The sequence below is a fragment of the Aythya ferina genome (assembly GCF_964211825.1).
Source record: "Aythya ferina genome assembly, chromosome: 2".
NCBI classification, from domain to species: domain Eukaryota; kingdom Metazoa; phylum Chordata; class Aves; order Anseriformes; family Anatidae; genus Aythya; species Aythya ferina.
The window spans coordinates 121184414-121256502 of record NC_140297.1 but is presented as its reverse complement, the minus strand read 5'-3'; the positions used below and the strand labels follow the sequence as shown (position 1 = coordinate 121256502).

The 72089-nt window shown below is 39.7% G+C and overlaps 1 protein-coding gene across 1 annotated transcript; it reads left to right on the top strand.

Moving 5' to 3' along the window:
- Positions 1–21765: 21765 nt before the first annotated feature.
- On the top strand, positions 21766–42507 carry BPNT2 (3'(2'), 5'-bisphosphate nucleotidase 2). The gene is made up of 5 exons (XM_084507513.1): positions 21766–22227; positions 34399–34558; positions 35470–35565; positions 37235–37396; positions 38744–42507. The coding sequence occupies exons 1-5, from the start codon at positions 21844–21846 to the stop codon at positions 39019–39021; spliced, it is 1080 nt and encodes a 359-aa protein (XP_084363639.1). The 5' UTR covers positions 21766–21843; the 3' UTR covers positions 39022–42507.
- Positions 42508–72089: the final 29582 nt, after the last annotated feature.

The window sequence follows — 72089 nt, the reverse complement described above, 5'->3', positions numbered from 1 at the left end:
ACAGTGAGCTATTGATCAGCACATTTAATTCACTGTGTTCAGAAAACAAAAAGGTATACCAGAAAGGCATATTCTACCTTGAATATTACAACACCTGTTTTAGGAGTTATGAAGTTAAATAGCCCATGACAAATCCTTTCCCCACCCCATCACTACCCCCAAGGACTGGAGAAAAAAAGATTCAACTTTTAGAGCAATAAGGGTTTTAATAGCCTAGTAAATTTCCCTATACCATTCCCATTCAATGAGCCACTTTGACTGACTTTCTGTCTCTACTGAGTACCGATACAGGATTTCTTCAGGAAAAATTAAACAAACAAGAAAGTTATTGTACAGCCAGTTACCTATGATATGCTATGGAAGATGTAGAATTCCTCTCTAATACAGACCTTTCCATTTACATCCAAAAACATATAGAGTATTGTTACTTTACAATCTACAGGCACTTACCTACGCACAGACAAATCTGTGATAAAAGACAGAGTGGTTGGCAACTCCACTGCAAAAGTAAGAAAGGCTTTAATTAAGATTCCCTGTGCAGCTTTAATGAAGCCTCTTTCGATGCACTTTTAGTGACGTGTCTAACTATGTGGTCACTCCTTTTCTTGAGACACAAGTGCACTTTGTGCCTAGGATGAGCCATGATCACTGACAGGAGATATTTAGTGTTTTGTGCTTCCTACGTTGCTCAGCGTGCATCCCATATTTTCTGCATCACATTGAATAAGAGAGCATCTCTGCTCTGCCCATTCCTGTCTGTTCTCCTCTGCACTAGATTTCTTATCTCATCTGTCCCAGGCCCCACCTTTAGTCTTCTCTTCTTGTTCTCATTTTTCTCAGCCAGGCTCAGCCTTATCAGGCCTCAGACTCCCTCACGCCCATTCCAGGTCAATCTATATTACATTTGCTTCTGCAGGTGCAGCTTCTGCTAGCATAGCCAAGCTAGCTTTACGATAATTAATACAAGTAGCATTGAGTGAAACCAGGACTGAAAACCTCTTAAGACACTGAGTAGACACTTACTGGGCACATGGGGCTGAACCTCATGTTGCAACAGCATTCAGTGCTAACATGGCACTGCCTCTCTCTTTTGCTAGTACCAACCGCCCTCAGCCTCCCTCTCCATGACTGTTTTCTCTTCCAAGGCCCACATCAGTTTGCATCTCGTCTGCATGCAAACTGAAGATTTCTTTTTTCTCAGTACTGCCTGGATAAGAAATACTGAGATCTCCTTGTCTAGACAGCAGCAGAAATGGCAGTAACATTGCTGTTCGTCTCTGTGTCTCCTAAACAGTTCTGATTTCCTTTTATGGCATAAGTTTCCATTTTGTCTCAAGATCAGAAATGTTGACCTGTTCAGTCTAGTTAACTTTCATATGTGTTGCTCCCCTGACATTAGCTAAAAATCAAAAGCTAAGATTTTGTGTGACTTTACCTTGATATTTTGGGGGTAGACAAACCCCCAGAAGGCAGATGCTCATGACAAACCATCAAGCAGAGGAGAAGAGCTCCATCTCAGACTGCTCCCAAGCCCCCAGCCAGCTTTGAGCATTGCCCAGCTAACAAACAAATGCAAAGGACTTATGCAAAAATGCAGTGCAAAAAAAAGCTCAGTGCAAATGAACACATTGTAATCAACATCACTGCGGTAAATGCTTATACTCAGTCTGACATAAGCTCATTTTATATTTGTTTACCCAGGATTTACAGTGTCAAAAATAATACCAAAATACAAGACTTCCTTCAGCTTTTTCATAGAGTTAAATTTCAATCTCCAGTTTTTATTACTTTGCACTCATTACAATTAGTCATGCGTGTTACTTTCATAAAAGCTATATCCAGGGAAAAAAAAAAAAAAAAACTCCCTAAATAATCTCTAATTTAGTCCCTTAGAAGGAATTTGGCAGCCATTTCACATGATTAAACAGTGATTAAGTAGCTGCCCAAAATTGAGAAGCAAAATGCTTCATGGTGGCCTCTGAAGTTTTCTCATAAAGAGCTGAGGCTTGTGTTATCCCTATTACCCAGGGAGGAAGCCAATCTGCTGCATGGTGTACACTGGAAATAAGACTCCACTCTTTCCTCATTTTCCCCTTCATCTGCAAATGTGTAGTATGTCTGGCACCATGTTTTATTGCTTTCAAACTCACCCTGTAAGGAGCCCTCGGGCCGTATTTCTGTTCTCTGCCATGTGTTAGTGTTCAGCCTGGGCCAGTACAGATCAAGGAGACGCTACTACCCTGGTGGGTTGCCTGTGCCTATTCTCACCAGAAGACTGATATGAACAGTTTCCATCAATCTGTTTATCAGATTTGGGATTCAATTAGCTCTTTCATTTGAAGTATTTGCTTCACTTAAAACTGGGTTTTGTTTATTATTATTTTTTTTTTCTTGTGGTTAAAAACGTTTTTGGCAGGTTTCAGCCAAGCTTTGGGGGATTTTTGTTTTTCAGAAGCTTCTAGGCTGATATACATATATATGTCTAAACCTGTTGATAGCTTTTTTTTGTTTTGTTTGTTTGTTTTTTTTTTTTTTTGTTTTTTTGTTTTTTTTTTTTGTTTTTCAGGAGGAAGCTGATAATGATTTTTGCATCCAGAAACACATTGCGTGGGTTGAAGGTATGGGGTTTTCCTATTAATTTTTATTCCCAAAGAACATATCCATCTCTAATTTGCAAGTTGATATCCTGTTAACTTTATTGAGCTTGCAGTTCACTCCAATTTGTGCTTGACCTGATGTACACAGCGGGGCCTCTTGGTATTCCCCTGTCAAACCCAGCAGGACTCTGTCAAGGACTGTTTGCATGGATTCAGTTGCAGTGATAATGCAATGATTGAGATCAGAAACTGGTTCAGAAGGGAAGTGCAGGGTCTACCTAAAGGCTAACCTGCCTGCATTTAATGAACTGCATGACACAAAACTGCCTCAGGAAACCCCAAATACAGAGGAGAAAAGTAACTCAAGCCAGACGTGTGCATGGTATCATGATATCCTGGAGAACCTGGGAGCTATCTGCAAGAACTTTGTTATTTGTGATGTAGGTAGCATTGACGGTTCATCAGCTCCATGATACATATTAGGAAGTTTCTACTCCTGAAATCACAGCATCAAATGTTAAGATTTAGTAGTTATTTAATGATATGAGAGGTCACTTATGACCTCAGATAAAAGTTAATACAGACAGAATTATATACTTACCCAGAAAAAGAATTCTGCTACCAATTACATCATCAAATACTTGTTTATGATTTTCAGAATTCTATTTATAGGTAGTTAGATTTTTAATTGCTAACCATTAGGTTGCTGTTCTCACACTATAAACTCCTCTGCAGGGAGATAAGTTTCACATACAATAAGACAGAAATTCTACATACAAGGCATAATGAGGGCATCGTTAATTTATAGCAATCTTAGTCTCAGTTTCTTTAATTCCCCCTGAATGAATGCTATCTATGCAGGTTGTTGATGACTTTGAACAAGCAAAACATTGATCTGAGAAATAAGGAAAGAAGACAAACTAACATTTCAATGGCTACAGAATATGAAAGATTTACCTGCACTCTGCAATCAGACACCAGTACCTAAATGCCAAATAAATAACCTTCCTGCTGTTTGTTTGTTTGTTTTTGTTTGTTTGTTTGTTTGTTTGTTTGTTTTATCTAGACAGACTTCCTGATGAAAATCTTTATGGCCTTGGTTTATCTGCTGAACCTAGGAACAAAGATGGTATGTTGAAGCCAGTTATAATTGTGATTTTTTTCCATGGCTAACAAACCTACCAGGCTACTAGACCCAAGTCAACAACATGACTAGATGGTATTAAAGTCAGTGTAATTTATATAAAAATATTCACAGGGGTACAACCAGGGGCTCTGTTTTCAGCAGTGGCTTCTACAGGTCTGAGGGGAGAAAGGGGTCATGTTGTCTCCAGGCATGTTGAAGGGATTGGTCCGAGTTTAATTCAGTTCCTTGTTTGAAGGTGCCTTTATCTGACGTTGTTTTGCTCTTTCTTTGGGAGGTGAAGGTGTAGAAAAGAGAAAGCAAAACTGGAGGGAATGCACCCAGCATGCAAAAATCTGTTGGAGAAGGGATACTTCATTTTCACATCTTTTTGACTTAGTGTGCTTCATCAAGCAGATGGGAGAGTTTCTTTGTTCTGGTTTACGTGTTGTGTCCTAAAATTCTACCTGTGTGAGACAGAGAACTATTTGGTTGATGCCTTCAGAGAAGAGATGGCACGGTGCTATCTCACAGCTCTGGCTGACGCAGGATTCCTCCCAAACAGTTTGAACACTTTTTGCATAAATACATGAAGGAAAGATACTGAGGTAGTAGGTGGGTGAAGTTTTCCTTAGGGACATTGTATAATGTAAGTAGAATTAATTTCAGCTTACATTAGCTGCTTAAGAACTAGCTGGTCCTCTGGGTTGCATGCATATTCAATAGAGAAAAACAAGTTGCTTAGGAGAAGCATCCACTTGATCTTATGAACAAACAAATGCAATCCAGAGGTTTCACTCTGCATCCACTGACAAGAGATAGAGCATAATTAATGGGAAATACAAAGTGAAGCAAGATGAATCCCACAATTGTTGTCTCAATTTGAAAAATGTATACAGATCTGATATGGCTCTCCAAAATATAAGCTGGCATCATGATGTACCTTAAAATCATACTGCAGGGTAGTGAATGCAGGCATGATACCTTGTTTTACCATGTTACAAAATGCATTTGTGCTTCCTGAATAACTGAGTGCAAGATCTTTGCCCTTTACAAAATGCATGTGCTTCACTTCCTTTGTAACATGAAGTTCTCACTCCTCACTGTCTCTCACTATCCACAAAACACTTGGCTTCAGGATAAAGCAAACAAGTGTCATTTGTCTCTGAAATAGTTTTGCATTCCTACAAAGAAGCAATGATGCTTGGAATTAGTGCTAGAAAATCTAGGGGATGTGTGAAACGGAGCAAAGAAAAACACTCCTTACTGTTTACTGCAATCAGAGTCATTGCTTTCAAGCAGCTCGACCCACCAGCAACTTGGAGTCCAGCTCTTCCCATCCCACTAGTATTATCTACCCTAATACCACTCTGCTCTTCTGCTGTTTGCTTTTCTCATCCCCTGGCTCTCCCACTGCAATTTTCATCTGCTACTACTTAGTGGCAGTGCTGGCAAAAGCCCTGCACTGAACAACTCCCTCTTGGCATGGGGGCCCTCCTTCCAGTGCTCCACTTCCCAGCTGCTTTAAAACTGCAAAAATTAGAGACTTGGCTGAAACACACGCTGAGAATGCCAGCAGTTTGGGGGGCTCCAAGTAGACAACATTTCAATAAACTGTACTATGTCTCAAAAGCATATTAAACACTAATGACCTTCCATAACATAACAGCTCTGACAGTCTTGCTTGAGTTGGTCTTCTTTGCCTGAGAAACATCAGCATCACTTAATATGAATGAGGACGTTTATATGACATTAAAACCACAGCTTCCAAAGCCAGATTCTGTTCAGATCAAAGGTGGCATAAATCTGAAGTAATTTCATTGTTATCATTACCCTAGGTTCAAGTCAATGTAATAGGGAATAAAATATATTCCAGCAAGCACTGCTAGCCCTTACTTTAACAGCACATTTAAATTTTACAGAGAATGTTAACTAATGCAATCTGAAGAGGAAGATGGAAATAGAGTGTGGAGACAAGTCACTTTCAAACGAATGAATATATAATGTCTCCCTGTGAAGCAGCTTGCAAGCAATGCAATTGCTCATCCAGAATAGGCTTTAAAAAAAAAAATAGCTAATGTTAACTTAAATACCATTTTAATAGCTTTGAAAGAAATCTAATAGTTGATTAAACTTTATTGTGATTAATTATTCCAGTATTTCTTAAACTTGATATATTAGATTCTGACTTCACTTGCATTTTGTTTCCATTACTTTAATTTCATTAGCTTCAAAGAAATAACTCCAGATTTTTATAAGGAAAACTTGGAAAAGAAATAGGCTCTGTATAATTTTAAATATCATTAAATTGTGCATGATACAACTGTTATTCACACCTCCTTTCATTTATTCTGAAAACAGGAAAAACATAGCAACTCCACTGAGCTGAACAGCATGCAGAGAATGATTTAAGCACTACTAAAATATAGATATAAACAGGTGACTTTCATATGATTCATTTTCTCTTTTATTGGGTAAACTGCTAAATAACCAACCCAAGAGAAGCCAACAGGACAAGTCCGTTCAAAGGAGGCTTCTGGGAGACTGATTTAAGGCTTTTACCTTTAACCCTGCAATCACATAATTTCATTAGAATCATAAAAATTAAAAGGCTAATTATTATTATTATTATTATTAATAATAATAATAATAATAATAATAATAATAAAACCACAACTGAATGCTTTTGGTTCTGCATCTTACATTTACAATGAGACCTACCAGCCCTACTGAGCCTCAGCAAAGATGCTGAGCAGAGCCTCCATGAGTGAGACTTGTTTTCTCTGGAGTGAATGAGTGAATAACCCTTTTCTCAGGTGTGACTAAGTCTCTCAGTCTCTCCAGGATGTCCAGATGGCAATGTTACCTAAGTAACATTCAAGAATGATGCTAAATTTGGCAGGTGCCCACAGATATGTAGAGAGACATCTGTGTTTCAATGATACTTCACCACTAGTTAAAATTATCAGCAATAACTAAACAGGAAAAATAATGTTCCTTCATGGATATTGCTTACCACATCTCTGATTGGTAAGACATTGCCATTCAGTCTTCACTATTCTAGAGGCATTCGGACCGTTGCTCTCACAAATTAATGATGTCCTCCTTCAGAAGCTCAGGAAATGAAGCACGATAGGTCACATGGGAAATACAAAGCACTCAGTTGTGACCACAAAGCACCAGTGACTTATTTCAAACCTGTGAAATGCACCTGACAGACAGGAACATGGTGAGAACCAAGGCTCGAGCACACAAGGAAGTTTTCTCAAAGACCCTGAAACATCCAGGTGCACTTGTACTTGCTCAGTAAAGCATATAACACAATTTGTAAGCTCACTGTGTCTATTTTAGAAGTTTACAGCTCTATGATTTTTCAGTGCATTGGTTAATAGACACATGACATTCTGGATTTGTAATCCCTGAAACGTGCTGCCATGTTATACTTCAATACATTTATATATCTATACATAGATATACATAGAAATACATATTGATATTTTCTCTGACTCAGAGCATATACAAGAAGAATGAAATTTGACATTACTTTAAGACAGGCTAAGAACCGAGTAAGTGAACCACAGAATTGGTCATGCAGGCTCACTAAAGCCACTCATGCAACCTGGGCAAATAGAGTGCTGTCTGCAGCAGCTGAGTGAGCTCATGGCTGGCAGGAGCAGAAGGCACTTTGCACCTTGTAGAGACAACCCCCAGAAACAAACATCTCACCTTTGCCTGAAGGCAAGCTGTCCAAATATGACCAGCTGCTAGTGTATAATATTTAAAACATGTATTTCCACAGTTGATGAGAGAGATTCCTGCAGTAAGAATCTATGTCATAATATGCTTGAGGCTTGCAAAGTAGAGAACTGGAAAGGATTAGACCTTAAGGGACAACTTCATGCATGAGTCTGAGTGCAAATAGCTGGGGTGTCCCACCAATGGCTAACATGGAACGACTCTAGTGCATGAACACTTCTGTTCTACCTTCTCTGACAGGCAGTTTCCAAAAGTATCATGTCAATATTTAAAGCTCAGCCCATTCTTGGATGTAACATTAAATTTTGTCCAGCAAAGCATACTGCCTTCACTGCATAACACTATTTGAAAAAAGTTTTAATAATACTCATCCTATAATTAGTTTTAGAAATAATTAGCATTTTCCTCTTTTCTCTAGGTTTGTTTTCTGGCCTGATCTCCAGTTACTCAACTTATATTTATTTCTGTTATTGGATTTCTCTAGCAATTAAATTTTCAATCAAATAGAGCTCTTATACACACCATTGCGAACAGAAGGTTAGTTATGTTGCATTAGGAAAGAAGAACATTCATTGTACTACACTAAGAAAAACATTCAGTTTATCTCTTTGGTCATTTTAACATCTGTCTTTACAAAAGTCCCATTAATTTACAGCCTGTGATTCATTTGTTTTTGCTAATCCTTCTGCTGCTTGTGAAGTGTTGTAGCATGCACCATAGTCCTGGATTGTTAACGTACCCATCTTTTCACTGTTTTTAATCCCTCTCAGTGGTGGATGTTTCAGATGCCACTAACGGATTCCATTAGTATTGACTGTTTACCACATCAAATGCTTTATGTGCACTGTCAGATTTAATCGGGTATGTGCTTGAACAAAATCCATTACTACCTTTGCTTGTAGTGCAAAGAACGAGACTAGTAAATTTTCTCACCTCAGACATTACTGAATCTTTTTGATGAGCACTGCTGTTTGTTGATGGACTGAGATTTAAATTATTACGATTCCTGGAGAATTTTGAATGATACATGACAAAGGGCTTTCAGTCAGTGCCTGGGACTTCAACTAGATTCAGCATCTCTTGCCTGCCCTGTGGAGCAAGTCTCACTGCACAATGAACAAAAGCATCAACTACTCTCTGTGTAATACATATAGACTTACAGAGGGAGAGAGAGAGATCCTGAAGCTCTGGCTAAAACAGTTTGAGCTTAGGTAGGGTAGTATGACAAATTTAAACATGGATAGGGCTTATACTTTAATTATTATTTTTTTTTAATTATCCTTTAAATTTTCTTTCTGGACAATTCCACCTCTGTTGAACTCCATCATCAGCATGTTAAAGTGCTTGTTAGGACTGCATGTAGCCCTCTGGTGACTGCGTTGATAGATGATAGCTTTCTGCTGTAAGAAGAGATCGAGTGCCTAGGGCTGATTCTTTCATACGTGTTAGCATTTTTTTTGACCATGAGGTTTTGTTCATATGCCAGTATCTTAGCAACAGCAGACAGCCTGATCAGTGAAGTTCACTGTTTCCTCCCTGGGAAATTAATACAATGGTGACATTCCAGTTTAATCCTCTATTTCACTGCATTTTGAGGTATAGAAGATCAATTTATTTAGTGCTGTGCTCTACAAAGCATCCGCTCCTGGAGCAACCAGCCCACAAAGGGTTTGAATAATGTTTCTGTGATAGGGAAAGCAACCAGTGCACTAGAAATACAGTGCCAGTTAACACATAGCTCTTTGGCAGGCTGGTAAGTTTGTAACCTAGGGGTTTTAATGCCTTAAAATCAGGGAGCAATAATAATAGGAACAATAAAATAGGCCAATAGTTTAAAATGCACCTGCAAAAAATTATAAGTTCAGGAGATCATATATTACTCAGGGTACAGTGTAATAGAAATAAGCTCTTTGGGAGATTATACCTGAACAGCAATATGATTGCAATCATATTTGGCACAATACTATTTGAATTGTTTGGAAGACAGTATTCAGGTATATAGCCATGTTTTTTTTTATTATTATTATTATTTTTTATTTTTTTTTCTTAAAGAAAGGTTAGAAACCAAGCATAAGGCTTCATTTCCTCTGACACTGCTGGCTCGTCTGTTTAAGGATATCTCTTACTGTTTGGGAAGGCACTGCTCTAATGTAAAATGGAAGTATAACATGTGGAATGGAAGTATAACCTATTTTAACTGCACATTTCTAGATATTAATCTAAATATTTAACATTAAAAAAAAAAAAAAAAGTGTTGAGTGTTATAGCTAGATAATCTTGTCTTTAGGGTCCTGCTTTAAAAAAACAGGCTTCTCCCTTCTTTCTCATCAACATCCAAAAGTTCAACATTGCACCAAAGGATATGCACTGAAAGCCCAGTCCTGCAGCCCTTACTCACAGGAGTAGCCCCAGGGAAGAAACCTGAACAGTGTTCATGAGGGTTGCTCCTCTCATCCACACTACATACAGGGAAGGAGAGAAGGAAGGAAGGTGGGAGGGAAGGAAGGAGAGAAGGAAAGAAGGCAGGCAGGCAGGAAGAAAGTAAGGATGGTATTGATTCCAGGCTGATAGGTTCTTGTTCAAACCAGAATACAGTGCATAAAATATGCTTAATCCCTGAACAGCACTGCCAGTTTCGTGTTGTTCAGATTTTCCAGATCTATAGTCTATAGCCATGCATTCAGCTGTATTCACACCCTAACATTTTTGTGTGAGTTTCAACAACACTACATGTCTCTGATGTTAATGCAGGCATCTTGGTGGTCAGAGACCTGCAGAGTATGTGCTAACTGGCCACAGCAGACTTGTACAGGAACCTGATCAGCATCACTCTCTCTTCTTCTGAAGCTGATGCGCATTTCACAGCTCCCTAGCTGTTGATTTTCTGCAAAACTCAACATTTTTACACTGCAATTGAAAAGAAATTACAAGGCGCCTTACCAGTGCAAGGTTACCAATGTTTTTACATTGCCACAGAAATCTGAAGACTTAAATGTCTTCTTGATCATGAGACCACACACTGAAGAAAGGATTAGCATGAGATGCAAAGTGTTTTATTGGGGTTGCTGTATATAGATTTTAACGTTCAGAGAACTAACTCGTTCTACAGGAAACATTTACTTACAAGTAAAAAGGAGATTTAAAAAAAGAAGAGAAAAAAAAGGTGGGAGTTGAGGGGGAAATCCTTATTGTGTTAGATTCATTGTGCCTGAGGCCTTGGCTCTGTAAGTGCCTTGGAATTTTTTCAGTTTATTTAAGAGAAACATTGTAATTGGCAGGAAATTAGCCAAATTTTGTTTGGAGAGAGTTATTTCTTAGAACCAGAATTCAAATTGTGACTGCAGAAAAATAAATGAGATAACATCTTTCTTTGTTTGTTTGTTTACAAATAATTAACATTTCTTATTGTACACAATATTTTTACTAAGATTAAGAAAAACAAACAAGAAAACAAAAAAACATTTTTATGAGGAAAAAAAATCCTTTTTTAATACTTTTGAAGCTCTTTAATGTTAAAAAACATGTAACAGTCAACAGCATTTCCTTTGCCTGACCAGGAAAAAATGTTTGAGCCTTCAAAGTTTAGTATATCTACGAAATATTCTTACTCTTAGTACTCACAAGAATATTTATATTAAAATGCCATATTTCTATTCCAGAATCATAACCACACAGAAAGGAAAAAAAAAAAAAGGCCAGACTGCAATATTCAAACAAAATATAGTTATTTTGGAAAAAAAAAAATAATCAAATTTTGTAAAACTACTTTTAAAAAATGTTCATTATGGATGCAATCTGTCATGATGTGCTACTCTGTTTATCAGAATATTTTATCTGAATACATGAAAATGCTTTTTCATGGGCCTGAGAACATTGCCTCATGTCTGACTGCACATTTTTTGCAGCTGTGGGGAATGGGAATCTGAGTTTCTGCTGCTAATATCCTCAGCCCATTATTTCCACACAAATCTTCATGGAGCAACTTACTCACATTCAAGATACATTAAAGTCAGGCAGCCAAAAGTTTGACTCTTTTTGAAGCAAAAGGATTTTTTGAAGCAAAAGGCTTTTTGAGACAAAAGATAGGCAAACATGAAACCCCTTGTTTACATCTTGTTGATGTGCAGATACCACAGTAGTGCACAGTGTTCTTTTAGAAGTGGAGAGAGAGACACTGCCTACCTAACAGCAGTAAAATAAAAGGACAGATGCCCTATCAGATGCCCATAATTAGCCATACATAACAATAACAATATTATCACAAGCAAAAGGATCACATTTTTAACAGTCTGTTACTTAGGAATGTTTCAGCAAAATGCTTTTCAGAATTTCCAGTGATAATTACAAAGATAAAAAGTTTCCCACAAATAAATATTTGAGATCTGCTGGTGATGCTATTTTACTCTCTTTACTCTCCTACTACTCCTTTTTATCTGTCTGGTCTTACAACTAAAAAAAGTATTAAAAGGACAAAACGACAATTACCATTTCAGTTATGTCTTCCTGGGTAGTCTAAATCTCACCTGCAATTTTCTCATTTTCATAATTAAAGTCATAAGAATTTACAATTTAAAAACATGTATTGGAAATTAAGTACTTCAGTCAGGATCTTACTAGGAAATGGGCATAAATATTTCACACAGTTAGGACCAAAACTAATATTATTAATATTACCATTAATAACAAGGTAAACCAGTAAGGACTTGATTAAGGATTTAGAAGATAAGGAAAATGATACAGGTGTGGCTGAAGGGTAATGCCAAAAGCAACTAATTACCATAGGTTTCAAGAAGAGACTTAGAATGTGATAAAGCTGGTGATCATTTAATCTTACTTCTTCATTCGTAAATATACCCTCTCAAAATCTTATGAGTAGGAAAACCATCATGGAATTTATAGAATAGGAGAATGGAAACTTCAATGGGAGCCTCTTTAACCATTAACTGGATCTCTGTCATGCTGACCATCTTCAATTCACACCAAAACCAATGAGCAATGACAAGCTGCATAACAGAGACTTGCGGAGGAAGCATGGACAAGTAGTTCTGATATGACACTGCAAACACAGTCAAAGACATCCCCCTTGGACATATATGAAAAGACAAATCCAAACCCAGGCCCACCTCTGGCTATTGAGTTGCTGAATGGCTAGACCAACAGCAGCTCTTCCAGTTTTTAACTTCTCCTAGTCCCATGGGCCATTTGCACTGGAAATCCTCGTTAGTATAAAAGAAAATCTGGGGGCCACCTTTAATGGAGGAGTACTCCAAACAAGGAGAAAGTGTTTAAGTTGTCTATTGGCACACAGAAATTCAAGGTATTCAAGGTGAGAAACTACTCTACAGCAGCCAAGGGAAGCAACTTTATGCAGGCTAATTTAACATTCATATTCTTAATGACCTTTCTGTTAAAGCCAAGACTATAAAGTCTATTACTCACTTAAGATGAGTCTACAGAATAATAATAAAAAATGATTTACAAGTAGTAGACAGGATGTAAAGCATTATAATATTATCTCTGTCTATAGTTTCATGCAATGTCACCAGACCTTCTACTGCTGGAAACTCTGGACTGTAAATTACTTAAGAATTGATTTTGAGTTTAACAGATGGATACAGGATAGACACTTGTCTCTAGCTTTTGACTAAGAACATATATAAAAATAAGCCTTTTCTACTTAAACACTTTCTCCTTGATATTGTTCTCTCATGTTCACAAATAGATCACTGATATCACAGATGGGATGATTAATGGTTATTGAGATCAGTAAAACTGAGTAATTATCAGTAACATCTGGATTCCCTCAAAATAATCTAGTAAGGTCTCCCATTTCAGTTTCCTCTAAACCTCAAAACTAGACTGCTGGCCAGCTTAAGAATACCAGTTATAAAAGTTTATAAGCATTAAGTATTAAAAAGTATTAAAGTATTGAGTATTATAAATTATAGGCTGAGACTAATTTTGGAATAACTACCATAAAATCATAAACTTTTCAGCAGAGTTCTTCACGATCAAAATTAAAGATAATCACTTTATTTCAACATTCATCATTGAAATAAACCCTTCACCTCAGTACACCATAGTAAACTTCCCTCATGCAGGTGTTGTTAAACAACTTTAAAAGAATAGAAGACCCAAATAATTGCTCGTTGCCACAAACAAGAGGGAAGCTTAAGGGAATAATGGAGATTGTCCAAGCTGAACTTTCAAAGCAGAATATTCCCTAAATTATGATCTATTCCCCCTTCATAAAAAGTTCATAGGCAAAGTATGCTGCAAGACGGGCAGAATCCTCTCCCCATCTCTGCAGAAAGGCATCCACAGTGAGGAGGCACTCGCCACTCAGATGTTTCTCATCAAGCATAAAGCATGAGTATCTTGAAAACAGATGTTAATTTTGAAGGCTGAGGCCAGGAGTTCTGAACTACCCAAGACTTCAAGACTTCTTCAAATAGATTAACTGTGGAAAGACCTAGATTTGAGGTCCCTTTGAGGTCACCATCCTTAGATGTTCAAAGAGGAGCACAGGCACTTGTATTAAGGGTATTAGCACTCTATTGTGAAGCTATTTTGAAGCTGCAATAGGAAGCACAGGAGGCAGTTTCACAACACGGGACTTTGGAGAGCATACTTGGGAGCCTCACGCCAAGCCCATGGCATGATATGCAGTGTCTCAGGATACAGCAAATCCATTTTGCCATCCAAAAGAGCAGTGTAACACGTAAATCTCTGTGCCATGCCAAATATATATATATATATATATATTTTTTTTTTTTGCCAGACTAGCTTGCAGATGGATGAGTTCTCTGGCCCAGTTCCCCATGTGGCTTCTCTTACCTGTGTGGAGGTGGTGGAAATATACTTGGGGACAGCATGTGCAGGGAGAGTGGGTGGTCTTAGACTTGCACCAAGCTAAAAAGCTCAAATGGGCAGTGCCACATGGGGACATAAAACTGCTTTGACTCTGGGTCAGTTCACTGTCCTACTTTGCAGTGCACCTCCGTGAATAACTGTGTTGGTACAACTGAGAAAGATGATGACTGTAGGGCCAGAAATGAGTAGTCGTGGGCAGGAACTGAGGGGAATAAACACTTCAGCTGTGATTGCCACTCAGCTACTGAGCAAGTGATAGTGTTCAGTGTCATTTCTGAAACTTTCTGCAGTGCTGGAAGCAGTGAATATGCATTCTTGTTTTGGGTGGATAGAAGTATGTGAAGAAACTCTGAGAGGTGCCTCTGTCAAGCAATGCGGTGTTGAAATGAAGCTCTGCCTGGCTGAGGGGATTTTGCCACAACAACCAGTTCTGGGAGAGTCTGTTAGTCTCTCGTACTATAGAAATACAATAGAGTTTTAAAGGAGTCTCTCCAGAAAGCTGTGAAATTTGGTTATTTCATTGTCTTGCACTTACACAGTCATCTTTTTCCTTTGTAAACTGAATGGATGTTTCACCTTAAAGGATAATTCCAATTCATATGTAAATGCTATTCTAATTTTATAGCATTTATAGTTACTTTATAGACTTGAAGATTTTGCTTTAAAGACCGGAACTGACTATCAGGTCATTTAACAGCAGCTCTTTTTCTTGGACCCCTAAATTTTACACCACCTTGAGCCAAGTAATTAATTTGATCAAAGCGTAGCTTGTGTTTGACATCTGCCACAAACTCCCTTATATCCCTACAGTTCAGTGTCTTCCCACTGTTTTATCATCGTCACAACAGTTTCCTTATTGTCACCAGGAGAAGGAATACTTCTCTGTATTCCCTGATGTTTGTAATGGTCTCTCGCTCTGTACAGCCTCAATGAATTTCACCTGTGCCAGAGTCCTGGCTGTTTCCTAGGATGAAATGCCAGTGCATTGTGGTTTAGATTCTCTACAGCCCTATAGTTCAGTTACCAGTGAAATCACATTTAACTTTCATGCTATTTAGAATCCAAACAAAAGGATTTCTCTGTACAGCATCTAAAATTGACAATTATAAATGCTTAAGCTTTTTGCACTATGATTAAATATAAAAAGAGGTCCCTCCTTATATTTCCTGTGACTGCAGTCTTCTGCATACCATATGCATGTGGTATCTACAGAGCCTCTTTCTATCTATCACATAAGCTTTTACAGATAAGCTTTCTCTCCTAATCCTCTCGAGATTCCACACAAATTCAGTCTTTCCCCTTCTAAACTTCTTAATTTCATACTTATTCAGATGATATTTCTACCCTCGACTTCTTAGAGACTTTTTCATTTCCTTGGAGATATAAACATCATTTTTTCAGACTACCTACTCAGCTTTGTACGTCACTGGCCTATTAACAAATCTGTGACTCAACAAAATAGTAAAATTCTACCCTTACCCATTATCCTAAACTAAGTTTGACCATACCCTAAAGACAGCATAAGGTCTTAGAGCCTCACATTAAACCTTTGCAGTCAGATGAGGCAAACTGCTGATCTGAATTATAAGCACCAAGACCATTAAAAATTGTTCCAAACATTTTGGCAAAGCAGCTTTGTATCAGATGAAGCAGTAGCTGCCTGTATCAGAATTCCCCAGACCACCCACGGGTCCTTTGCAGGCCCATTCCCATTCCCTTCCCACTCCTTGGCTCCTGAGGTCACGGCACTTGTCTGTCACTGCTCTCTCCTGTAAATGCAGGCTTGGAAAATGTTCTCCCTTCCTGAAGCCTTACCACCACTGTCAGCTCTCTTTCTGTCATACTTTGCATGCCATTTTTGTGGTGGTTTTACTCAGCTGGGCAACTGATTACCACAACTGCTTTCTCACTCCTCATCCTCAAACAGAAAGGGGCAGAATATACAATGGAAAGGGCTCAAGAGTTGAGATAAGGATAGGCAGATCGCTCAAAAATTACCACTGTGGGCAAAACAGTCTCAGCACAGTGTGATTGATAAATTTTATTACCTACTACTAACAAGCTAGTGCAGTGAGAAAAAAAGAAAGACACAAACAAACAAACAAAAAACCTTCCACCAAACCACCCTCTTCCACCTCCTCCTCCCAAGCAGTGCAGGGGAATGGGGAATGGGGGCTGTGGTCAGTCCCTGACGCTTGGTCTCCACCGTTTCTTCGCTTCTTCACGGTCACTCTCTGCCCCTGCTCCCCGTGGGGTCCCTCCCACGGGATGCCGTCCCTCCCCAACTGAGCCTGTGGGGGCTGCCCACAGGCAGCAGCTCTTCAAGCACTGCTCCCACATGGCTCCGTCCCACGGGGTCCATCCAGTCCCCAGGAGCAAACTGCTCCAGCACGGGTCCCCCACAGGTGGGCGGCAGCTCCCCCCGACCCCCTGCTCCTGCGTGGGCTCCTGTCCATGGGCTGCAGCTCTGGCCTGGGGATTGCTCCTGCGGGGGCTCTCCATGGGCCGCAGCCTCCTCCAGGCCACATCCACCTGCTCCACCGGGGGCTCCTCCACCCATGGGGGGGCTGCAGTGTGGAGATCTGCTCCATGTGGGACCCATGGGCTGCAGGGGGACAGCCTGCTCCACCAAGGGCCTCTCCACAGGCTGCAGGGGAACTGCTGCTGCCCTGTGCCTGGAGCACCTCCTGCCCTCCTACTGCACTGACCTGGGGGGCTGCAGGGCTGGTTCTTGCCTCTGTCTCCCCGCTGCTGTAGCAGAGCATATTTTTCACCCCTTCCTTAAATCTACTCTCCCAGAGGTGCAAAAACAGTCACTTCATGGCTCAGCTCTGGCCAGCAGTGAGTCCATTTTGGAGCCATCTGAAACTGTCCCCTATCTAACATGGTGCAGTTGCTGGACACTTCTCACAGAGGTCACCCCTGCAGCCTGCCACTACTCAAGCCTTGCCACATAAACCCAATACAATTTTGCATCTGTCTTTTGCCTTGGACACATTCTGCTTTTCCTCAGTGCCTTTCCTGAACCACAGGTATTGTATTTAATACTCTCAGCATTGCCACCAAGTCAGAACCAAGCCATAGTGCAGAGCCAGCATTGCCGTAGGCAGCTCTCCCTGATCACAGCTCAGCACACAAAGATGCACAGGAGCGAGCAGGCAGCAGGGCAGAGCAATCTCTCCTGCCCATCAGACAGTGAAGAGCTTTACTGCACTGCTTCTGGCTGAGCATCTCAGTATCAGTGCTAACTGGACCTGGAGCAATACAAGGAGACAGGCTCTGAAGAGCGTGTGCCAGGGGACCATGAATGTCCATAACAGCTCTAGTTCTGGCAGTGTGACCTGCTGCAAGCTCCAGGAGCTGGATCCTGTCCTGGTGAGGAACTGAGATGTAATTCCCACATGCAGCACAGATTATGGCTCTTTCCTTTATTTGGATTTGGATGCATTTCTTCTCCACTAAGGAAAAGGAAGCATCCGCAGCCATGGACCACAATTTTATGGGGAGAAAATCTTTGAGAAAGGTTGGGCTACTACCGCACCTCAAGTTGGATCCCAGATCAAGACCAGTTAAGAAATTCACTTTGTGAGACCTTTCCTAGTCATTTTCTCTTGTCTTCTGGGATTGCAGCCAGACCTCGGGCATTTAACCAATGCAATGATCTAACACGACAACTGGTATGCTTCACCTCCAGCAGTGCCCAGCCATGTTGTTTTCATCACTCATTCATTCAGACTCGTTCTGCAGCTGGTCCCATGAATTTAACAACTGTCCCATAGTCCTGCACCATGCAAACTCTCCTATGCAAACCTCTAAGCACTTTGTGGTTTGGTTGGGGAAGAGAGTGTAGTAAAAGGCACAGCAGAAGTATTAGCCCATCTCTATTTGGGATGCCCTGTAAAACAGAGACACACCTATTCTTCGCTGTTTTCTCAACCTTCACGCTTCAAAAACCATGAAGCATTCTGCTTTTATTTTACATGCTACTTTACATAAAGACCTTAAAAATATCCTTGAGTTTAGAACATCTCTGCACAACCCTCCTGAGGTTTTCATCCCTCAGAGACAGCCAGGATAGAAGAAAGAGCTAACTATACCTGGGGCTGCTACTGCAAACAAGATTGGGTGAGGCAACATTACAAGCAAAATTACTTGGCAAGAACTGGAAATACGAGGGCAAAAAAAAGGAAAGGAAAAGAAGGAATAAGCCAATTATATAAACCCAACAATGACTAGTCAGAGCTCCCCAAACGCACTCTGTGCCAATCAAATGTTCTATGCAAGAGAAAATTTCCCCACACTACACAAGACTTGACACTAAATAGTGACTATGGGCTGCCCTCATGGACTACCTTCCAGCTCTCAGAGGCAAGTGAAGTGGCTGCAGCTGTGCTCGCGCTTGCATAGCAGGTTCCCCTCGGGTCCTTCGGTCCCATCCAAAAGCCATCTGCTCTTTCATGGCCTCTCAGAAGCACAGGCACAGCAGATCTTTTTCATGAGCTGCAGATCAAACTCAGCTCTGGCCCTGAGGGACAACCCATCGTTTCTTCAGATGGCTGAACAGATACTCCACTGGCACGCTGCAGCTGCAGGCACAAAAAACGAACACTCAGCGGGGCTGCCCATGAGTGACTTTGTAAACCACTGGGGTTAGGCAGGAGTCATGGAGAAATGACCAGCAACACAGCACTTCTGTGGCTGTCAACAGACCCTGTTAACCTGCTCGCATGGCTGGAGCTGTGGAAGATGCGGGCATCGCCTGCTTTTCCACATGAGTCAGCGCTGATGCTGGCAAAGCAGCTGTGGCAATATACTACAGCTTACAGTGCTGTTGACAAAAAGCTGCCAGTCTGGACAAGGATAGGAGCTCTCTAAGTGTATACATTCTTACCACAGACTATAATTTGGACACACAAGTCTCCCTGTGCTCTGGAACGCTCCCCACACAGCTATCACATAAACCAGAGCTTTGTGTATGGTCACGGCCCTCTCCTTCTGCCCCTGGCAATAGTCAGGGGTTCACAGTACCTATACAGCCATCTTCATTGTGCTCCTCAGGGCTCCCCACAGGGTGCTCAGGACACTTTTGTCAATGCCTTTTCCCTACCAGCAAGTGGCCATTTCATTTGTCAGCCTCCCTCACTCCAAGCATGACCAAAGTCACCACCACTCGCCTCGTCACTGTGGTAGTGAACAGCACAAACATCGCCCTCCAAAAGCCCTGGGAGTCAGACTGCATTATATCCTCATTGCCTCTGTGTCACACACAGCCCCTGCTAGATGAATTAAACAGAAAGCAGCACATCTCACTCCCAGCACGCTGCAACCCATTCGAGAAGCTCTGCTGAGCCCTTCTACAGCAACTGTGTCTGTGGGAGGCTAAAGGGGCCCATTGCTTTTAGCTCATCAGTGTGTTGTTTCGGTCATCAAGGTCAGGGCTGCCTCCACATGAAGCTGACTCCTAAGACTGCAGCTGACACAGTTCCCATAAGTGTATCTATCTATCTATATATATATATATCTGAGACTTGCATCCTCAGCTCCACTCTAGTTAGAGCATCTTTTTTCACTCAGTTATGGAACACTTCCTTCCAGTGGAAATACTTTTCCTGTCAAAATCACGCGTTTGTTTAAAAACTTGGTTTGATTTAGGTAAAACTAGTTTTTGTTTGTTTGTTGTTTTTTTATTTATTTATTTATTTATTTTTTATTGTGTCAAATTATTTGGCCCAGAATTAGTGTCCCAAAGAATCTTTTTATAGTTTCAAAAGGAACATTTCCATATTTTTTTTTCTTTACCCTTCATATAAGGGGATAAAGCTCATTTTGCTACAAATAAACCAAAACATTTTTCAAGTTTATCAACAGTTTCTGCCTTCATCATGGTCTGTCTCTAGAAATCCATCTTACAGGTTGAAAATGTTAAAACAAGCTTGCTTAAACTCTGTTTATGCTGCCAGGCCAGGAGCATTTTGCAGAGATCTCTGCTGTGTTCTGGAGGCCAGCTGGTGTGAACGGCACCCTGGAGAAACATGAGGATCTCAAGCCAGGGATCTTCAGAGGGTGGCATGGGATGTGCGAAATTAACACCTTTGAAAAATTATGTCTGTAATTACAGAATATGATTGTTACAGAGAAAAAGGATGCCAGCAGATTGTCTGTTGGTTGCACGACTGTGCTCAGCAACAGACATGGTGAATTCAGGCCAGCAGAGGCCAGCAGTACATACACTGCCATGGAAATAAAGAGCCCTCTGTGCATTGTCCACTTCACAGTTTACATTGCCGCCAATATTTACAAGCTATATTTATTGCAGGCATAGAAACTTTTGCAGCAAATAATAAATCTTTTACTTTTCTATGCCTCTGGAAGGTCTTTGCCAATTCAGTGGGTTAAAAGGCTGTGTATTTTACTTTCTTTCCATTAAGTACGAAACCAGCTCAGAAAGTTTCAATTTAAAACAGTGACAGGTTGTCTCCTTCTCCTGTTTCCTCCATCCATAGTTGAAAATTACTGTTCACTGACCATGCGAACTGTTACTGACCGCATCGTACGGCAGCGCTGCTGGCTGCTTTGCCCAGCATTTTTAAAAAGGCGACAAATTGCGAGCACACCTGCTTCATTAGCCTCACGCTCACTGCTCATTGCAGGCACAAGTTTACTCTTTATCAAACACCCACGGTGTTGCTGCATAGTTTATTACCCTTCGTTATTACTACATGAAATGCTGAAGCATGAAATCAATGAACGGAAAATGAGTGGTATATACTTAATGCCCCTCCTCTGACAGACAAGACTGCAGGAAGAAAAATCTTAAAGAGCACGGAAAGGTGGAAAACGATGAGGTTTTAATAGCGTAGAAAGTTAAATCCTGCATAGGTAAGAGTAAATCCCAGCTCTCTGGAATCCCGTTTCAAACTAAATGCTGCATTTGCTCCTTTCCTTCATTTGTAGCCTCTGCACCTCGCAGAGGGTGGGATGCTGATCTTTGCCACCGTGTGACGGCGATGCCTGTAAAATGGAAATGTAGAAACAGCGACGATATGACAGCTTCAGTTCCCAAAGACAACCTTTATTGGGGTCTGAGCTTTCACATTCTTGCGCACAGCAGCTTAAATCAATAAATACATAAATACAGAAGGCACACAGCGAGGAGCCGTAGTGCGCTCCCCTCACAGGCTCGCCTCAGGCCCCCCGCGCGCCATCACGCTCCGGGCTGCGGGCGGGGAGCACCCACCGGGACCCACCCGCGGGTCCCAGCCCGGCTCTGCCCGCTCCCCCCCGGTCCCCTCCGCTTCCCCCCGGTCCCCCCCGTCCCTTCGGGCCATGCTCAGTGCGCTCAGCGCCGCCCCGCCTCCGCCTGACCCGGATACAGACGGGCGCCGCCTGCCCACCGCGGTGCGGAGCCGGCCGGCCCCGCCGAGCGCAGGGAGCGGAGCCATGGGGCCGCGCTGAGCGCCCGCCGCTCCCCTCCCGCTCCCCCCCCCGCCGGCCATGGCGCCCATGGGGATCCGCCTGTCGCCGCTCGGCATGGCCGTGTTCTGCCTGCTGGGGCTCGGCGTCCTCTACCACCTCTACTCCGGCTTCCTGGCCGGCCGCTTCGCCTTCTTCATGCTGAGCGAGCCGGCGGCCGGCGGGGCCGAGCCCCCTCCCCGCGGCTCCGCGGCCGCCGTGGACCTGCGGGAGCTGCTGGCCGTCTCCGTGCTGGCCGCCGTGCGGGGCGGCGAGGAGGTGAAGCGGGTCCGCGAGGGCAACGTCCTCAACGAGAAGGCGAAGGGGAAGACCCGCGAGGGAGCCGAGGAGAAGCTGACGAGCGGAGACCTCCTGTCCAACCGCAGGATGTACCACCTGCTGCAAGCCGCCTTCCCCGGCGTGCAGGTGGGCGACCGGCTGCAGCCCCTGCCCCTGCCCCTGCCCGGCCACGGGCTTGTTTCGGGTTCCTGGGGATGGGGAACGATACCTTGATAACCCCCCTTTTTTTCTTTTTCCTCTTCCTTCCTTCCTGCTGGCTTTGTGGCAGTGCCACCTCAGCGCTCGCCCCGCTGCGGGTGGTGGGGTGCAGAGGGTGGTGGGGGGCTCAGGGGGTGCCCAAGTGTTGAGGGGCAAAAAAAAAAACTTTTTCTGCTCCAGTATAAATGTAACCTGGTAGTGCTGTCTCAGCACACGTTTGGGACGCCCAGGTGAGCATATGCTGTTAACTTACTTTCCTAATTACCCTTCCCACCGGTCATCCTTCCCACTCTGTTATAGAGCCAGCAGGGGGGAGAGCATATGGAGATGTAATAGAGTGTAGAGGAGCATAGTGCTGCGATACCTGAGGCTTTTGGGCTCTGGCCGAGCAGGTAAGCCAGCAGCTGTGCCACGACACAGATCGCTGCCCACGTGGGCAACACAGATTTGCTTCTCCTTCAGAGAAGCATGGCCCTCTCTGCCCTCGTTCACCTCCAAAACTTGGGTCTGGTATTTCAAGTTGCATCCAAACCAGCAACAGACTTACAGGCTTTTTAATTATTTTTTTTTCTGCTTTGTTTCTCCTTTTCGTTTAGTAAATGGGAACTTTTCTTCAGTCTTTTAATGTTAAATCCCTTAACTTTTTATTGACGTTTGAAATTGGTGGAGAACTTTGAGTTTGAAAGGTGCTGATTGCATGCCTTTCCCGGACAGGTTGAGAGAAAAAGGAATAGTTAAGTTTACTTAAGCATAGTCACTATTTAATCAGTTTTCATTGACTTTTTGGAAGTTCCTTAGGGTGTGTTTGTTTTTTAAAAAGTATTGTAGCGACTGCATTGAGTATGTAATCTAAAAGAAACACCAGGTCAATCGGTATTGGAAATAAACTTTATAAGTACTTAGCCTTTTTCTGCAAAAAAATTATAAAGGTTGTATTTCAAAGATTGCTGGCATTTCTGTCAATGGGAAGCCACCTTCAGAAGCCCTGCGTTAATGGATGAAAAAGTGTTGTTCCTCTTTCTGTTTTACTATTCAGTGCCCTCGTGGAGCTTGGCGTTATGGTATAGCTGTATGACTGCTGCTTGAAATTACACGTTTTCACCCTTCCGCAGAAGGAGGGGCTTCATTCCTTTAGGTATAAGGGTTCTCTGTGTTACTTGAGAAGTTGGGGATTTGTTTGGCAATACTGAACTGAACTGCCTGCTCTCTGTCTGTGGTTGCCTGCACGAGCCCTGCTCGGGTGAGGGTCTGATGTGGGTCTGTTCCTCTCAGTGGCATTAAGTTTGACCATCTTTTTAAAAACTTTGGACTCCTTTTGATTTTCCAAGGACTTGGCTTGTGCTGCTAGTCTTTAGAAATAGATGGCACTTCCTAAAGCACAGATATGTTCAGAAACACATTGTGAAATCAGAAATGCATGTGTGTGCATGCATCTGTAGAACTTGATAAAATTCGGGCATATGCCCTCCTTTCCTCCCCAGTGCCCTGCTCCATTAGACTGAAAAAGCTTGAACATTGAGGAGGACGAGGAAGAGTTTATTTGAGAAATCTTTCAGCTGATTTAAAGTTGTTAAATCTGACAGGCCAGCTCTGAGATGTTTAGCAGCACATGATCTGAATAATAGCACCTTATTTCATGAGGCAAGTAAGAAATGTCTACCGAACTATATATGCTGATAACACACACTATCTTGTAGTCTCTGGCATGCTGAAGATGTGTTCATAAGTATTTGTCGAAACAATTCATTTTACTATATATATGTTGTAGTATACACTTTCAGGTGTGAAGACAAGGTCATCTCAATGTGTAAATCCATCATATGAACCTTTAGCGTGACCTGCCAAAAACTGCTGCTATTTCACCCAGCAGAGCTACAGTTTGAGTTGGTATGAATATGAGGATTGTATGGGATTTCCCGAGACACCTTTCATGTTGAGGCAATAAAAGACTGCATCTTGCAGTAGGTGTCATGCTTTATAACTGCAGCCTTATCTCCAAGTACAGAAGGACACTCCAGCAGAAAAAAAAAATGCTAAGTCAAACAAAAGTTCTCTTCTCTTCTTGCTAGAGAAGCTACTGCTCACAAAAGGACTGATAAAAACTGAAAGAATGCAAAGAATTCTGAGGATAAACTTAAGCAAAATTTTTATTTACTCGCATCATGGAAGCCTTGAGCCTAACGGGTGTCTCAGCATTTAAGCTGGTGCCAAATTCTGGCTTTCCAGTGTTTAAAAATAACTAGGGGGAGAAGTCATTTGACTGAAATAAACTGAATTCAATGAGCAGTCTTGGATGTCTTGCATTGTGCTGCTTGGCATAGCAAAAAACACATGCAGTCTGTCAGAAACAGATCTCCTCCTAAGGCTTGATTATTAAGAGAAGATAGAAAGGCTTTAACTTCTTTCTCTTCTAGAAGCTGAAATAAATCTGGGAAGATTCTCACAATCCTTACAGTTGTGGCTTATAAAATAACGTTCACAATTTGAGGGGAAGAAGAGGAAAAAATATGGAAAAAGACAAAAGCAAAGCATTTTGTAAAGCTGTTGTCTCTACGGAGGAACAGAAAGTCTGATACTTATGTTACCTGTTAATGCTTGGTATAAATGGATGTGTTTGCATCAGTTTATAAGCAAGACTATCTACAGCAAGGTGAGATGATACAGAAGAGTGGCAGATCAATTTGCTTTTGTGACTGCATAGTAAATTGAATGGTGCTGAGCATTGTCATTATACCCCTCAGAAACAGGTGTGAGGAAGGAGCAAATCAGTTCTTTCTAACTCAGGTATTACCTAGTGCTGTCTCAGGACAGTCAAGGTCCAGCAGTGGATATTTGCACGCATCTCCTATGAAACAGGTTTGTGCAGTTGATTTTAAAATACACTTCATGCTGAAATATATCCAGTGGTTTCTTCTGATAAAGTTGTCAACCGCAGTTACAGTTACAGGCTGGAGGTGTTTCCTGCTCCTGCACTAGAGTGTTGTCCTCTGCTATTCGTAGTGCTGAGAACAAGTTGGGGTTTGATCCAGCTAAAATCATCCCTTCTGCTTCTTTCAACCTTTTTGTCAAACCATATTTATCTATTTTAGGCTACTTCACTGCTTTCTTGTTTGTTTCTCCATGCAGGCCCATTTACTCCTTGCTCTAGCATAGTGGTGGTGCGATAAGAAGTGTTGGAGCAGGAATCAGGTGAGGGGATTGAGGTGATGCTCAAGGCAGCCCTGCCTTGAGAGAGGGGTGGGAAGGTTGTTTCCAAATCCAGTTAGAGACTGGCCAGAAACATGAATGTGTGCTGTCCAGGAGAGTTTCTGGGTTTGAAGAATTGGTCTCGTGGTGCAGGAACTTCAGTTGTGTTGTCTGCTAAAAGAGCTTCTCTGAGTGCCACGCATCGGGGTCTTCCCTTTTGGCAGTGTTCCTTGTCCTGGGATTGGTATCTGAATGCATCTAAGGTAGGAAATGTAAGACCAAAAAAAGATTTAGGCATACCCTGGTTTACTTCATGCTGCAGCAATACCTGTGTCAGTACATCTGCAGGAGTGACTGGCAAGGGCGGTGCATACTCCTTAAACACGACCTTTGGTCAAAGTCGCTCTGTGCTCAGACTGTGGAAGAGCCGGTTTTAAAGCAGCACAAACAGTTCTGCTGTTTTGCTTCTGCACTATACTACCCTGATTTTCATAGACTTTGTCTTATTGACTCAAATGAATTTACCATATACTCTCGCTTTTGCAACAGTTTGTGTTCATTTTTGACCAGCACGTTGATGTATGTTCTCTAGTTGTGCCAGCTGTATGTCTTGTTTTCTAGTATAAATACTAAGCAGGGAAATATTCTTCCTTTCTTTCTAGTTTATTGTGACTGGGATGGAAATCAAGCTTTCTCTGTCCCAGCCTTTCTCTTCAAGCATCTTCAAGCAGTCTTGGCACTGCCTGGAAGCTGGCTGGTTCTTCTATCTCTTTCCCAATTAAGACAGACGATAAATAACTCATTTCAAGTTTGTGCGTGATAATGCTGAGATTGGGCATCAGTGTTTGAAATGGAAATTTAAGAACATGTCAGTTTTACTTTTAATGAGATGTTCCCCTAAATTAATTCAATTTTTTGAAGATGAATGTCTCTAAGCACTTTTTTTTTTTCCTAGCTACCAGAAATATTTTCCAGGTTTAAACCTGCTGTTTGTAGATTTCTGGTTGCAGTGTCAACTATTGTAGTTACAAAACTGGAATTTCATCTAAGATTGCAAACTGCATCTGATATGGATTCAATGGGAGGAGACAGATACGTTAAAGAACTAGGTTTTGAAAACAAAATGCTGCTTAAACTTCAGAAGGATTTCAGTGCTATGCAAAGTAAACACAGTTGTTTGTCCCTTTGTGTTGGAAGCAAGGTATGCTTAGTTCTTGGAGTTTTTAACAAAATTAACGTTCTTTTCACCTTCGTGATCTTAGAAAGTGCCAACAGGCTCATGAGTAAAGCAAGAACTGTGAATGTTAATCTGAAATCCATCAGTAGGTGTTGTCTGGGCATACGCCTTCTAACATGGCTTTTAATTGATTGTAGTTGACTTTTGCAGGCGCTGTACCTAAACTGAAATGAAAGGCCGTAACTTTATGGTAATGGTTTCTGTGATTATCTCTCCAGATGTAGCTACCAGTAGTGTCCAGGAGACCCGAATCCTGTGCTGCTGCAGCTGCTCGCAGTCAGTAAGAGCTTCACAGCCCTGTTGTGTCAGTGTGCTTCTCCTCCTCTCTTACCTGGCTGGTGTCTGAGGCTGGGAAGTGGCAGTGTGACCCTTGTCACAAGCCAGACATTCCTTTTTTTTTTTTTTTCTTTTTTTTTCTAGCCTGCATCCGTACAGAACTGTAACCGCGAATCTTGCCATCTATCAAAACAGTCTGTGAACTAACGAGCAAGTGGCTTTATTACTTCTAGTTTTAGGTTTTAGTTGTTTCAAAAAATTACTGTTGGAAATTGTGTGGCTTCTGTGATCCATGCAGTTTCCTCTGTTGCCTTTCTGTTATTTTTACCAACTTTACCAACTTCTATTCATCATATGTCGGAAGAAGCAGATTTGTCATCTGATATGTCTTTATCTGTTAGTTGCACCCTGCTTCCTGCTGGCTTAATGACTGCAGCCGTGTAATAAGTTTCCGTAAGCATTAACTGGTGGCTTTTTGACGCTTTGGCTAGTCCATATTCTTTCCTGTGCACCTTGTCATCTTAATCCTGAGTCAAACCACTTTTTTTTCGTTAAAATAATTGAAGGTGCAGTTGACAGTAGAGAGAAGTTCAAAACTTCTTCCTGTCTGGACTTCTGTGTCTTTAAAAATGCCTCCTTTGTCTGTGCCATAGCATTAGTATAGAAGTATTTGCTGTCTTCCTTTCAAATGAGAGCCAAGACGTGGCTAGCACTTTTTGCCTTTTACTGTTTTACGTATTTGTGTACATTACTCATGTATATAAAAATACATCTTTATATGAATTCATATTTTGTTATTTTTGTTACCTTTTAACAAGCAATCTATTTGGAGAACCATGTCATTCAGCAAATTTCTTTGTCTCCTTTTGTAATGAAATGTACCCATATGAACTCAAGCGTAATCTTTCTGAAAGGCATGAAGAAGCTCACTTGCAAACACTATGTTCCCTTCTGGTATACTGTGGTAAATGAAAGGAGAGGAGGAACCCTTTCAAAAAGAAGCAGCCTGATCTTAGAGTGTCAATTTTATTGAATAAAACTGGAATTTTTGCCTGTGCTGGCAAGGCTAATATTCTAACTGTTTCAAGCTTTAAAGTATCTTAAGTATGTGAGCTTTTGATTTCACTCATGACCTAACAAACCTGGCTGAAAACTACCTAGCAGCCTGGAAAGGGGAAGAAGAAAGTGTATTTTGATTTCCAAGTTTGCTTTCTTTTCAGTGTCAAGTAGTGACAGAAGCTTTCAGGAAACAGTCTTCGTTTATGGTGAATTGCTACTCACCACCTCCAAATCCAAAACATTGAGGGGAAGGATTGCGAGTGGCCATTGCTGCCCATGAACTAAGTCTTGGTGTGAATGCGATTGCTACCTTCCACAGCAGATTCTGGAGCCCTGTTTCTTAACCGGTATAAGTAGTCACAGGTATTTTACTCCCTTGCTGGGAATATGGTGATTTGTTTCTTCCTGAGAGTGCTTTTCCATCGTGCTGCTGCAGAAGGTGCCGTTGGGTATCCTGCCTTGTTGAGTGGGTGGCTACTTTCAGAGGTTTCGGCATCTGATCAGTTCACGCAGTTTGCATATATACAGGTGCTGCAAGAAGATGAGGCAGTTTTCCCTCCAGTACCTTTTGAGGGAAAAGTCAGAAGCTGAGCAAATGAGGGGGAAATGGCCCAGCCTCCAACACAGTGTATGTGAGTGCCTGTCGTTCTTCGGAGCAAAGCAATAGCAGCGCTGAGAGAGAAGAGGCGTGAGGCTGCACAGGGGCTTGCTCAGTGTGCGGGGGCAATCCCAAAGGCTGCTGGTGGAACTGCTTTCCCCTGGGTGGCAGCTCCTCTGAAGCACAGACAGATACAGCAAGTCATGTTCAAACCTGTGCAGCCACACAGCAGCAGGTCAGTGAGCCTTGTGAGGTGTGTGGTGTCCTCTTGCCAGTTGGTTCCTGGAGGGAATACCTCCAGGTATCCACAGGAGACACCTCGAGTTAGCCAGGAAGAAGGCGTCCGGATGATTGTTGAGGGGTTATTGCTTGCAAATATTTTTCTTTATTGATTTAATTTTGTCTCTCTGCTCCGTTCCTCTGTCTCCTGTCACCTGAATACAAATGACAAAGTTTGAAGCTTGGGTGTGTACAATGCATATTGTGTAACGACCAATGAAGTGGCTGTGTCTGTTATGCAGTTATTAAAATGTCTGTTAGTATTTTTACTGATGTTCCCATGTGCTGTTTTGCCTGGGTATCTTATGCTTTTCATTTTCATGGTCCCATTCAAATCAGTGGACTTAACCATTGAGTTGATCTCTGTCCTCAAAATGCTGTACTTCCCCTTGTATTCGTATTCTGATTAGTGAACATTATCTTTTGTTGTTACCTGAACTGTTTTGTTTACCTTGAGTAGCTTAATTAGCTGCTTTCCCTTTTATAATACAGGTGGCATAATATTTGTGTTCTGGTTTTGCTTTCTATTCTAATAAAAAAGCAGCGAGATTTAGATTTGAGAGGATACAATTAACAGATGGGGATGCTAACACTTCCAGGAGTAAACATATATGCTACCTCATCTCTTTTTCAAGAGTTTGGATTATTTTTGTAGATAACACGTATGTCATATTTGGATGGATAAGGATGCAGGGAAGGAGGAGGAGCAATAAATTGAAATAAAATCCCAAACAGTTTCTAAAAGAAGCAAAGGTATTGGCTTTTTAAAAAAGAAAAAAGCTGTGTATTTTAAAAATCTTTGTATTTGAATAGAAACTTATATTTAACTTCTTTCAGTTTAATTTCTCTCTGACAGGTGAGTTCAAAGGCAGAACTACATCCATGCCCTGCTCTTTCATACCATGCAGCCTGAGGTTGGTCACCTCACCCCAGCCATGCAGCTGATATTGAGGATGGTTTCCTAGGTGGGGAGCGGCAACGGAGCCCTTGTGAAGAGCTGGTGGGGATTAGTCCCACACAGGACAGTGAGCCCCTGTGAGCTGCCATGAAGCCTGTATGTAGATGAGCCTGCTGGACACATGCCCATAGTGCTGAATGCATCCACACGGCTCTGTAGCTTGCTGTCTGCCTTCCTCCTGAGCAAGCAGACCCAGGTTTCTCTCTCTAGCATGCAGGAGGAGAGTGTCTTCTGTGTGGTGGATTAGTTTCCTTAGGCTTGGGAATGCCTCCATATTTTGGAAGGCACACTTCTGTCTGATCCAGATGTTGCTGTTGAACCTTTTCTGGCTCCTGAGAGCAGCACACCTCGCTTGTTACAGGATGCATACACATTTCTAACCCATTTATAGAAGGTTCTCTGCTGGCAAAAATCAGCCAGATTACCGAAACTCATGAAGTAACTTTTGTCGACCTTTCAGCAGTAGTCTGTTCACTGATTTACATATGTTGTTTTAAATCTCTGTGTTTGATGTGGCTCTTCTTTGCAAGGAGGGCCTTCCCTTCAAACATAATTAGGGAAGATTATTAAAAATGTTATGCTCTGTGTCAGTGGGCAGTGTGCAGCACTTCCTGAGATGGGCTCTTACTGCTTGCAGCTATTAGGTGACTGCCTCCCAATAGCTCTTTATTTTTGTCTTCTGCTTGCTGCCTCAAATTCTTGCGTGATGGGTTCTTTTTAAATCTGACTCTTAGGAGTAGGGGTATTGGGATTACGTGATAAGGTTTGGGTAGTGGGGGTTGCAGGGGTGGCCTCTGTGAGAAAAGTCCAGAAGCTGCCCCATGTTTGATAAGGGCCAGTGTTAGCTGGACCTGCTGCTGGCTAGACCGGAGCCAATAAGCAAGGTTGTTTGCACCCCTGTGAGAGGACAGTTAAGAAATAGGGGGAAAAAACGGCTGTGCCATGGCAGCTGGGAGAGTGAGGAGTGAGAAGCAGCTCTGCTGCAGCCCTCCAGGTGAGTGCAGCAGGAGGTGCTTCAGGCAGGCAGCAGCAGTTCCCCTGTGCCCTGTGGAGAGGCCCCTGGTGGAGCAGGCTGTCCCCCTGCAGCCCATGGGTCCCACATGGAGCAGATCTCCACGCTGCAGCCCCCCTATGGGTGGAGGAGCCCCTGGTGGAGCAGGTGGATGTGGCCTGGAGGAGGCTGCGGCCCATGGAGAGCCCCCGCAGGAGCAGGCCCCGGGCCGGAGCTGCAGCCCGTGGAGAGGAGCCCACGCAGGAGCTGGGGGTCTGATAAGAGCTGCCGCCCACCTGTGGGGGACCTGTGCTGGAGCAGTTTGCTCCTGGGGACTGGATGGACCCCATGGTACGGAGCCGTGTGGGAACAGTGCTTGAGGAGCTGCTGCCTGTGGGCAGCCCCCGCAGGCTCAGTTGGGGAAGGACGGCATCCCGTGGGAGGGACCCCACAGGGAGCAGGGGCAGAGAGGGACCAAGAAGGAGCGGCAGAGATGCAGCATCAGGGACTGACCGCAGCCCCCATTCCCCTGCACTGCTCAGGGGAAGGAGGTGGAAGAAGATGGATGGGAGCAGAAAGAAGGTGTCCTTAGGGTTTTTGTTGTTCTTGTTGTTTTTTCATTGCTCTAGCTTGTTAGTAGTAGGTAACACATTTTATTAATCACCCTATGCTGAATTTATTTTGGCCATGACAATGACTGTTGAGAGATCTCCCTGTCGTTATCTCAGCCCTTGAGCCCTTTCCATCCCTTTTCCGTTGAGGAGGGGAAGTGAGAGAGAGGTTGTGGTGGAGCTTGGCTGCCCAACTGGGTAAAGCCACCATGGTCAGCGAAGTTATCTATGTGATAGCAAGTGTACAGACTTGCAGCTTTATAATTATGTACAGTAATACAACAGTTTGACTGAGAGTATGCTGCTGGAAAAACTTTGACAAAAGCATTTGGCATTGTGGTGGTCTATCTACCATAGCTACTCTTGATTTCTGAGTGAAGACTTGACAATATAGTCAACAACATGGCTGTATCACTTCAGAAAATACTGAAACTTAAGGTCGTGGCCTCTGGAGGCTTCCAACAAATGAGAATGACATGGAGGAACTGAAAATCAAGCAGTAAGGTATGCCATCATCTTGACACAAAGATCTGTTTTATTGTTATATTCTAATTCATTAGAAATAGATGAAGATAAGTTCCCAGCTTTAAGGGCTTGGTGATCTTCTATAAGGCAACCATGTCGTGCAAAGCCTGTAATGTAGGTTCCTAACAATATATAAAAAAAATCTAGTAACCATGTGGTAGAATGGCTGTGAATTTCTACTTGGACTATGACTGATACTCAGCCAAGGCTATAGAGTAAATGGTAATATGAAGGGGAGAACTGGTGGCCTGCAGAGCAAGAGACCAGCAAGTGGAGCTAGTGTCGTGGGATCTCTGCAACCACATTATTATCTTTCTTTTTTTCTTTTTTTTCTTTTTTTCCTGGTAGTTTAATTATGGCTGTTGAGAGAGACCGCTAACTAGGGGAATAAATGCTGCAACGTCATGGCCACAATTACAAATTTTGAACTAGCAGGAAGTCTTTGAAAACAATGCCTTTCAGATACGTTGAGCCTTTTCATTTTACTGTAATGTTACAACAGGTTTAACAAGAGATTATTTTTTTTCCTTTTTAGGATTGATTCCAACCCTCTTATCTTCTTGGAGACAACCTTTATTCTGTTGAGGATTTTTTTTTTTTTTAATGTGACTTCCTATGGTGGTGCTTGATTTGCCCTAGTGCAACTTGAACTGCCAGGAGCTTGTGTTGAGCTTGCCAAGTCTGTGGAACTGCTCATCTTGATTTTGCAGGACCATTACCCCCAGGGGCGAAAACAATCATCAGGTTGATTGTACAGTGACGGATGTTTAATTTGTAAATGTCATGGTAACTTCAAGGGCTCTGTTTGGCACGCAGTGCTTCAAATACTGGTTTTACATGAAAAGACAGCTATGACGTATGGCTGGAGTTGCTGCAGTTCTGCTTGCTTCTTTTTTTTTAATTCTCTTGGACAAGGCGGCCCTTAACCCGTTGCTGATAATCTGTTACAGTTGAGGTGTGATGTCTTTTCTTGTCATGATGTGAATTAAGTAAAAATCCTGCTGATACAAAGGTTGTTACATTCAAAAGTAACCTGATTGTTTCTTTATTTTCCTTACTTTTCAATGTCACTTGCCTACAACATCTGTAATAGGTTTAGTCTTAGTATATTTATCTGATCTAGCAGTTGGATATCTGCATCTAAGCTAATAGTCTAGACTCTGTGTAGTAAGTAAGGGGAAAGCACAAGAAGGATGTGGGGCTGTTAGGGTGGGTCCAGGGAAGGGTCACGAGGATGATCAGAGGGCTGGAGCAGCTCTCCTATGAAGACAGGCTGAGGGAGCTGGGGTTGATCAGCCTGGAGAAGAGAAGGCTCTGGAAAGACCTTACAGCAGCCTTTCAATATATAAAGGGTGCTTGTAAGAAAGACAAAGGAAGACTTTACTAGGGAATGTAGTAATAAGACAAAGGGTAATGGTTTGAAACTAAGAAGGTAGATTTAGATGAGATAGAACAAATAAAACTTTCACAATGAGAGTGATTAGGTACTGACATACTGACACAGGTTTCCCAGTTAAAGCTGTGGATGTCCCATCCCTGGCAGTGTTCAGAGTTTGGTTGGGCAGGGCTTTGAGCAGCCTGATCTGGTGAAGGATGTCCTTGCCCATGAGTGCTTTAATTCTGTGATTCTATGAAACACTTTCTGATCGATAAGAAAATTCGTGAAGCTAGGCAACAAGTGGCAGTGAGGTTAAATGGGACATTTGACTGCTGTTTTTAAATGTTCCTTATGGGTCGCCTTAGGTTCGTACCTCAACATACCCTAAAGACAGACAAGAAACGTTAACTTCTTTATAAAATAACATACATCTGACAGTTGTGTCAAGGTTACATCCAGGTGAGCTGCTTAAATTGCTAGTCATAACTCAATTTTGGAGGCAGGAATGCAACCTAGAATTCTTACTCCCCAAAGTCATACCACAGTCTGCAAAATATGTATTGCTAAAGTGTCTGCGCATTTGAATCTGCATTTACTGATCTGTGTAAGTGTGATATTTGACCCCAACTATAGCTGTGCACTGTACAAGTGTCCAGAATTGAATGTTCTGTTTGTAGTCCTTGAAGCAACTGCATTTAAATTCTGGTTTAAAAAATGCAATTCCTACAATGAGAGTGTTCCGTAGAAAGCGTTGCAGCCAGAGAAATGGTGTCCAGCTGTGGTGTCGTTCACAGCAAAACTTTGAATTCTATTTTCTCATTGTTTGGTGCATGATGTTAGTAACTTTTCAGTTCCTGAAAAATGTTCGTTCCTAAAACAGTTCATGCTCTTTTAGCTTGAGGAGAAGGGAGAAAGAAAATATTTGAACACACCTGTAATTTTCCCAGTACCACAGCTGCTGTGTATGATAAACTAATGTGCCTACCTTTGTTGTCTTGTAGATAAACTCTGAAGAACATGTTGATACAGCTGATCAGGAGACAGTCTCTTGGGATCGCAGTATACCTGAAGAAATAAAACAAAAAATACAGCCTAAGGAGGTTCCAGCAGAAAGTGTTACTGTCTGGATCGATCCATTAGATGCTACACAAGAATACACAGGTAGCTGATTCTTGTTGACAAATCGTGTGTAATTCTGATGTCTGCCTTTTATACTGGAGACAAAATAGTAAGTGTTTAAAGTGGCACCTCTTGTTCAAGTGTGCTATATTACAGCTAGTGGGATGTAATTGAACAAATTGTATAATGACATATCAATAGCTGTCAGACTGTAGCATTCACTTTTATTTGTGCCAACTCTGATAACTTTGGTATTCCTTCTAGCTAATTGCTAAAATGAATGGTAACTGTTGTATATGGATTCTGTTGGAATTGCACATTTCTTTACATTTCTTGATTTCAATTATTACTGTGGCAACACTAAATATCTCTTTTTTTTCTTGTTTCTTTCTGTAAAGGAAAGGAAAAATTAATATATTAATCTTAACTTGAGATAAAAAGGGTTCTGTTACAGTTTAAAAGAATACGTAATTGAGTCTCCCTCTTTTTCATGTTTTAAGATGTCATATAAGCAGTGTAGGGCAATGCAAATAAAATTTTAGCTGATAAATAGAACAAACACAACTAGATGGGGATTTTTTTTGTGAATATTTCATTGATCCCATCATCTTTTCAGGTGAATGTTCTTCAGTGGTTGAATTTTTCAGCTTTGGACCAGTAGAGGATAGGGCAAGGGGCATGGAAGGGAGAATTTAAGGACACAGATTTCCGTGAACGTACATCTTATAGGAGACACAATTGTTAACATTAATTCTAAAATTTCTGGAAAGCTTCAAAGTCTTCAAAATCTTTTTGTAACTGCAAGGTTTTTTGAAATACAACAAAGTTACATAATTGTAAGAGTTAGAAAGTAGGCTAGTCTTCAAAGAGCCATGTTTCTGTAATGTTAGGTCTACTTTTCTTTTTTGTTCTTAACGTCTGTCCGTGAACCTGCTCTCTTATTTGGCCCACAGAGGATCTTCGGCAGTATGTCACAACGATGGTTTGTGTGGCTGTAAATGGTAAACCAGTAATAGGAGTGATACATAAGCCGTTCTCAGCATATACAGGTACCTTTATTCCTTTATGTATTTCTGACTTCTTCAATCATAGTCCTAACTAAAATGTAATGTTTGAGGAAATGTCTGTAGATACAAATGAGGAAAATAGTACCAGGGTGCAAAAGAACACTGCTGTAGACCTCAGAATTAGAGGTCAATGTGTTCTGTGCTGTAAAACCACAAAGGAAAATGCTGCCTGTGTCTAACATAAAAAATAATGCCTTTAAAACAAAGTAACTGAAAATATGTTTAAGAATTAAGCTCCATTCATTAGGAGCACTTATAGCAAACCAAAGAAAGTGAAGCCTATGCATACTGACTGCTCTTATGTGTGCTGTTAGACTTTAGTCTACTTGGCTCCTGCAGCAGCAGAAGTTGGATCCATAAAATTACAGCTAGGAGCTGGTGTTTATTCAATATGGATAACATAAATAAAGGACCTTAATGGCAACTGTTTGTATGTATCAGGCAAGACTTCAATAAGACGTAGCCTTATTGAATATCTGACATGTTGTTAATGCACAACCCTGGCCTAATTAAATCTTTAGTACTAAAGACTTAATCAGTGAGGATGGCTAAAAGTTTGGCACTGTGTGTGTGTACTTCTGAATGTTTCAAAGTAGTTTTACTGTTCACATCTTCTGTACTATACACTTAAAACAAGAATTTCTCTTCTTGTTTTTCCCTTAGGCAATACTGACCTCTAGAGTTGTAAAATTATGCAGTAGTTCTGGCACAGAAACTAAGACTGTATTTCAGTGCCGTTTTTCAGCACCATAATTTTGAGAACTTAACTCCTTTAACAGCAGTAAAATGTGACATGTTCAGACATGGCATTAGATGAAATGCAATTAATTCTGTCATTCCATGTGAAGAGTGTTCATTTTCCAGGCTGGAAATACCAATGTGTTGTGAGTAGGATTGTTCCTAGTAGTACCACTCCAATATATAGCAATAAAAGGCAGTCACTATTGTTAATACACATAGCTCAGTCTGTTGCCATACAATCTGGCCCTCTACTGAGATAAAATTGCTGGTTAGTCTGCTAAGTAAATGTCAAATTAGTGTTTAGGGGATGCCAACTTCCAACCTTGGCTTTGAACCTCACAATGAAGCAAGTGGGAGGCTGCATATTCTAAATCCATTGCTCCAAAACCCAATGTCCGATATTTTCACTTCCTTATTCATTATTATCCTTCTGAGCAAGAAGACTTATGGTAACATTTTTGCTCCTCTATTTTCTCTTTTGAAGGGCAGTGGGGCTTTTTGTTTTTATGAAAGTGTTGTTTGAGGAAATTTGTATATGTTTTTGGCACAGAACTATCTTCTTAATTTTTGTGGCTTTCCAATTGTGAGTTTTATATATCACTACTTGGGGTTTTTCCTTCTTATTCGGATTTTGCAATTATGTCACAGGCATATTCAGGCATGAAGTAATGTCAAAGACACTCAGATTTGTGCATGTGTGGGAAAGAGCTGTTTCTTTTTCTCCCGTGCTCCTGTGCACACATGGACATGTGCCTGTTCCTTGGGTCAGCCCTAACTTTTGCTGTTAAAGAGGGAAATTAAGTAAGAGAGAGGGATCACTTTCATTTTTTCAGGTAGGTATCCTTTTATCTCTACAAAAGGCAGTCTCTGTTAAGAGTAAAGCTTAGCAGAATTTGTTTTTCTCTTGTAGCCTGGGCAATGGTGGATGGCGGGTCAAACGTAAAAGCTCGTTCCTCCTACAATGAGAAAACTCCAAGGATTATTGTATCCCGCTCCCATGCAGGAAAAGTGGAGGAGGTTGCACGGCAGACTTTTGGAAATAAGACTGTGATAATCCCCGCTGGTGGAGCAGGTTTGGTTCTTTAAGCATCCTATCCATTTTAGGGCTTTCAAATGATCTAATGGGATAGCTGTTACTAGACAGAGGGGTACAACTGACATCCCCTCTTTCTCCTCTTACCTTCTATTCTCCATGTTCACAAAAGCAAGCAATAGGGACACAGTTTCTCCTGAATGTAGACATGTAAATGCAAACCTAATTCTAGCTTTAGGTAATTCATAAGTTAATATGTGAATCTAATCCTGGATAAACAATGTTACTTTGGTCCCATTGAACACACTGATGTGTGTTCACTGAAGATAATGATGCCTGTGAGTAAGGAAGGGGGATGTGTGACCAAATAAAGAATCATGGAAGAGAATCAGTTTGTTCTTAATTAATGAGTAGTACATTAATTAAACAATATTTTAAGGAAAAGCCATTGAAGATTGGTACTATTTCCTGCATCTATGTCAAATAGAAAGATATTGTCACTGAAGCCCATTGTTACTTGTCCCATATTCAGTCCAAAGAAGTTTTAGCTATGTTTTGTTTGATTATGCAATATCCTCTTGCATTTTACTGGCAGAATGCAAATACGTGAGACACCAGTGCAAAGCAATAGCTGTTTGTAAGTCTCGCAAAAGCCGTGCAGAACTCAGATTTTACAGAAATGTATCTGTCTTTAGTGTGAAAAGCTAGAGAGAATTATCTTGCACCGGTTCTTGATAATGAATGAATCTGAATGAATTTTCTTTTGATAGAGGTGATGATTATATTAACTGATTATATTAGATCTTTTCCTGGTCTTGACTGTATGAGAAGAAAAAGATACAGCTTAACAAAACAAGAATACTGGTTGAACAGTTAAAAATAGAAAAAGAAATCCATAAAATAAAGAATGCAGTTTTGAGCAGTGACTTCATACTGTATAATGTATGATAGAAGAAAATGGCCCTGAGCTAAGTTGTTGTAATAGACTGGTGTATGCATCTTTCTTCTAGTGTAATAAAAAGGCAGAAAGATGGGAGGGTTCAGTGTGATGTAGTGATTGAAAAATGAGTAAGTGAACGTAAAAGCAAAACTATGTTCAAGCCTATAGACTTATCTAGAGACTCATTAAAAGATCAAAACTTTTGTAACACACTGGTAACGGCTGTCTAAAAGGAATCTTGGGGGGTCTGTTTTCGTTTTGTTTTATGGGTGAGATGGCAGGCAGGTTATTGGTGCTTCCACCATTATACTGGACTAGCATGATGTAATTCATGACATTACTTTGCTGTAGCTTGCATGTGTATATTGTGAACACTGCTAGATTTTTCCTTTGTGATGGAATTGGGAAACGTGGTTTAACTTTCTTATTCCAATCAATTCTTGTAGGTTATAAAGTGCTGGCCCTCCTTGACGTAGCTGAAAAGAATCAAGAAGAAGCTGATGTGTATATCCATGTCACCTATATTAAGAAGTGGGACATCTGTGCTGGAAATGCGGTGTTGAGAGCATTGGGTGGCCATATGACTACCCTGAATGGTGAAGAAATCAGTTACACTGGCTCAGATGGCAATGAGGGGGGACTTATAGCCAGTATCAATATGAACCATAAAGCACTGATTGAAAAACTTCCAGATCTGGAAAAAACGTCAGACAAACTTGACTGATGGAGAAATACAAGTCATGCTTTTGTAAGCCTCCAGATGCTCTGACTGAAGAAGCAAGTGTGAAAACCTGCTGGGAAAGATGTGCAGCAAAGCAGTTTGGTGTGGGTTTGGGGACTGTATTTGCATTGGGTTTCTTCAGTGGTGGTATTTAAAAATAAAACAATTAAAAAAAAATAATAAAAACAACACGGTAATAATAATCAGAAGTAGGAAGGGCACTGACTGCCTCACCCCTCACTTTCCATGTCTTTTTTTTTTTTTTTTTTGACTGTTTTCATTCAGTTCTTATATTCAAGGTGCATATACAATATATATTTGTGAACATAGCTGAATTAAAGAAAGATCCAAATTGTTTCATAAGATAACCTCAGTAGTTCTCCGAGGAATTTCTTGAAATCTTTTACATCTTACTGTAGTTTTAGCAATTCTGTAATGAATTAGGTAGAAACAAAGATTGATTTATATAGGCATTTGATAACTAAAAAAATCAGGAGGAAAGATGGCCCTGTGTTCTGTATCCCCTGAACAGAATTCATAAGGTTGACACGCATTTATATACAGCAATGGTTTATCTTGGACGGAGTGGCACTCTTTCTGCTTTTTAAGAGGAAACAAAAATGTACTGTTTTGACTTTTTTTTTTTCCTGAAGATGTAAACCAGTTTAATTCAGATGAGTTGTGAATATCAGTGTTTTATTAATCAGTGTAATTATTTCCATATAACTTTTTAAAAGAAGGCAATGTTTCCTTGTATAGTTTTTAACAGTTGATTCTTGTCCTTGATGATTTCTCCGTACAGTGTTGAAGATGCATGCTAGATCTTCTTCTAATGTAGGGCTTGTTCATCATTTGGCATTTGTACTTACAGAAGCAACCTCTTTGGTACCTGTTTATTTTGGTTTTCCCCATTCAATAGAGTCCTATGAAATGAGTTTGATGGAAATAATAAGTTGATTGGTCATTTCCATTTACAACATGAAATATAAACTCACATTTTCTTTTCTAAAACCTCAGAACTAACTTTATTCTTTCTTAGGTTAAGGGGTGTTCTTTTCTGCAGAAAGCTCTTGAGTTATCCCAAATGGCTTGTGGTTACTTGATTCGTGGAAACTTAATATATCATTTCCCTTAAATTGAATCTTTTTAAGCAAGTTTGAAGAACAAGCGGTCCTTCAAGTACACCAGAGTCCACAAAACCTTACTGAAAAATGCTCTTTGTCAGTCCAGTTTATGCACAACAGAACATGGGCCCTTTGATACCAAATAACAAATTGTTGTACCTCTAAAATGGTTATGCTTCTGCAGATAGAAGTCTAACTGTCTGTGGTGGTGTTCTTTGTGCACCTCTGAAGGGATTTCAGAAAGTTAAAATGTACTTGTTATTTCAATTATCAATAGATAAGCTTCCCACCTCTTCTCAATTCTTCAAATATTTGTTTGAAGTTTATTCAGTAGAAACATAGGCTATTTAAAATATATATTCTTTTTTTTAATTTTAACTTATTTCATCATACTATTCTCATTAAAAAGAGGATTTTCCTCCTTACGTTAAATGTTAATAGTGGAGAATGTCATAATACCTCTTTTAATGATCTTCTGTCTTATGTTCACATTTCCAAAAGACCTCCTCAGATGTTGCATAATTACTGATACAGATGTTAATTTCGTAAACTTACTGGCAAAGTAGACTGAAGCTTAGTCCTACTAGCCTTTGGTACGGGTAGGCTTTTTTTCTTACATTGTTTTTCCAACATCGACACAATTGCTGCTATTTGAGAATACCTTCTACACATGTAGATGATATACAAAGCAACTTAACTTCATTTTTAAGTTTAATGACCTGCTATATGGTATGACAAATAAGTGAATGTGGCCTTTAAAAAAGGGGCTGATTTATTTTTAAAAATTTGTTGAGCTTCCAAACCTCAGCACATAACAAAAATCCAGGTATTTATCAAGACTTTACTAATACTTGGCAAGAAGACTGTAGCTTTTTTTTTTTTTTTCTTATAATTATTTTCCCTTCAGTCTGATACAAGTGGCTTAAAGGGTTATAAAAAAAAAAAAAAAAGCATTTCTGCTGTTTAGTAGTTAAAGAACATGGATTAAAATGTAAGCATGAGAAATAGCCATAGTTGGGCTAGTATTAAAACGTGTGTGTCACAGAGCTTGGCTGCACAATGTTTAAATAGACAGCTAAAGTCCCTGGGAGGTGGCTGGTTTTGATTCAGGTTGAAAGCATGTCTAAACTTAGCTTGTGAAAATGTGACTGCTTTTATTTTGGTTGCAGTCCCATCACTTCCTGCATAAGCTGTGATCAGACTTAAGTTCTGCATGAGAAATGAAAAGTAAGGTAATGTTATGTACACTAAAGGGGCTTACTAGGATTTTCTTTGAAGGTACACAGCAGTAAACAGAAATGTTTGCCTAAATTATGAAGTTAAAGACCTTTGGAAGATAAAGGTACAAAGAAGAGCCCCAGCTTTCCTTTTCTAGTTCCCATATGCTGGCTGAAATCCCTAGTTTTTCATTAGGTGGACATATGCTTGTTCCAACCTGTTTGTATCCTAAATTGCTTTGCTGCATTGGATCTCAGTGTTTGATACCTTTCTGCTTCGGGCCCCTTTTTGACCCAATCTCACTTCCTGTGGCAGTGAAGGAAAGGTGAGGGAGAAGTGCTTCTGGCACAGCCTGAGCTCAGGCAGCTGCCCCACAGCCAGGCCCTGCGGTGCTGTTTGCAGCTCCCAGCCTGGCTGGTGGAGGAGCTGCTGCAGGGAGTGTGGTCAGGCCCCAGTCAGTATCAATTTATAATGTAAATGCAACTCTTGCACAGACCAGCAGGTGTTCAGAAGTGCTTGCTTAGTGCACGTGTGCCAGTGCACTTTGATATTCCTGTGTACAGTATTGACAACCCATGCATCTTATTTCTTTGACCATGTCTACACTCCTTTCTAAAACACTTTGCCATCCTGGCTCAAATGCTTGTTTGGTTTCACCTCTGTGGATGTAAGAGAAGCTTATTGTCTGAGATCAGACTGTAACAGTGTCTCGCTGCCTGGCATTGTTCTGCACCTGCTAGCCTTTTCCACATAAAACTGATGTAGCGTTTTCAGGGATGCTACTTAAAACAATTGCACAGCATAGGTGGGTCCTACAAAAGTGTCTTTTCTAAAAATTGGAATTTAAAAAACTTCACAGTAACATTCTAGGTCCAATCAAGGGAAGTAAGAGAATGTATTGTGCTAGCATTGCTTTTCACATGATGTCTTTTTTTTTTTTTTTTTTTTTCCTTTGGGTGGATATTATGATTACGGTAACTGTCAGTGAAATTATTCTAACGCGGTGTGTATTTTCTCTTTTTCCTTCTGCTACAAAGAGTGGATGGTAGCATAGATGATACCTAGTACTGTACCAAACGTCCTAACTTGCATTCACTGAATGTTTTATAAATACATGGACACAGAAATAAAGGGGTTGAATATTGTACTCATCTGGTATTGAATTTAACCTATTTGCAAGACTTTTACAGGTAGATTTATGGAAGCACTGTTTGTTCTGAACGATAAAGCACATAGTAGTAATGAAAATACGAGCAGAGATAGCTTATGTGAATGATGAATGAACCATGTGGATGGTGCTAAGAAATCACCTAGTGATGATGTTTCATGTATTTGCTTTTACCTTACAGTCATTAAGAATAGACTAATTGGCTTCAGGTGTGAGAAGAGATGTACATGTATATTTTTTGGAAATGGCCAGTTATTGGAGATAAGATATGAAGAAGAGTCAGCACTGATGTTCATGTCTGCATTTTTGTTTATAAACAAGTGTTTCCTAACATCTTTGTAGCATCTTCTTATCTGTTGGAGTCTCACAGCAGTGGTGCAGTGCTGTTGTAACCTGGTTTAACCAAGTAAACCAAGCGCCCTGCATCCCCAGAGCAGCGTGACGAGGAGGGACTGACCTGTGCTGGGCCCCATCTGGGTTATTTTCCCTAGATGTGGCTGTGCTGGAGAAATTGTAACAGAGAACACTTATTTTCCATTTCTGGCTTTAAATTGCCTTGCTAGTTTCATTTCCCTTTCAGAGGTTAGATAATCATACAGTTGAAGTTTACCCACAGATAAATGCCTGTGATTGTAGGCTCTGGCAGGATGAGGGGGAAAGTGCCTCTAACACAGGGGAAGACTGAACAGCTTCCTTTCAGGCCAGTCAGACCAAGTCTTATTTCAGGGCTCTGTTGTGCAGACTGAGGTCCATTGACAAAATTATGAATTCAACATTGCCAGAATGCTCATAGTACAATAGTCAGCTTAATAACCAAGTGCTAACACCTGCTGCCAGTCTTCTCACCCCACAAACTGCCAATGCCTTTCAGGGCTCATACCCAGGGGCACGAAGCCTGCTACTTCGTGGTTTTCAGATGTCAAGGGGCAGCCACTTTTCCTCTCATTGCTGTTCCTCATTTGTGCCTTCTTGATCCTTGCACCTTTCTTAGTCCATGTGGACAAGAAAGATGAGGGATCAGAGGTGGAAACTCCCTGAAAGAGAGGACCACAGCAACAAACTATCCTTCACATTTCATTCTGAAGCTGGTAGTTTGGGACCAAGTCCTAAGCCTTGGCCAAGGCCTTACCACAGCTTTTTTTTTTTTTTTTTTTTTTTTTTTTTTAATGGTCTGCAGCTGATGAAGCCCCCTTTCAGATAAGACTGTTTTCAGCCATTGGTTGTTGCTGTGTTTCCCCACCCAAGGGATGAGCAACACTCTGGCATTTTTCCTGTTATCCCACCAAGTTGTGTTACCATTTTCCAATTGTGTACCAAATCAAAATGACAATTCTATAAATAAAACTCTGAAAATATTGGACTGCGAGGGTGTTTTTCTATATATTTTCTTTCTGTTGGGTGTTTCTTGTTTCTCTGTGCACCAGATTTTTTTCCTGGTAATAACATAAGGCAGCTTCAGCTGTGCTACATGTATGTCCGTCCTGTGTGCATGGCTCTCTGCCTGAGGGATTATCCTTGTTGACAGGTTCAGTCATGTTATGGTGAATATAAAGATCTCCATGGCTTGTGTTTTCATATGTGTTTTATTCTGAAAGTTGATGGATTTATATGATGGAAAAGTTCCTGGAAATTCCCCATGTTCCTTGGATCTGAAGTTTTCCTTCCAACTTCATCTCAAATACTTCTGAACTATCTTTATTCATTCTGCCTATCTCTTGTTTCTGTGACTTTCTTGTTTCCTGCCAAATTCTACCATTAGTAGCCCTGTTTCTGATCATGCACCATTCTTTATAAATGAAACCATGGAGTAAGTTGACAAATGTTCAGAGAATGTGGTTGTCACCCCTACCAGTATGTACAAGAATGGATGCAGAATGATGTCACGTATCATCCTGGCAACACTGGTCCTGATTCTCTGCTGATTTTCATCTTTTTAAGAACCAAAGTTGCCAGACAGCACCTGTGCCAGCACGGTCCTTTTAGCACTCACAAAAGCTGTTTTAGCATTCAAAAAATTACACCCTGGCACTAACAACGATTATACATACTACTAAATGGTTTCAGACTCCAAGGGAGAGGTGCTACATGTGGACTGCTGGCTGAGAAGTGTCCTGGGATCACACAGACTACCGAACTGTGAATGGGAAGTTTTTAGAGATGGAGCTGGTTTGCTTAGGCCAAAAACATGCTGAGGATCATGTAGTAGTACAGACTGATGAGCTCTGGAGTCCGGGATCATTTCTGGACTGTGATTGACTTGTATGGATGTAGACCAAGTGTGGCACAGGAGCTGTACGTGGGTGTTTTGGAAGTCCTTGTTGATTGGATGTAATCTAACCAAGTGATTAGTGGAATATCTGGCAGTAGTTTGGAGAAAAGTGTCTGCTGTGGGGCTCTCAAGCATTTTGGGGAAAGAACAACGCAGAACTTCCCATCCTGCAAGCTGGGGGGTGGGCATGGATGGAGGGGGTTGGAGCCTTATATGTCAGTGCCACCAGTGTTCTCCCATGTATGTTTGATGGCACAGTCTCAGAAGCAGCCTGAACAGCCCAAGCAGCAGGCTTGTCTAAGGAAGCCACAGCATGTTTCTAGGTGCTGTTTTGTGTGACTGATTTCTGGACTAGCTGATTCCCATGGCTGCTTTGGGTGTTTTGCTTCACCGTTTTTTCAAGCAGATTGACTGATGGGGGGAAATAGAAATTGCTCTTTGCTGTGGGTTCTGTTAAGCCACCACGTGAAGGGCAAAAGCACAGAAGGAAGGAAGTTGCAAAAGCTGAGCCACGGTGTTAACAGTCGGTGTTTGCAGGGGGTTCTCAGGCTGGGGTTTCTGCCCCTGGAGTTACCACCACAGGATGGTAGGGGCTGGGTTGCCAGCAGTGCTTCTGCCAGGCCCCAAGTGCTGCCATGTTGCATGTGTATCTAAAAGCCAGTTGCTCCTTTCTTTCTTTGTATGATAGTGAGACCGTCCAGGTAGTCTTCTCTTAGTCGGTACACAGACATCCCCCACACACATCTAGTGTCTAAAGGCTTTTCAGTCACACTCTTGAACTCCAGACATTAATTCAGTTGTATTGCCGCAATAATTAAACTTTACGTCTTACAGGGTAACAACATGTGTGGTTTGGTGTCCTTGCACAGGCTGAGGAAAAATAGTTCATTGTAAACTATTTCTGCATGGGGACATTGTGCAACTAAAATAAATATTTTTTAATTTTATAAAATAAATAACCAGAAATTTATAATTTTATAAAATAAAGTTTTATTATATATATTTTAATATGAAAGGATTAGATACATGTAAATTCTGTACTAAGGGAAAGGCCAATGTTTTAACCTGCTTTCCATAATTTTCTAAAACTTTAGTACATGTTAGAGGTATTTGAAGCAACAGCAATTATTTATTTATTTATTTATTTATTTTATGGTAGGAGGAAGGTTAAATCTCTCTTGTATGTGATGTTTCCTACAGGACTGAATTTTCATAGGTTTGCTTACTGTTCTGATAAGTCCTTTTCTTACAACAACAATTTTATGCAGGTGTAATGATGACTTTTGAAACCCATATTAAGCCTCATTCTGTAGATTTTGACCAAATAAAGATATTCCAGAATAACTTTTAGGGCTGACGCAGCATAATTGGTTTGGTAATTTTTCCATAGCATTTCTTCACTCGTTATTGTTAGAGGACTGCTAGAAACAGGGTCTATAATACTTGCCTTGGGGAAAGAAATGCAGCGGCCAGTAGAGGGCTCAGTCTTTTCATGAATGCCCTGAAATACCAGAAAAATGCTGGGAACTCTGAATTTACACATCCCTTGTTTGTTGCTGTTGTTTAAATCAGGGAAGGTCTTTCACTGGCTTTGCTCAGTCGGGGCATGTGTTTTCAGTTAAGAGGACACCCGTAGAGTACTGGGGTCAGATCCAGAGGGCGGCGATGAATTATTACTGTTCAGTTTGACAGCTTGTTGTTATTTCTAATACACTCTTTTTCTTGTATTTTTTGATTTAATATTGTAGTAAACGGTAAATTTTTGTACAGTGGGCTTAAACTACTGGCAATATACTTTCTTCCTTCCAAACTCCATAAATTTATCCCACAAATTTACAGATGTTTGTAACTAGAACTTGAAAGTCACAGTGTGAACTTCACATGAACATGTCTCTGTGCTAGCTTATTTTCTATCAGTTTTCCTCCTGCAAATCATAACAATAAGTTCAATTGTGACAAGCTTACATCCAAGCTTTGTGTGTTTTTAAGTACACAGCCACACCACTTGCCACTTCAACTTAATGGTAATTGCCTGATACTGTTAGAGGGGCAGCTCCTGCCCTTCCATCAGCTCAACTTCTCCTACATTTCAGTCTCATGCAAATAATCTCTTTATTCCCATCCATCATCAGCACAGCTTGACCTTCTCTAACTCTGTACCTCCCCACACACTTTCTGTTGGCTTGTTTTTTAAAATTGAGATGTTGCCTCACCACATGCGCATTTTTAATTATTTATATTAACAAACTAAAGCCTATTCTGTTGCTTAAGCAATTGCAACACCCCATCTTACAATCATTAAAATACCAAGACTTGGTTCTCCAACTAATATAAACTGCCTTATACGTTTTGAAAGCATTTGGACTTCCTTCCAGCTAGCTAACAGCAGGCTTCTGTTTTGGTCTTCCTTATCTGGAAAAGTTATGCCTCTCAGCAGCGTGTTGAAGCCTCTTGAAGCACCTCCATCATACTTATCTAGGCTCTTTCTTGCCTCTGTACCAGCAAGAACAATTTGCTCACTATTTTCTCAGCTGTTTGCTACTGAAATTATTTGGATATTTTTCTTATTTTTGTCATTGACATTTGTTGTCCTTTTGTTCATTTCTCACATGGGGAAACAAACAAACAAACAAAATCCTTTTCCTTCCTTTTACAAGAAGCTTGCAGTGCTTTTCTCCACTACTGTTTACCAGTACTAAAACATAAAGAAAATGCAATATTATTTCTCCACATTGCCTTTTCTTTGTACCACATGGACTTCTAATGACTGTCACCTTCCTGCTGGTGGCACTGAGAAAAAGCCAGTGTCTTACACTCTCCTGCACATAGACATACATGTATGTTTATATAACTTTATATAACTAAATAACTCTATATAACTAAGTAACTTTGTGCTGCTCTCCAGCTCTGCAGATTCATTCAGTCAAAACTTGACACAAGAAGAAAGAACTATAACCTAAACTTCAGGTGTCAGCTGAAGGGATTTTGCACCTGTGGTGAAAGCTAAAATAAATAGGTCCTTGCCTACCACAGGTATGATGCAGATTCCAGAACATCTAAGAGCAGTAAAGAGCCAGAGGGGAAAAAATATATATATATAAAAAATAATAATCCTAATTTTAAAGAAGAAAATCACAGACAGTGAGAGAAATAGATTTATGGGTCTACATTTGCACTCAAATATAATGTTAATGTGGAAATTGTCACTTCTGTGTGTGTGTGCAAGTAATTGCTGCTGTTATTTATATATAGCTCTATATTTAAGTATAATACTTAAAAATAATATAAAGGCTAAGTTTCTTAGCTTAGCCGTTGTAGGAGATGAAACTATTAAAACAAGAAAGCTTGTGCAATGTTAAAAAAAAAAAAAAAAAAAGTTTAAAAAAGGAGTCACTTTTTGTTTGGCCAGCCCTCTTCAGTAGAAATTGCGATGCTTTGAATCACTGACAGCAAGCACTGAGTTTTTCTTGATTCGTGTTAGTCACAGGCAGCTTTTGCAACACTGACTGCCTGAATCAGGACTACGCACAGCTTTGTTGTGTGTCTGTCTTATGACTGGGCTGGGATGTGTGTATGTGTGTGCAAGAACATTTTTTCATTCTAGGCACTGATTGGGATCATCAGAGAAAAGTCCTTGCTGAGTAACACTCTCTGGATTTCTGTTTCCACATCTAATACTTTCACCTATGAAAACTGCATTAGGACAAACAAATGGAAAATAATCTCACCGATGAGGAGTCTGTTATGACCATGCCTGTTGCTGCCTTCAGTTTGGCATGATTTCTGTAGTTAAGAGAGAGGCAATTTTCCTGAGGCCATATCTGCTGAATCACATGAAAGAGGAAAACGAGAACAGTAACTGCTCATTTTTGAAACTCCACATCTGAGATTCTGCATTCTTATGAAAATTGCAGTTGAGGGAGAAGAAGTGCATGAATAATTCCTATATTCTATTGCTCCTATTCCTTGTGGGAATGTGGTTTTGAATTTCTGTGGCTTGAGTCCATCTCAAGTCACATGTTCAGGATGCTGGGAAGAGGAGAGGGAGGAAGAAGGATGTTATTGGAAATTAAATTAAGATTATATAGACTCAGGTCAAATATTTAGAATGCAAATTCCTTATCAAAATGTGATGAAAAATTATGGTGATGACATATTGACAACCAAGAAGAAAATTCTGTCACTGGCATTTCATAAAACTTTGATTTCTGAGCCAAAACAGAGAAATTAGGATGGCTTAACCAAGCCACTTATGTTTTCATTTGGCCTAGTTTTCTTTTCACTTGAACTAACGTTCAGTAACACAGGAATTAATATGCAAAGTTCATTCCTGTACACACCAACATTTCACTGTCAATTGCTTAATATATAATAGACAAAGCACAAAGGGTTTGATTACATGATAACAAACAATGAACATTTCAACATTAACTTTGAAAACTAAAAGTCTATTTCAGTGTTATATTTAGCAGTGTTATCTTTTTTAAGGGAGTTCATCTTTATTTGTCTGCACTGTTGTAGTTTGTGCTGCCTTTGTAGGGGGAGAATGGGAAAAATAAAATAAACTTAAGATTTTGAGGATTGGCACTGCAGTCTTTGCAGCATCTCTAAAAATGTTTTTCTCTTCTTGGAAAAATCCTAAATTTCTCTATATTAGGTATTAAAAATCTTGACAATAGTAGACTTCCCTTTTTCAGCCAATGAGATTTTTTTTTTTTCACCTTCTTAAAGGTAAGGGTCTGAACAATATTACAATACCATATTCTGTTCCTTTTGGTAACACTTCTGCCTTCAACAAGTACAGAATGGAAATGGATAAAGAACTACCTACCTGAGATCAATGTGATCATAAGCTTCTTGTTTTAAGTGTTTCATTGTGGTAATCCTTTAAAACAAGCACCTTTCCAATAAATTACCTGAAATATACAGACTCAGTGTCATGGTGTTGGAAATTTTCTGCCCAGACAGTATGGGCAGAGAGGCTCAAGCTTCTCCTGTGTCACCATTATGGTGCCCTCAGGATAGTGGATGGAGCATCTCATGTCTGAAGCACTTGGAATGATGACCTACACCCATTTCCCACTGCCTCAATACGGCCATTTTTTTCTAAAAATAAAATAAAAATAGAAAATTGAGTAGTAGACACAAGCTGTAGCTGTATTACATAGAAATTTAATTAATTTAATAGGTAGAAAATAAAGTCATCCTCAGTGTAAGCAAGACATGAGATAGGCTCAGGACATGTTTCCTCTTCATAGCCCTCAGTGGAAATCCCTGCTGTTTATGCAAGTGACGTTAGTTTTGTCTAAGATTTTTCTCATATCTTGAAGACTCTCCAAAGAATTTTATAACAGGGACTGGTTTAAAGCTAGACTGATGCACAGGTGATTGCTCCAGTGGAAGTATTGGCAAGTCTTTAATGAGACCTGCAAATACTTGAGCCCTTTGAAGACCCTTCCAGGGTGGATTTCCTCAGAAACACCTTAAAAGAAAACTCAGTCTGGGAATTTAAAGAAAAACTAAATCACGGTGTTCCAGATTTTGTCTCAATGTATGACTGTGTTTTTGGCAAAAGTAATTACTGAGCTTCACTTCTTTGTGTGGGCAATAGGTACATTTCTGAGCATTTTATCAATAAAGCTCTTAGACATCTGAAACTTCAGAGACAATTCTGCTTTTCTATTTTGTCATAGAGCCCTTGAGGATTCCAAGTACTGTGCACATAAAAAGGAAAGGAAACAAGACTATGAAACAATATGTGACAGTGAAAGGAAATGTGACAAAAAAAAATATTCCAATTTCTCTTTTTGTGAAACCTTAAATGACTTGTATCTGATCTAAAAATCAAAACTTTTCCAAATTGCCACTTTCTTTTTTTCTTCTCATGAAGCAGAAGGAAATCTGCATCCTAGTAAGCAGAAAGCAGAAAGCAGGGAGAGGATTAACTGGCAAAAGTTTAGGCTGAGGTTAGGTGAACTTGAACAGCCTCAGTTCTTTCTTCCTGTGCTATAGACAGTAGAAGCAGAGGCAGGAGTGCATTTATCCAGGAGTACTGTGTGTCCTCCACTTTGCACAGAAGGGACTAAATTGCAGGGAATTAGCAGCTCTTTGCAGATGTGCCTGGAGACTGGGACTGACCTGGCTGGATTAGGGGTTCAGAGAGTAGTTGATCCTCCCCTGCCTGCATTTGTATTTGGAAAATTGTGAATTATATTAAGAAAATTAATTTTAGAGTCCAGCATAATGGCAACTTGAAAATTGAGCATGAATTTATACCTTTGTTGATATTAACATGTTTGTTGCTGTACCCTCGCAATGAAGTTCATCTTCACTTACATTTTTACTGTTGTAAATCACTGTTTTTGAGTGTGCTAATGTATCACATGGTCCTTGAGTAAATGCTAAATAGAGATGTCAAAAAATGATATTCCATTTTTATTTTAAAGTTAGATTAATAATCCTTTTCACAGGAAAGCATGTTTATTGTGGACACCATAACAAAAGCTAATAACACTATCTCATTGCAAAAAAGAAAAAAGAAAGGCAAAACACATGTAGATGTATTATAGAGTATGGCTAGCAGATCAAGGGCAAGCAGATGACAATGAGACCATACCCAAAGACCATGCCCACGGTTACCCCCCACCTTCCTGTAGGAGAGCTGTGGAGAAACTGGAGAGTCTCCAGGAGGAGGCAGCTAAGAAGGTCAGGGTCCTGGAGCATATGGTGTACCCATGAAACCTGAGGAAGTTCAGGCTTATTTAGCATAAAGGAGGCTAAGGGGCCTAATACAACAGCAGTTTGAAGTGTAGCTACAGAGATACCAGGGTCACACCCTTGGAAGTGGCAGGTAGTTTAACAATGGGCAGTGGAAATAAATTGCAGCTTGGGAGGAGTTTTAAGCTGGGCATTTGCAAAAACTTATTCACTCTGAGAATAGCATGTGCTGGGAGAGGTTGTGGTGTCTCCAGGTTTGGAGGTTTTCAAGATGTGGTTAGACAAGTGGCTAAATTTAGACACTTGTAACTTAATGCATGCCCAAAGGAGGTCTGAATGAAATCTTCATAGCAGACCTGAAATCTGGGATTTTTAAAGGGATTTCTCACTGGATTACTATTCACCTTTTAGTTCTTCTTTATCTTTTTAACACAAATTTCTTGTCACTTGTTATAACAGTACCTCGTGGTTAAAATTAAAACAAATAGGAGCAGTATACATAAATTTCAGTCTTTTACAAAAATATGCCTATTATAGTCTCTGTATAATTGAGTTACTTCCATATATTAACAAAGTTAAGACAAGCCAGGGAAAAAAAAAAAAAAAAAAAAAAAGGAAAAAAAAAAGTGAGAAAACAGGCAAAATAGCAAAACCGCCACTATTTCGAGATTCATCTGTTTCTTAGCAGAAAAACATGGAGTCTAATAGATCATTTTGTGCTATGTGGAGCATATGTCCCCAACAGAATACCTCCAGTTGTTCAGGCACAACCCTAAGAAGGAAAGTGATGTTTGTCCCTGCAGTGGAGAGGCTGCAAGGCTAACTAATACTGGGGCGTTTGATTTGTTTTGTTTTTTCTCTGTTTCTGTGAGGCAGATGTAGTGGAGAAAACCTCCAGGTGTTTCAGCCCTCAGAAATACCCCAAAACGGTCTCATGTCCTCTCCTACCCACTTAGAGAAAAGGATGGCTTCCGACCTCTCCTCTTCACATCACTTTCTCTCCACCCCTTACTCTAACCTTGGCACCAGGAGCTGCTCTGTGGATTGGGCTCAGTGCCCCACCAGCCCCAACCTTTCCCTGCCTTCTTGCTGCCTCAGGCACTCCCCTGCCCCTGTGCAGAGCTGTTTAAGCTCCCTAAGGCAACACAACCACTCACCTGACAAAAAGTAGTGAAATGGTTCAGGTCAGGGCCAGGCAATCACTCGGAAGGAAGATGCAAGAAGGCAGCAGCTGAATTGCTCTTGCCTGCCACCATGCTGCCTGCTCAACTCTGACCCGCTGCTGCTTTGTGCTCATGGCTCCTGAAATCCAATTATAAGATCATATTCTTTTTCTATTCCTATTGAAGGGAAGAAGAAAGGTATTGCTCTTCTGGCCCCTATGTTATATCAATCTTGGAAAACGTTTCAGCTTCATCTTTCTTGCCAGAAGAGTTCAATATACTAACAGTTAGGAAACAACCATAGATCATCTTTATAGCTTTATGACTAGCCTTATAAAAAGACTTGAGGAAGATGCTTGGGTAAGGAGATTTCTGCAACCCTGACACAGCGCTGCTCTTGAAAAATCCCAGGCTGTTCCCTGAAGATGTCATTATGCTGTTTGACATTTTGGATTGTGATCTGCAAGCATCAGTCTGGCAGGACCAGAGAAAGGAGCCTTGGCTGCCTTTCTCTCAGCTTCAGCTGTAAGATATGATATGAACCTGGGCACTGATGAAATGTTAGGTTCTGATTTTCATGGAGAAGTCAGAACATGAATGCAATGCCTTGCAATGAGAGAGATTCAACAAGCTCATTATATACACATCAGTCCAAGAGGGTTCTTTCTTACAGTACAACTGTCCAGGAAACACAACAAATGACAGGCTTTCAGGTCAGACATCACTAAAAAAGAGCATTTCTTACGTCCAGCTTTGTTCATTTCTGATTAAAGCATACAAAGATATCCACTATACTATTTCAATCCAATTTGCCACCATGCGGTGTCAAACATTGTGCCTTTTCTCCCCTTTTATGCCAGGTAGTGATTTCAGAAGCATTTATTTAGCAAGGAACAACTGAACTGCCTCATGTGTTGCAATTGCAATGCACATTTCTGACTGGACACTCCTAGGCCAGTTTTCAGGCTATTGTTCCACTTGCCAAGATCTGTAACTGCATCACTTCTTTCCCATCTGCTTAGATATGTGCCTACAAGAGCAAAAAATGAAAATTGTGAGCAACAACAGCTGGAACAGCACATCTTCTTTTGTAAATACCAATTTTAGTGCAAATAAGATAAAAAAAATAAATGGAAGATGCAGAAGAGTAAGACATTAAGAAAAGGTCTGCACAGTGACAAAATCTTTCTATAGATCACTTTGATGAAGGTAACAGAATTTCACATAGTCACTGGTCTGTATATTTAAACTGCTGTTGCTCCATTTTCAATTATGTACTTATTTGTATTATTAGAAGTACAAATATATTATGTTTCCTAACATACAATAATAATTTTGAGGCCATGGTCATATGCACATTTATCACAATTCATTACTTAGAATTTGCCCCCCAAAAAGAATTGTGGGTATTTTTACAATTCAGAGTCAGTAAAGAGCAGCAAAATTAAAATATCATTTTTGAGATTTGAAAGAAATAGTGATTATATAAATGCATCAATTACTTAAATTTTAATTCTTCTTGCAACAAAAAATAAGCAGACAGTGGTTGTCAGTGCATATGTTTGGGGTTGTGTTTAAGTAGTTTTAGTCATCGGATTTTATTCTGTCTTCTGATTGTGCATGTATAGGTACAAGGTGGGGGATGCTGAAGGCCCCCACCCACAGCATGAACCCTCCTCCCAATGGTTCTTCCTCTTCCACACAGCTGCTGGGCTGCAGCCTGGCAGGAAACCTTTCAAAAACACAACTGAGAGTACAACATATGATGACTGAAAGAGTTTTGAAACAGGTGGAAGATGGGAATAAAAATCAATGTCTGTAAAGAAATGGTGAATACTATTGAAAACGTTTATAATAACAGTTACTATTTTTTTTTCTTATTTTTCTCATTAAAACTGTTTAATAAACAGAAGTGCCCTCCCTCTTCATTCCTTGTTTTATTGCTGCATGGCTAGTGAGCTATCAAACTTTGCCACAGAGGGGAAGTAGAGTATCATTGTAAATCCATGTCAGCAAAGCAACAGCTCTAGCTCACTGATGGAGTTAAAACATTGTCAGAAAAAGATGAAATTCTGAAACTTTTCCTGCACCTATATACACATATATATATATTTCAATTTTGAGAAAGAAACTAAAAAGCTTAATTACCTCTATTCTAAACATAAAGCTTTCCAGTATTTCTCTTTCCTTAATATTTGCTATAAATGAGGACACCCTACCTGGAAACAGGATGCTTCTAGGTTGGTTCTGCTTTTGGTTTGTAATATACCACTTGACTTTGGGAGAGTTTCCTTAGCTTTCTTCAGGGATGTCAGGATTATGACTTAAAAATAAGAGTACTATTTTAGAAGACAGCAGTTAACTGTTAAGCAGTTGCTTTTTCACCAAAATGGCTGATGAGGAGGAATGCAGAATAATGTCAGTGGAACAGAAGCATCATTAATATTTAAGGAGCATTTCTTCATGTAAGTCTTTGAATGAACAGACTTAGAAATTGCTTGATGTTTACTATAACCAGACTTATATCTTCTAGAACAGACATCTACAGAGGTGAGTGTGACCCAGCACAAGCTCTCTCCATACAGAACATCTTAAAAAATAATAATAATAATTAAAAAAAAAACAGTTATTTGGAGAGCCTGCAAGTTATTGTAGCTCAGGTCATGTGCAAAGGAGGATGTAACAGTGCTGTGTTGAAAGTATGCACAGGCTTGTTTCTTTTGCTTTCTAATGATTGTGTGTGCATGCTTCAGAGACGATGCGAATCACCTGAGATGTTAACAGTCTGGAGAGCTGCAAAGTGTTTGCAAGGAGCTGTTTTGCCTTAAGCAAAGGCGAAGTGAATAGAAATACATATAAAGCAAGATGGGCAAATAGTAGAAATAAAAAGTGCAGAAGTTATTTCAAGCAGTCTCTGCTACGAAGAAGCTTAATTTGGAAACTAGGTCCTACTAACGCCATCAGATTTACTGACGCCATCGGATTAACATTCTTATTCTTTTAGAGTTACAAGTGTACCAACACAGAAAGCTAAGAATAGCCCTGCTGCCTCTGTGGGGACCATAATGTGCTCTCTGATAAACACAACACAAACAGTACTGCAGCCCAAGGAAAATCTCATGTGGAAAACTGTCCCCACTGAAGGGAGTGGGAGAATTTTTTTTTGCACGGATGCTAACATGTTCTCTGATGCACGCTGTCCTCTGATTCAGGCACACTACTTAGGGGTTTACCAATAGGCAGCAAAAGCCTCCTTTGAGAATTCTGTTTAATAATTTGCTGCCCAGTGAAGGCTAACACAGAAATCGGGATTGTTGGTCTGGGTAGGGCATTAATTTGTTGCTTCTCCCTGGCTCACACCAAACTGAGGAGAGCCTTGAGGAACAGAAATTCATCTTTAAAGAAAGAGAAGACTTAGAACATATCATCTGCAATAGTGAGCCAGCAGATGAACTATACTCCATCCCTGGAGCCCCCTACCCATGTACAGCTTTTGAGCTGGATTTTCCTTCTAGCCAGGGTGCAGGACAGGGTCAGGGGGTAGACCTGAGCAGGAGATGTGAGAAGAACTGAGGACTTCCATCCCAACACAAGAAGCAGGATCTGTTCCTGTAATCCCCACAATAGTTTAAGAGTGATTCCTCACTGGATCATTCAGCAAAATTTAGCCTTTTTGTTAGCATTAACTGTCTCTCTTTCAACAGCTGTACTTTTAGTCCACGTTCACACCTCTTTCCAGGGCATTTCCCAGATGATGTGTATTTCTCTGGAAGGCTGCACTGTAGCACTGATGTCCTGCAAGGTGCAGGAAGTGCTCACCTGGGGCAAAACAGAGCTACACATATCCACAATCCTGGCAATCTCCTCTTTCACCATGCTTTCATTCAGCTTTATACCAACAGCTGCCCACTTCTGTGTTTGCAAGGGTAGGGGGCTTCATGGCTTAAGCAGGACCTTATTTTTACTTTTGCTCCCTTTCTGTCATTTTCAAGGTACCATGAATGCTCCCCTGCATGTCTTTTCCCTCTTCCCACTTTCTGTGGAGTCAGGCATAGGGCAGTTCTTTGGGGATTAAAATTTTGGGTTTGTGATGTCTTCTTTCTTGCTGCTTGACCAACCTCTCATCTTTTTCTTCAATTAGCCAAGATTGCTCTGCTGATGCAATTGTCCACTCAGCTGGAGTGAGGCCAATCTCACATCACTTTGGCTCTCATTGATTGCTTCCTGCCCAAGCTCTAATACAGAACACTGTACAGGAATTTGAAAAGTGATTACAAAGTTCCACAGACCTTCAGAAAGACAAACTTAGTTTTGATTTGTACCCAGAAAACAATGATAGTGAAGATTGTTTCAAGAGAAGAATTAAGTGACAGTGTGGTAAAGCTTTTGTTTTTTGTTTGTTTTGTGTATTTTTTGTTTGTTATATTTTGTTATAAAAGGAGAGGTTTTGTTATAAAAGTTGCCAAACATTTAACTTCACTACTTTATTTAGGTTGTTTTATTTTTTCTTACTGCTTTTGCTTAGGCAAGCTGTATGTAGAACATCCATGTCAAAACAGAATGTAAAATCAGCTCGTTGTACAATACTGGAAATCCTGTGCACTTCCTAAAGTGTAATTGCTACCAAGACAGGAGTTTTAAATAACTGTGATCCCAACAAATAGCATAAATCAGTGTGCATCCCTAAAATGTTCCGTACAGATGATAATATTTGTTTTGACTCTGCTTGGATTTCTTATGATTGTAATTCAAGGTGAGGAAAACTTTTTATTTCTGTGTGTCACAGTTGTTGAGTTACTGTTTCTCCTTCTCATCATCCATTTCTAACAGTGACAGAGCATCCAGGTCTAAGGTGAGTTTGTTCCTAGTTAGGGGTGACAACTGTGCCTTACAACATAGCAATGCAGATATCCCATGCCATGTGAGATTGTGGGTTGTGAGCTGGAAAACAAAATCCTTGACATCTCATGTACCTGCCATAATTAATGTTGTTAGCCCTCTTCAAGTTAGACACATCACAATGGTGACTTCACCACTATTATGAGGCTAAAAAAAAAAGAAAAAAAAAAAAAAAAAGGTCTCTAGTGCTAAAAAAAATATTTTGTATGAATTTGTTTACTGCATAAAAGTATTACTAATTAGTATAGCTGTTTGATTCATTATTATTTGTGACCTCTTGCCCATAGGCTGGGTTAATGCAGTGATTTTAGACAGACAAATCTGTTTATATGCTTGGTCAAGACGTCAATGTATTTGGAAGCTTGCTCATACATTCCAGAAGTGCTGCACCGCTGTACCTGCTCGTGTTGCACCTCACAGAAGTACAGCCCTTCAGCATTTCAGCACTCACTTTTTATTTATGAAACAATTTCAGGAGGTAAAGCAGTAATTAAGTTTCTGCTCCTTTGTTAGCACAGGTTTTGTTTAATGTTAAGCAAAACTGGTCTACTAGTAGCACTGTTTCCCAGAGAGGCCAGCATGCTGTTTATCTGTAAGAATCACCCTTTTTTCCACATTTACTGAGGAAAGTTCTCAAACTCAGAAGGACAAAACAGGTTAGGATAAGAGAACTGTTTAGGACATGTAACACAGGGCACTCCTGAGATCACTGCTTTAACAGACTCTCAGCTCCCCACAGCCCTTCCTTAAACAGTGCTACCAGCAGCCCCAGTGTCTGACAACACACACTCATATCTGCCCAGACAGCCTCTTTCACAAATAGCATTTCAGCTGGTCTTGATCATTTCTCTGCCACCAGTGGAGACCAGTGCTGGGAGAAAGAAAAACTTAGTTCAATAAAATACGTTTTTTTTTTTTTTTTTTTTTTTTTTGAAGAACTGTACAAATTTATCATTATTTTCTCTGCTGCACTAAATTTTCAGAGAGGACTGGTGCAGGTTATATTTCAAACTTTGTCATCTTTTGCTCAGTTGTGATGAAACTTTTGTTATAGGAGCAGGAGTTGTGTAACTCCCTGTTCCCAGCAATTTAGCTTATCTTTTCTCCATTCTGTGCTCTTTTTTTTTTTTAATGAACATTTTCATTTCTGAAGTATTGTTAGTTTTAATTTGCTCATCTTTCTGTATTATTATTAAAGGAGGGAAAGCCAGTTTTTACTTTTATTATTTATTTTTTTTTATGAACAGCACTTAGCATTATTGGGGAAAAGTGTTCTTTTATACTTCTGGAGTAAGGTACTTTATGAAGCGAAAAGTAATTAGTGGTAGTCACAGAGGACAGGTAACATGCTGGTGAAGTTTTTCTAATAAGGCTAAGCAGTAAGTAGCACAAAGATCAAACAGATTAATTTTGTAAAGAACAAGCCAAGGAAAAAGCTGCCCATGTACTGCCCTTGTGCCTGTGACCAGCAGGAAGGGCTCTGGGCTGGGCGCTCACCCCAGGCTGCTCAGAAGGACTGCTCAAGAGCAGCAAGATGGGGCAAGTTTTTCTTTCTGGCCTCTAAGGCAGGAGGCCCATGTCCAACTGCGGAGGATTTCTAAGAAAATAGGGAAGAAACCCTATTTTGGTTTCTGTTTTGGGAACCTACCTCTCCTTCAAAGACCTACTGCCATTGTTTAGCTGAGGATACTCTTTAATGGGACTTTCCCCTATCACCTGCAGAATAGATGCTACTTAAAGCTGGACAAAGTTCTGCTCCCCCCTCCAACCTTGATGCCCAGAAGCAGATCCCAGCTTTTCTGGGGAGCCCGCTGCTGCATAAATTGCAGCCGGCAGGACTGCAATGGGGGATGGACACAAGTAAGGATGCCTAGCACCATGTTTTGGAATGCACCTATGAGCAAAATAACACCCCTCTTCCTGTATCAGGCTGATGAAGGCTGGCAAAATATCCTATGGAAACTTCAGTCCCCAGATATAAAGCATCAGACAGTGATGGTAAAATAAGTAACAAGAGGCAAACAAGAAAGAAAACAAAACTATCCCCGAAAAAGAACCCCTCTAGCTTTACCCAATCAGATGCAATTACAGTGGCTAGTCCAAAATGATTCCTGACATGCAATTACACCAATGTCAAGTCACATAAAAATTGAGTTAACAACGTGTATGAGTCAGAACATTATTATTATTATTACTATCAATATTTTATTATTATTCTCTTCCTCCTTCAAGCAATACTATGAATTAAGGACTATTTCAAACAGATATTTCAAATCCTGCTCCTTAAACATTCACCAGTATTGTCATTTCCCTGAAGCCTCAATGCCAAAAAAGTTACCATGGGAACAGTTTGTAGTTCTGTCATGCCTTTAACCTCTGTAATTCCAGGGGTGGAAGATTGATCCAGAGTCCTGAACTCTGGCAATTATATTTTTACTAATGGTTTTCAACTTGGAGGGTGTGGGGAGGGATGGGACAGGACATGGTGGTGGGGGGAATACACACTGGCGGAAAAAGTGTGGTTGAGTGATGTTAATAATGTAAGCTTTACTTTCAAGTGTCAATAAGAGCACCACCCTCTTTTACTAAAAATAATCATGTAACCACATGACTTTGATTAAGGAGCCATTTGAAGAAAAAAATACAAATCCCCTAGAATAAGCCTGCTTTTGTTCCCTAACTGATCCACTGCAATCGTTCTTCATCTTGATTAATTATTGCTACTCACAGTTTATGTTGAGAAAGCATTCTGCATTCTTTCATTTCTTCTGTTTTTGTTGTATTTTGGATCTTGAGCTTTAAAGAAAGTTTCTGTTTAAGTCTACAGTACTTAAAATATGTGTTACGTGGATTACATTTAATGCATTAAATGCTTGTGGCCTAATGCTATTTAACAAGAATATGTTAAAACAGAAAGCAGAAAAAACTGTCTGAAGATAAAATATGCCTGATGCAAGATGCATAATATATATATATATAATAGCTAGAAAGAGATTTAATGAATTATTAAACCTTAGTCATTGAATCATCTCTCTTATTTTCTATAGAAATTTTGAAAGAAAACATGGTGAAAAAAAGGGAAGAGCAGAATTTCATCCTTAATTTGTAAATGTCTGTACTGTGAAATGTGTGCAGATTATTTTAAACTGTTCTGGCAAAGTGAAAACTTCTCTAGGAGAAAGAAAGCCATGGCTTTGTCTTTAAAAAACAGTGTTTAAGAAAAAAAAAAAAAAAGGTCACTATATAATGTAATTAATAAAAAGTGCAAATTGCAATGTCAAAATGAGCATTCAGAGATCTCACTGATTCAGTCTCAGCATCACTTACAAATTATCTTTTATGCTTTCTGGTTGATTTTGGAAAGTCCTGGTTGATTATCATAGAATCATAGAATCATAGAATATCCTGAGTTGGAAGGGACACTTAAGGATCATCAAGTCCAACTATTGACACCGCACAGGTCTACCCAAAAGTTCAGACCATGTGACTAAGTGCACAGTCCAATCTCTTCTTAAATTCAGACAGGCTCGGTGCAGTGACCACTTCCCTGGGGAGCCTGTTCCAGTGTGCAACCACCCTCTCTGTGAAGAACCCCCTCCTGACTATGATTTTCTTCACTCTGAATGGGTACCAAATACATAGTCTTTGAGCTAAAAGGAACTAATAATCATCAGTTTAGTCAGTCCTGGATGAAAGAACAGCTCAAAAGTGTAAAAGGTTGTAAAACTCAAAACAGTGAAAAAAAAAAAAAAAAAAAAAAAAAAAAAAAAAAAAAGAGTGTATTCTAATCTGTTTCTCTAGTAATGTCTTAGGTCTGTGCTTTTTATAACTTAAATATTACAGCACCTATCTAGTCTTCCTGGTCATTTATTCCTTTGCACAGACTATTCTATAGAATTGAGACTATTTTGAATCCAATTATTCCCAGGTAGCTTGAACAGACGCTTAGTCCAAAGAATTGCTTGGAAGTGAAGGTTAAGATTTGGTCAATAGTACTTTTCCTATTTTACATTTAGCTTTATTACAATTCTTCTTCAGGAGCCAGCCTTGCTTTTCCTGGGTGAAATCTTTGAGATTTTTAGGGGATCAAAGTGCCTGGGGGCATTGGCTAAAGAATGATGGTCATGTGCAAAGCATCTCAAGTTCTAGCAAAATGTAAGAATTGGTATCAAAAAGGCCCATATGTATGAATAGATGTATGTATTTCCATATATATGAACATAACTGTATGCATATGCATACATATGTATACATGCATACATATACACATATATATAATGCTGAAAATGAAGATGCACAAATTAGAAACTTAAATGTAGGATTCTTCTATTTCTGTCCAGTATCTGTCTGACAGAAACACATGAGTATATGCTTTGTGGCAGATATGCAGTGAGTTCAGGTCATGTTGATGCATGAGACTAACCATGCACGTGCAAAACAAATTATTTAAGTATATACAGTTGACATACTCAAAATGTGCTGGAGGGCAGACACTGGGTCATTGTCCTGGGGCTTCTTCATATCCATCAGTTTAGTCAGGCACTCTGCTCCAGTGAAACTGCAGGATGTGCAGGATGTCACCAAACAAATGGTTAAAGTTCTGATTCTATCCAGACCAAATTTCCAGGCGAAAAATGCTGGCCTTACCCAAGGATAGATCACTCACATGGTGACCCTTTTATTAGGGCTCTTTTTTTGCTACCATCATGTTACAGCATGGCAATGAAAGATCTCTCCCAATCACTGGTCACCTGGCACATTTCTGGCATGTCAGGATGTCCTCTGGTGGATTCACAACACTCATGTTGGGCATAGCTAGAGATATTTTGCATGACTTTGGATGTCATATCTTTTGCTGCAGTGAGCTTCCTGGAACTTACTTCCAAAGTAACTGCTCTGTTGTAGTCTGTAAGGACCTTGGAGGCTGGGGATGTTCAAATGTATGCATATCTTCCATAAGTTTATTAGAAGAAGAAACATAGTCCTCATTATTTGGGAACAACAAAACAAAACATGGCTCTCTGCGATTATTGAATACAGAAGATTTCCAATGTCTGCAATTATAAAGAAGCAAAACTAGAATATAAAATTGTGTTCCTTCTCTCGTCTTATTTTGCACTAAGTGAATGAATATCATTTAGAGACCAGAATGGATGAATTTTCTTGGAATACTGAAGATTATATTTCTTATAAAAGCCTCCAGTAGAGAAAATCATGAGCAGGAGCAAATAAACACCAACGCAATGCACAGTAGCTCCTTTTATGAACAAAGAATAAAGTGGAGGCAAAATTTTGTCCGAGAGCAATAATAATTATGATACTTACTGAATAGCGAGTTTGCTAGGACTAACTTCTCAAACCCTTGGAAAGTTTCCACACTCGTTCACATGTTGCACAGTTCCTGTAAACTCCTTTTGTTCCCTTTAATTTCACTTCTCCTCTGCTCTAAAAGTCATTTGGAAAATTAAAGAGATTTCAGCCTGCTCTAACAATTAATAATCCTGTCATGTTTTAATGGCTTGTCTTATTTGGCCCTCTGTGTATGTATCCTTGTACAAACAATCCTAAAATATGATTAGTTAAGAACAACAGGCTTGTTAGTCTCTATTAATGACATTACGTGCTTCCATTTCTTGTCAGTGATTTTATTAAGTCTTTGTGGAGATGCATTAGCAGTAGCAAGACCTCTGAATAAAACAGCCTGGGAAAGTGGTTCACATGCTGTCCTGCATTTAAAGCACCTTTATAATGTGAAAAAGTGTAGTAATAGGAAAAATCTGGGAGGGTTGGGGACAACAATGCAAACCATTTTATATGAGGCCTGTTACTGATTCAGTGGTACTGTAATGAGATAATGCTGGGAAAGAGTCCCACTGAAATTGGTTAAATTGGACAGATTTTAGGCCCATTTTGATCTTCAATATAAGTCCTGTTGGAAGGAAATATTTGCAAGACTGTTGGTGGTCAAGCATAAGGGAAGATTCGAATGTCACAGTAGGTTTCCCCAAATTATGCTGAAGGACACCCTGACCAGTACCAACACAAAGAGAATAGTTTTCCTTTCCCTGCTTTCCTCCTCTCTCCCCCAATGAATTTAGCAATAAATCTGCTCTCCTTAGGAGTGGACTTTGTGCACTAAAAACTGGAAAAATGACCACTTTAATTCCTGTCTGTGCAGTGGGATACCTGGCAGGAACCGTCGATTTTTCTCAAAATTGTGGGAGAATTTTAAGTACAAGCTTTATGCCTTCTTTTTTTTTAGAAAGAGTTGTCAAGATACAATGCAGTGTTTATGAACGTTATTTTAAAGTTTAAGTATACTTATTACATTGTTTCAGTTCAGACTAGATTTACCTGTGTTCTGTGTATGGAGGTTGACAGTTTTTGTCTTCCATGTTTGCAGCTCTTAAATGAATCCAAGTGATACAAATACTCTGTATTACACTGCAAATTTAACTTATTTCTGGGTTAACATGGGGTACATTTTCTAGAAATGAGCAGGAGATGACATGAAGGATGAAAGCAAATAAAGCTTTTGAGCTCAACCTTGACATTCAAAGCTGCTTGCAGATTTTACTCCTCTTCATTGTTCTGTTGCAGAAATATGAAACACAAATCTAATACAAACAAAATAAGGTAAGATGTTAAGTTGTTTTAATTTTAAAAGTACCAGTCCGGGGATGAGAGTCAAAGAGAAATGTCTTTGACTGTTCTTGGTCTGCGTTTTCGTTTGAGTCAAGAGGGTGATGTATCTTAAGAGAAGCAGAACGCAGGATTGATTCCATTATATTACTTCTAAACCATTACAATATCGTATTATAGTCAGTAGTTTCAAAAGGGTACTCTCATAGTGGAGTTCAAAATGAGTTCTCACATCCCAGTTGCTCTCTGCAGACACTTATCTGCATACACATTTGCTTCTCATGAAAAATGTATGATCTGTATTGTGAGAATAAATGAAGAGAAGCGAAGCAGAGAAGTTCCATTTTCAGCTAATTGCTGTCTGTCAGACAGCACACTGTTTCAGCTCTCAATTGTCCTTTGGTCTCTGTCAGTGCTAATATTCACATTTCTCAAACATTCAAAGCTCCAGTGTGAAGATTCAGCCTGTCTCAGATGAACTGCCCTATAGACCTTGCCTGCAAAAGTTTTTCTGAAGTCTATGTGCAACTCAATTTGTGCAACTAAGGAAGCAGTACTGAGTGAGGTTATTTTAGCTTCTCGAATACAGCATGAATTAGAGTGTGCCAGGTGATGTGGCAGCTTATTCCACCTCCCCACCCACTCTCTCTGAGAGGTGCCACCCTGCCCCTGGCATGCCTCAGCAGCAGGTCCCAAGCCTTCTAGCATTAAGATCAGTGACACAAATCACAACCTGAGTCAATTTCCTTTAGACAGCCCCTAACAAGATCATCTGGGTGGTGTAATCAGCCTCCCCAGTAGTAAAAGAAGTAGAAACCACGAACAACTTCAGCCTTCCAACTTCCACATGTGAGCCTACATCCACAGATAGGAGATAAGCATACAAAAAGGACAGCAAGCCTGTACACAAGAAAACATAATGCCTCATTAGAGGATAAGTTTATATTTACTTTGTTTAGTTTAGTCTTTTTTTTTTTTTCTTCCACTTGAATATGACATGGCATTCTATTCAGCTTGAAATCTCTATTAAATGTAATAGTACCAAGAACCTTGGAAAACTAGAGGTAAAATGTTGCAACAAGCAACGTTCACAAACAATATGAGCCAGTGTTTTGGTTTGATGTCCTCATGACCAGACTAAGATTTGGTCCTAGGACCAAGCATTCTTACTGATCAGAGTGTTGCAGGGAAGGACAACTGTGGATTGCCTTTTTCAAATAAGCCAGATGCTTTACCATGTTCAATAGCTTCATTTGGGCTTTTAATGTCAGTGGTTAAATGAGAAATAGCAAATTTTGCTTCCCTTACATGAACCAGAAAATAGTTTTGGCTGGGACTGAGTTAATTATTTTCATAGACACTTGTATGATGCTGTGTTTTTGATTTGTGATGAAAATAACTTTGGTAAGAGCCTGATGTTTCAGTTGTTGCAGAGCAGTACTTACACAGAACCAAGGCCTTTCCAGCTCCTGGTGCTGCCCTGCCAGTGAGGAGGCTGGGGGTGTATGAGGAGCTGGGAGGGGACACAGTCAGGACAGCTGGCCCAAACTGGCCAAAGGGATGTCCCATTCCATGGGGCACTATGCTCAGCAATAAAATCTGGAGTAAAGAAGGGGGGAATATTTGGAGTGATGGTGTTTGTCTTCCCAAGAAACCACTACACCCGATGATCCCTGGCCTCTTGGAAGTGGCTGAACACCTGCCTGCTGATGGGAAGCAGAGAATGGATTCCTGTTTTGGCTTTGCTTGTGCATAGCTTTTATTTTACCTTGTAAACTGTCTTTATCTCAGCCCATGAGTTCTCAAACTTTTATCTTGGATTCTCTCCCCCATCCCACCTGGGGAGAAGTGAGCGAGCAGCTGTGTGGCATTGAGCTGCCTGCCAGGGTTAAACCATATCTGTGATTCACCAATATGCTATGAAGGCTTTTCTTAATGCAGGACAAATTCTTCAGTGGCAAATGTAGACTATTGCCCAGTCTTTTTACACTGCAAGAGTTCCCTGCTCTCCATTGGGTAATGTTTTGCATAAAGAAATATATCTGCCTAAGTCATAAGTGGAACCACATCCATTTCCTATGCTCCTCATTCATGTACCAGATGCTGGTGACTTTATGGACCATACATTCATCTAGGATAAATCTATGCCATTATACAGCAGCTTGTGTCTGTACACTTAATAGTATGAATGTAGTCATGATATCAGTAGATGCCTGAGGATCCACAACTCAAAAAAGTGCCTGTAAGATAGAGACAAAAACAATGTGCCAGGAGGTGCCAATGACTGACAAGGAGAGAGCCTGGGGGCACCCTTTTTAATTAGTTACTGATACACAGGTAGGTTTAAAACTCAGGATTTTTTTCCTAAGGTATTTTTTAAATTTCAGCCCAGACTGTTATTTCTTTTATTGCCTAGTACAATATAACACCACGTATTATGTTCATAATTTGAACAGGTCTTTTTTTAAAAAAGAAACTCCCTAACCTTTAATTACTGTCCAAACAATGGAGTATGGTTTCTTCTCTTCCTTAACTTTCACGTAAAACTAGTCCATGAGATCTTTAGAAAATTATGTCCTGCTGCCTTCAAAATAGGCCCTAAGACTTTCACATTAGCTCAGTACATTGGGGAATAGCTATTTTGCATGTAGTTTGCATTATGCATTACTAATAAATTGTTCTGGTGCTATGAAGTACATTGCACAGAAAAATCTTTTTTCAAACCGACAGTTTCATGAGTTTCAAATGCTTTAATATAAAGAGTTCAACATAATGACATTCCCCCTAGTATACTCAACCAATAGTTATTAAGAAAACCAATTTCATCACAAAGAAATTATCATCCCCTTGCTTTAAAATCTCTCTGTAGTTTCTGAGCTAAATCTTCTACACTAGGAGAAATGAAAAGATTGTTAGATTATAGGACTGGCATTATACAAACATTTCTGAGTGCCACCCTGCTCTTATTTGCATGACAAGCACATGAGTGAAATAATGGTTTTGAATCTCATTTCTGCTCATTCTTCCTACTCCATTTCTGTATTTACTGTCTCAGTAAGTTGTTAGATTTTTCATGTGGCTGCAGAAACTTCCACAGGATCCTGCTGCAAGACATGCATAAAAACCTACTCTAATTATACCTAGTCCTTACAAAGTTATTTATTCTACCATCCAGTGAAATGTTAAATGAAATGTTAAAAATTCAAGAGAAATCTCATAATGGAGCCTTAATGCTGCATTGCCTTATATAAGAAATGTAAAGCAAATCCACACCTGTAGGGCTTTCTTTTTTTAACCCCCTAAGTGTTTTTATAAAAATGTAGCTTATGTAATATTAATGATTGTTTTTGCTGTAAATTTTTAACGCATCAATGCTGGGCATATCGATCTTGTGCCTTTCTTATTGATAAAATGCTTTAAACTATAACACTCAAAGGTTATAATAAAAGCAAGAATGTGCCATGAACTTGTGTTATGATGCAGGAATAATATAAAATATTTTATGAAGGTTGAATTTCCAGGACTTGTCTATGAAGTAGCAGTCAGTTTATCCAAGGTGTGAATATAAGGTGTGTGTTAAACTATGTTAGACTTTTTTCTCAGATAATTTCACTCAGAATGAAATGGTTTGGATTGTTCAGACACAAATTAAATTTGCCTGTTTCCAAGCATTCCCACTGAGAGGTCTAATACAAGTTGTTCTGTGAGCTTTACATTTAAATCTTTAGCTAATTCTGTTTAACTTTCTTGAGTGTCTCTGTGGAAATAAAGTATTAATGGAATGACATTGATTTGCCTGCTTTTTGATTAAATAAAAAAGTAAAAATAAGGAGGAAAAAAATAGTTCTCTTCTTTGTTCTCTTATGTGATTTACTGACTTAACAACAGAGAAGAGAGTAGAGTCTCTTTGCTACCAGTATCAATTTTGTGTACTGCTGTGGGACTAGTTGATATTTGAAGGTCCCTTCCAACTGAACTATTCTGTTCTATTCTGATTTTGTTTTCCAATTTTGTTTTGTTTTGTTTTGCTTTCAAAATGTGCACAGATCCCTTCACAAAATCTAGACCTCATTTTCTTTTCTAGGGTATGACTTTACAATGGCCATGGCTGTTAGTCATAATTTTTTGTTTGGGATCATCAGTAAATAGCTTTGGTCACACCCAGCCTTCAGTCATCTCCTCTCTTCTCTCCCTGATAGCTGCTTAGTCTTAGACACAATTTATTCCCCTCCTTATTTCACTTGCTTTTGTACATTATAGGGAATAAGGGCACATCTGAGTACCAAAGCCATCTGCTGCATGGCTCCATTTCGGTACCCCAGTACCCCATATGTTGTAATATGTTGTATTACAACATATAACAAGAATTTGCTGAAAGTATTCAGTGGAGAAGTAGATTCCTTCATTTGACACATCATACATATACTATTGCTTTAATTTAAATATATGTATATATTTATTGAATTTCAAATGCATTGATAGGGAAATACTATAGCTAGAAAATTTGAACCTTATATTTTGTTATGTTGCTGTTCTGTCAAGACACTAGCATAGCACTGACTATGAATTTCAATGTATTACCAATTCCCACATGCATATATTCCCACGTGTATAAATATCTGAAGATACAGAGGAATTTATCTATACCAGGATACATCTTTCTTACTATAATGTAAATTTAGTACACTGTAGTCACTCACGTTCAGCAACTTTCTAATGAAGGGGCTAGCTATGAGGCAGTCAAGCACTCCCTCACATCAGATTGCCATCAGTGATCTTGAAGGAAATTTTCATTTTTTTTTTCTTCACTAATATTCTCCTGTTTCTTCTCTTATCACGGAAGTCTTTTTTCTCTCTCACTAATTCTTCAAAGTATCAGAACATACTACAGCTCCTGCTGACACTTAAAGTGGATTATCTGAAATCTGACATAGTGATGAATTATGTTATAGAAAAAACACTTGATTTCATGTCATTAATGGCTGCAAGACACAGTATTATCTAAATGATCATAGGGAAACTATGCTACACAGCTCAAGAGACCTTAGTCCTGCTAGAAGTGTGGGAGCAATAGGCTTGTTTGGACACGGTGTGGTTTCAACTAAACATTTCTTTTAAGAAAAGGTTTCTTGGTTATTTTTTTAAGTGCAGATAAAAACCTTCTTAATGTGCTGGTTGTTTCAGCATAGACTCAGCAGTAATCAAGCAATTCACTATGTTGACAGTACTTGTGAAAGGTGAAGATCAGCTGTTTTCACTGTAGGTAGAAGGAAGCCATGAAAAGATCAGCGAAGATATTTTCTGCCAAAAAATTTTGGCCCTCACATTGTAGTATCATAGAGATGATTTAAGATAGATTAGCCTTCATCTGCATCAGCTCTCCAGATGGAAAATCAGAAGTATTTCTTCAGAATTATTAGTAGAAAAAAATGGAAGGAGACTTACTAGTTTCATCTCTATTCAATATCCATAAATGTGGACGATTGAATCATGTTGGGCTAGAAGTCAGTATAGAAATATTGTGGAGTAACCAATCCAAATTACCATTTGGAGATAATCGAAGGAAGCAAAGTTTGATGAAAACATTTCATACTATCAAAAATGTTTACCTCTCACTTAGTTGCACTACAATTTTATTTTAGGACAATATTTTGTATAATGTTTTTTTGAGAGGTGGAGGATCATGCCCATATAGACTCACCAAATGCTTCCTAGAAACATTATTATTTAATTTCCAGGAGCTATTTCCAACATTTTAAAATGAGTGCAAGATACATTTGCAACTTAATTTTTGTTATATTCTGAGTTGTAACAGAATTGCTCAAAACAGCTTATATGTTAAACTTTATTCTTAGCAATATCATAATATCTTTATTTGTCACAAATGGCATAAATAGACGTGAAGTCCATTTGAGACAGGCTATATTTATTCTGCAGCAATGACTGAGGATATTCAGGGTAATGACAGGATATGTCATTCTGGAATTTATTCTGCCAAGTATTTGATACTTTACTAAATATCATTTGTGGGATAGCACTAATATTAACTGATACTACGTTAAAATAGTATCACTTTAATGCTCATTTAGGTAATTTATTAAAGATAACTGTAACCAAGAAAGTAATTATGATTGAAAACAAAAACAAAGACAAAAAAAAAAAAAAAACACATCTAATTATCACTGTTTACTACACAGTTACATAGAAAGCATTTAAAAATATTTCAGAACATTTTAAAATACAGTGTTTATTTTCTAAGCTTTGGTAAGTGCCTAGGAGTACAACTCTGCAAAAGAATAATCTTATCTAACAATTATTTAAAATTACTTCCTAATTTTGCTGATACTATAAATAAATTGCTGCACACACATCCATAGAATGCAATGAGGTCAATAAAGAAACAGGAAATCTTTCCAATGTTTACATTTCCAGACTTAGGTGGCTGTGCCTTTATCATATTTTAACTTAGTTATTACAATGTGCAGAAAACAGATTGAGAAAACAGATCCAAATTAAAAATTGCAAAATTAGAGACAACTCATTTTTTAAAGGAAAAAAAAAATAATAAAAGTAATTATCAGTATTTTTTTCAGCTTTCTTAGACTTAAAATATTACTTTTTACAATTGATTTTTGTAATGAAAATTTTACAAGAAACCTCAGTGTGTCTATGCTTTGAAGATGACAGACGTTCCAACTTTCCTGACACTTTTTATTGTGCTTCCCTCTCTGTAACATATTTTTGATAGAAACGTTTGGGAATTTGGAAAATATTCATGAATACTTCTGATCATCCAAAAGCATTCTTTCCAAGGCTTGAACTTAGAAAATAAAATACATCAACTAGAAGAGAAAACCTCTTCCCCATACTAATCTGAATCCTGCTCTTTTGTTTCCTAATTCCTTGGGAATTATGACTTGAGACAGAGGTCAATTCTGCACCCAGGAAAGTTATAATACATGTCCTCCTCCCAAACTGATCATGTTCAGCATTTATCTGAACTGAAAACTTTTCAATATTTTTCTGATGAAGTTTTTTTTTTTTTTTTTTTTGAACACTAGTCACTTAATGTTTCCATGGCAGCAAAACCATGGTGAATCTCTAGATTGCGTTTTATTTAAAATCCTCATGTCTGGAAAAATAAATAATTCCTACTGAAAGATATCTCATTGCTATCTGTAACTCGTTCTGCCAGCAGTTTCACCTTTTTTTCCCCATCTGTTGTTACTCAGATATGGTTTTGCAAGCCTCCTCTGTTCTTGAGTCTTGACAGGCTGATAGTCACTTACCTAGTAATCAGTACAAGTTTTGCCAGTACTGCTTGCATACAGATGCTTACTCTTAGCATCACCACTTATTTTGTCCTAGAGATGTGACACGATCTGGAGTTTACTGGAGTCATTGGACATCTACAGCAAATTCAATGGATTTCTGGTAAGTCACATGCTTTTGTTTGGAATTATTTTGAAAAATAAAAAATCGGTGCTTGAAATAAAACTTTGAAAAAAATCAGTGCTTGTATGTTTTAAGATGTTGTATCAACTATGATTGATAAATATAACCAAAATACCAGCATATAAAATGAATAGGAGATATAAAGTACAGAAATCACAGTAAAATCATAAACAGTGAACTAGTCCTCCATAAGCTACTCAGAAAAGATGTGGTGCGGACACTTAGAAGAGCTGCTCATAATTGCTCTGCTGATTACAAAGGAAACCAGTCAGAAAGATTTTCAGTGGTAAATATGCCATTAAAGCAAAACCAAATAAACAGCATCAAAAGGGTGATCAACGCAAGACAATCAAATTTAAAATAATTTATCTCCAAGACAGGACAACTTGAAAAACATGTGATTACAACACAGAGGA

Bases quoted from the DNA above. Each gene is read 5' to 3' on its own strand.
- BPNT2 (XM_084507513.1), top strand. From the start codon at position 21,844: ATGGCGCCCATGGGGATCCGCCTGTCGCCGCTCGGCATGGCCGTGTTC. The intron at 22,228-34,398 runs GTGGGCGACCGG...GTTGTCTTGTAG, and splicing joins CCGCCTTCCCCGGCGTGCAG to ATAAACTCTGAAGAACATGT. The intron at 35,566-37,234 runs GTACCTTTATTC...TTTCTCTTGTAG, and splicing joins GCCGTTCTCAGCATATACAG to CCTGGGCAATGGTGGATGGC.